General features: G+C 36.8%; 1 long non-coding RNA gene and 1 other non-coding gene across 2 annotated transcripts; one reads left to right on the forward strand and one right to left on the reverse strand.

Moving 5' to 3' along the window:
- The first annotated feature begins 9633 nt into the window (after positions 1 to 9633).
- LOC122041121 lies at positions 9634 to 14065 on the forward strand. Its single transcript, XR_006128834.1, has 2 exons — positions 9634 to 9691; positions 13827 to 14065. It is a non-coding gene; the product is annotated as an uncharacterized LOC122041121 (long non-coding RNA).
- A 27285-nt stretch (positions 14066 to 41350) lies between these two features.
- On the reverse strand, positions 41351 to 41456 carry LOC122044614. The gene has a single exon (XR_006129645.1). It is a non-coding gene; the product is annotated as a small nucleolar RNA R71 (small nucleolar RNA).
- Between the last annotated feature and the right edge of the window lie 30633 nt (positions 41457 to 72089).

A 72089-nucleotide genomic window follows, 5' to 3' on the forward strand; every position in this document is an offset into this window, starting at 1 on the left:
GTTCAGGTATGAATATTTATTATGATTTCACTGTAGTTCATGTTACATTTCCCTATGAGATTATATAACTTTGAATCTCTAAATATATATTATGCTCATGTACTATCTGTCTATTATCCACTGAGTCCTAGCACTCACCACCCCATGAACTAGTTTTCTTTCACCAGACAACAGGTAAAGGATTTATGGAGTCACCTGAAGATCCTGTCTACCAATCCCATGTTACATCGAGCACCTTCTTCTATTATTGCTTCCATTCACATTATTAGCTTTGTACTTGTTTGTGTATATGTAACTTTGTATGGAGTTTAGCTTTGTGGCTTCCTATAATTGCATTGATGTGGTTGTGTCATGTCGAGCCGACTTGCAGTTAGTTATTTTATGATTTTATGTTTGTTTTTCTGTGACTTTCGTTGTGTTTAATTACAGTCGTGTGGGATGCTTACTATATAACTGCGTGGTTGTGCATGTTCCAACTGTGTAGGCTATTGATTGCTTATGAGTAGCCTTGTGGCATTGTATACATGTTTTATCTGTCACCATTATAGGGGAGGTGTTGCCCAATTTTCATCGGACAACCTTACCCTCAAGGCGTGATAGTGGGCCCTCAACAGTAACATTAGGAGTCTCGACCGCATGAAGTCCAACATGTGAAAGTTGAACGGGTGGGATCCATACAACCTTGACCATGGACCCCAATGTTCTACTCTTACCTTCGAGTGGCTACTCACAACACCAAGGACTGCTACCACTTTAGTCTGAGGCCACGCCAACTAAGAATATCATTGACGATCTCCCTCTCCAACCCATCAACATCACCGTCGACTGGCATCTCAAGAACAAGATAACATACCGGTCGAGCAGAACCAGTGGCAACCCCAATAGAGAGATAATTGGAGGACCACCTGGGTATTCACCTAGCGGCCAATGCATTGGTTGTATCGTGAGGAAGAAAATCACAATAATACCGCCTGGGGGGACATCAGAATGATAGCAGGTGACCCGACCGACGATGACTCCAACCAGGCTAGAAAATCACATGCACGGTGATTGGAAATCTATGTGGTCAGGTGCAGCAAGGAAAAGGCGCAAGAGCAATAAATTAATTTTGGTTCTCAAGACTTAGAGCGAGTTGAATTCCCTCATGATGATACCTTGATTATTAAGGTAGTAATTGGTAATTATACTATTCACCGAAGCTTTGTGGACACAGGAATCTCGGTCAACATAATATTTAAGAAGGTGTTTGACCATCTTCAGATAGAGAAAAGTGAACTCTGGCCCATGACAACTCCATTATATGGTTTAACGAGCGACGAGGTGTTGCCAATTGGCCAAGTTCGGTTGGTCATATTTCTTAGAGAGGAGCCAATCATGAGAACTTGTCGTACAAATTTCATCATGGTGGACACACCTTATATATAGTTTCAGGCCGATCAACTACGCGGCAACTTGAAGGTAAGCCGACTCCCATTGCTATTTACCCAATTTGGGAGGACTTGATAGCTCCATTTGCCAGTCGGTCGAGAAAATGGGACGGTTGGGGAGTTGAACATAAACATAGTGTGATTTCAAGTCCTTACTGGACGAGGGCATTTTATCAAAATAAACAATACTCACTCAGGCCTAAAAGAGAAAGACGTTCGATTCAGACTATTGGGATAATAAAAGTAATGGAAAATATGAGGATAACTAAGAATCCTGTACAATCAGAAAAGCACAATGACCCCACTAGTAACCTAAACGAGTTCGGTACTAACTGTTGCACAGGAATGTAGAAATATCTACAAACTTCAGAGAAGAAGGGAGGTACTGGAAGAGAAGATAATTAACATGCAATTGATTCTCAAAGAAAGGAAGCCATCAAGAGGCATATGAGGATGATCATATGTAGAAGGGATGACTATTTGGTGAATATAAGGAATATGATAAATCATTTTCATTTAATCCACCTCATCACCATTGAAGTCAGACAAAGTGGAGGTGTACTACAGGCCTGAGACAGTAGGAGGAGAATGAGAATGCACCATCTGAAGAAGGACGAAGATCAAAGATCGAAAGAAGAAAGAAGAGAGAACTTACTGGAAAAGAATCGTCGGCGATGAATAGAAAGCAAGGAGCGAGGAAACAAATGAAGGTGAAGACGAAGGTGATATACAGTGAAGAGAGAAATAAAGGCTTTAAAAATCCTGATGATGGTTATCCTGAGCTGTCTGATCAAGAGCTTGGAAAAATGAGATTTGATCAAAACCATCAAACTTTGAAAAGATAGTTGTCACTTCGAATCCTAACAATTGCCTGTCACATTGAATAGTCGAGGTGGAGGATTGCGATACATGGCGATCAATCACAAGTAGCATTAATGAGGAATGGAAATGATCAGCAGGCGCATAATGAAAAAGCATGTGCGACATGCTCTGCATTAATGGCAAAGGATTTGAGCAACTTCCTAGAAATCAGGATGACTTCAATAGCAATTAAAAGACACTATGAGTATGGGTAGCCACTCAGGAAAGAGATCGGAAAAAAGCTAACAAATAGCTAAGTGTTTTCCACATTCGATCCCAGTGGAATCAACCTCGAAGTCCCCAGACCGGGAAGCAATAAGTTTTCTTAGAAGTTATAAAGGCAGTAATTGTAACGACCACCCTTCTTACTACTACTACTCTCTAAGGATGACCGTTACTTATCTACTAACTCTACTTAACCGGTATAATTAAAATCATCGAAGAAACCCTACCGAAAAATTCCGGCAGAGTCTCCCCTGTACCGGTGATCATAATCATTAATACATGACATAATATACACAGCCACAAGTGACTGGAACACATATCAATCAACCATGCAGTTTATATATCAAAAAGAAGCACAATACCAAGGAAAAATCAACTCTAACGAATACACGACAAAACAAACCAAATAATAACATACACAAGTTCTAAATATGTTAAACACTTAAACCAAAACATTCTAAATAAATTCTGGTTCAATCTCTTAGTCTACTCCATAGTCTAAACATCACACACCATCCGCGCCACCTTGTCGCCTTCCTTGCTATATCTTTTCCTTTCCTATATCTGCAGTAAGAGGAAGTGCAATCTATAAGCAAAATTTGCTTAGTAAGCGCTATCTAACTCACAAAAACACGAATATGCATTATACAGAAAAGAACTAGAAACTATATGCTCTAAAAAGAAATAAAGCATAAACATAACTGCTCATGTCAAACTAATAGCAAAGAAAAGCTAAGGAATCTACTCATGTAATTCTAATAGCTAATCATGCTGCTCATCTAATAGGTAAACATGAAAAACTACTCATCTACTAGATAAACATGGTAGAATAAAGAACTAAACTTACTGATTTTTAGAACTATATGAACTTTATTTCATTTGTTCTAAACTTAATCTTTAATACTTTATGTTTATATCAAACTCGTTTTACTTGTTCAAAAACTTATACTTATAATACTTCAAAATAATAATCAACTTCTTCTTGGGCCTGGCAACTGTACTTGCTTTTACTTTTGTAACGACCCGACCCATTTGGCGGCCCATTTGGCGACCCTAGGTCGTCGACCGTCGACCGTCGGCCGTGCCGTTACTACTAGGTTATCTGAACCTAGGGACGACTATGGGAGTCCAACCCAAGGACAACTGAGAGTCCAGCACAGTGCCACTGATAAAAGTAAAATACTTGTTATCTTTTAATACTTCTATATAATGCCTCGGCATTTTCTTTAGCACCTTGTGTGCCAAAATCCCTAAAGTCTTGACTTTGGGATCCACTTAAGGCCTTGGCCTTCTTCTTTCTTTTCTTTATCTTTCTTATACTTGTTAATACTTCTAAAAGAATACTTCTTTAAAAGAAACTGAAATGTTTAAGCAAATTCTAACTTTGAAATGCTTAAACCAAAAAATCTGTCTACTATGCTAATAAAATTCTGCATATTAAGCTTAATAAAAATCTTGTTTTAAGATTGGAATTCTGCATGCAATACTTATCAAAATCTGCAAGCAATACTTATGAAAATCTGCTTATTAAAATCTGCTTACTATACTTATACAAATCTGCATGCTATACTTATAAAAATTTGCTTATTAAAATCTGCATACCATACTTATAAAAATCTGCACTCTAAAGACTAAATCAAACTTCACTATAATCTTTTAAAACTGCACTATGAGGAGATTTAAACTACATTAAAACTTCCAAATTGATTTCAATTATCTCAACTTCCCCACTCATCTAATATCAACCACTGCTTTCTAAACTTTCTGTTTCATCATCAACATGATCTATTTATGATTAGAATGATATTTACTCCAATTTCCCTTACTTTTTAAGTCCGTTCCTACTTCAAACCAATATGAAGAAGTGATCTAATTGGAATTGTAAACTATGAATATTCAATCCAAATAACTTAAGTGCATATTGGAAGAACATTTACTCAAGCATCATAAGTTTAGATCCACTAAAATGATCCTGCTCCTCTCTACTTGGTCCATCAAGAAGAAAGACAAATACTAAGGTGTTTCATGCATATAGATTAACACTGTTAACAGCAGTGATCTCATAGGGGACCCAACGCTAAACTTCAACCAATGTACTTACTATCAATATATCATAAGCAATTAATGGGAACATCCAGGTATCATCAGGGGACAAATTAAAACCTCTAAGCATCATAAAGGATTGTTTCTACATCCTAATATGTTCTACACTTTTAAATGTTAAAGCCAACAAAAAAAAACATCTTGGATCAAGGCTTGTAAATCTTCCATTCTCTGTCCCCTTGAAACTCACGGCAGCACTTCAAATTCCCATGTTCTCTTTTGAAATCCACGGCAGTAAGCACACAAAAGAAAAGAAAACCACTGCTGCCTATCTTATGCTAAACAAACAACAAACCCTATTCCCTTTCTTTGAAGCACACGACAACAGGCACAAAATAGATCCGAAAACTGAAAACACAAGTAAATTCATGCAAAGCTTCGGAAACAAGGAGAAAATCAAGAATTAAACCTCGGAGCTATCCTACTGCAGGTGAGTAGCAACTTACCCCTTGTTCTTGCACTTACAACCGACGGAGACGACCTCTAGGGCTTCGGAGGTGTGGCTGTTTCGGCGAGCCCTTGACACCCATGTACTCTCCTCGACGAGGTGACCACCACCGTGTGAAGATCTCACAAAAAGATGCTCGGCCGGCCGTCGAAATTGATGCCCTAGGCTCGGCGTTGTTTCCGCCCGAGCACAGGAACGCCGTCGCGCGTGAAGGATCGGGAATTATGAGAGAAAATTTTAGGTTTTCGAAATAAGATTTAAATCTTATACTTTAGATTATTTTCGTTTCTAACTTTACCTTATATACTTGTCGCTGCATATCTGATCAGCAAAGACCGCTGGCGCAGTTGGTCCGTTGAGTTTTGCTTGAAGCCACAGGTCTGGGCTTCGATTCTCAGCCGCGCCCCTTTTATTTCCAATTTATTTTACTGTTCCTAACTACTAGTTAAATATATATCGCTCCATATTTGATTAACAAAACTTACTTAGCTCAGTTGGTTGGCTGACTTTGGTTAGGGTCTAGTTTGGTCCGAGATCTTGGGTTCAAAACCCGACCTTTAACACTTTCTATTTTATTTTATTATTTTTTTTAAACTTCTTCCTCTTGGTAAAAATACCAAACGAACTCCAAAAATTACGTAAAAATATTCTAAAAATTCCTAAAAATCTCTAGAATATTTTAAAGGTATTTCTAAATATTTTTGAATTATTTTTGGGACTCAAAATGAGGAAATTTGGGTCATTATAGTAATTGTTCAAGCCGAGTGGCAGTTGGATAGCAAAATGCCCAATCGGGAACAAGAGTTGGAAAAAAAATACTAATTGTCTAGTCAATCGGACTTGCAGCCTCCTTCGACTAGACTTGATGAGAAGACTTATGATATGGTGATAAAAATGAGTCCCCCAAAAGTGGGTCAAAACAGTGAAGATTGGCTGACGCGGAGGTCAAAGTTAAACAGTCAAAGCTATAGGGTTTGGTGGACTACGAGACTGCGAACCAGGTAAGGTCGACCAAGCGAGTCTCCAGAGTTGGTCGGACGTGAAAGAATGACCAGACTGTCCGAACGACCATCCTTCGCAACTTGCAGCTGAGGACAAGAGCCAATACTAAGTTAACCAGCTCACCGCCCTTGCCGATCAGACCTTAGGGCTGATCGGACACAATTCGCCTCTCCGATAATAGTAAAGACTAGTGAAGGATAGGTCAGTAGCTTCACTCTATACTGTCGAACTGGGATGTCTCGACTGAGTGGTGTTCAGTCAGCCTACAGCGAGATCCACATACACTTTCTATTTTATTTTATTATTTTTTTTAAACTTCTTCCTCTTGGTAAAAATACCAAACGAACTCCAAAAATTACGTAAAAATATTCTAAAAATTCCTAAAAATCTCTAGAATATTTTAAAGGTATTTATAAATATTTTTGAATTATTTTTGGGACTCAAAATGAGGAAATTTGGGTCGTTACAGTAATTGTTCAAGCCGAGTGGCAGTTGGATAGCAAAATGCCCAATCGGGAACAAGAGTTGGAAAAAATACTAATTATCTAGTCAATCGGACTTGCAGCCTCCTTCGACTAGACTTGATGAGAAGACTTATGATATGGTGATAAAAATGAGTCCCCCAAAAGTGGGTCAAAACAGTGAAGATTGGCTGACGCGGAGGTCAAAGTTAAACAGTCAAAGCTATAGGGTTTGGTGGACTACGAGACCGCGAACCAGGTAAGGTCGACCAAGCGAGTCTCCAGAGTTGGTCGGACGTGAAAGAATGACCAGACTGTCCGAACGACCATCCTTCGCAACTTGCAGCTGAGGACAAGAGCCAATACTAAGTTAACCAGCTCACCGCCCTTGCCGATCAGACCTTAGGGCTGATCGGACACAATTCGCCTCTCCGATAATAGTAAAGACTAGTGAAGGATAGGTCAGTAGCTTCACTCTATACTGTCGAACTGGGATGTCTCGACTGAGTGGTGTTCAGTCAGCCTACAACGAGATCCACATACACTTTCTATTTTATTTTATTATTTTTTTTAAACTTCTTCCTCTTGGTAAAAATACCAAACGAACTCCAAAAATTACGTAAAAATATTCTAAAAATTCCTAAAAATCTCTAGAATATTTTAAAGGTATTTCTAAATATTTTTGAATTATTTTTGGGACTCAAAATGAGGAAATTTGGGTCGTTACAGTAATTGTTCAAGCCGAGTGGCAGTTGGATAGCAAAATGCCCAATCGGGAACAAGAGTTGGAAAAAAAATACTAATTGTCTAGTCAATCGGACTTGCAGCCTCCTTCGACTAGACTTGATGAGAAGACTTATGATATGGTGATAAAAATGAGTCCCCCAAAAGTGGGTCAAAACAGTGAAGATTGGCTGACGCGGAGGTCAAAGTTAAACAGTCAAAGCTATAGGGTTTGGTGGACTACGAGACCGCGAACCAGGTAAGGTCGACCAAGCGAGTCTCCAGAGTTGGTCGGACGTGAAAGAATGACCAGACTGTCCGAACGACCATCCTTCGCAACTTGCAGCTGAGGACAAGAGCCAATACTAAGTTAACCAGCTCACCGCCCTTGCCGATCAGACCTTAGGGCTGATCGGACACAATTCGCCTCTCCGATAATAGTAAAGACTAGTGAAGGATAGGTCAGTAGCTTCACTCTATACTGTCGAACTGGGATGTCTCGACTGAGTGGTGTTCAGTCAGCCCACAACGAGATCCACATACATGTCTTGTCGTACTCTTTCAGAAGTTTGTGCCGTCGATAACAGATAATGTCTTGTAGGCAAATCATACTGTCGAAGCTTCTAGCCTATCACATCACAAAGATTTGCATTCTCACTTAAGGAAAGGTGTTAGAGACACTTTTCGACTTATCTTTTCTTAGAAAGCTTTGGAAAACATGCATATAAATTGGGATGCATGCATAGACGTTATAATGACACTATAAAAGGGGGTTTCCATTTACAGAAGGAGGTATGCGATGCTTTATTATTCTACACGCTCTCTTCCACTATTTGCTTCTACGATTCACTTTGCCAGAACCGAGTATTGATTTGAGCATCAGAGGGCCAATGCTGGGAACCCCTTCCCTGGCCAGACACTAACACTCCCTGTGCTGTAGAACAATGTGGAGTCTTCATCTAGTCAACTGCAGAGTCATGTTCCTAGCTAATCGTCTTCTCAACTTTCAGACAGGATCATGGTCTATATTAAAATGTCATTAGAACTTCATCAAATCATCACTAAAATTGAAAAACATAGTTATTAACAATAAAGCATGTGTCGAACAACAAAACATATGTACTATGATCCATATAATGCAAAAAATGAATGTTAGAAATCTTTCCTTAGTGTTTTACGTGTGAAAAAAATCGAGCGAGGCTTAGGAGAGCGACGAGAGATGATTCAACAACATTCTTCTTCAATTTTCTCTAACTTTTGGGATGATTTTTCACAAAGGGTTTCTAAGGGTGAAGGGAGCAGCATAAAGGCTAATAAAACCCTAAAATTTTTCCTCTTCTCTCCAAAATAAAACTCCCCAAAAGGAATATATAATATAATAGGGAATATTTCATTAGCTAAAATATTAATTAATTAGGTCCGTTAATATGTAATTACTAATACATAAATAAATTTATGATAACCTTAAATTTTCACCTTAATTATTTCGTGTCTCTTCTTCTTTTCTTCTTTGGGCAAGCATTGAGTAATGATTGAAACTTCTATAAAAAAAATCTTCCTTTTTTTAAAAAATAAATAACATAAAATATTAAAACTCAATTTAATCAAATTAAATATTAATTAAATAAATATTATAACTCACTTTTTTTTTTTAACATTGGACACTACAATTCCTCCCCCCATAAATGAATTTCGTTCTCAAAATTTAAAACTTACCAAACAACTCCAAGTAACAATTTCTTATGTCAAACTCGATCTCTCAAATGACCTCCTAATTAGAATGATTTGGCCACTTGACTTTGACAATATTGATCATCTTATTCTGCAGCTTCTTCTACTATCTGTCTAAGATTTGCACAAGACAAGTTTGGTATAAGCCACAATGATTCATAATTTAGGGCATGCAAAGGGTTCGACATGTACTTTGTAAGATCTCATGTGCATGATTAAAGAATCTATTTACGAAATTTTCTAAGATTACACGAGCACTAACTAAGGGATTAATTTATATAATTTTCCACAAATTATAGAAATTTTTTAAAATTTTAAATGAACTTGTACGATATATTTTAAGGAGATAGAGTTACTGAGTTAGTTGGAAGATTATTTAACACCTAATTAAAGAGGGAGTTGATTGATTCCATTTGTCTAAGGTTAGAATTAATTGAACTACCTATATAATAGCCTAACCGATTCGTGATTTTGGATTTCTTCGCTCTTTCATCCTCATCGCCTCTGATCTCGACGAAGCTCTCACCCGCACCTGGAGCTCCGGCCAAGACACTCCTCAGCCGGCGATTCGCCTCTAAGGAGGACACTATCGGAATTGGAATCAAACAACCTTCTTCCCGTCGGCGCTGACATGGAATGACGGCTTCGGAGATAACACGTGAGAAGGGAAAGACAAGTTCATATCCTTATGATTGTGCGAGATCTATGAGGTAAGGGGTAAGAACTTAGGGGGGTGTGAAATGTTCATCTATGTGAGTGGATCAGTGGAATGGTTTACGATTGGTTTCTACCCTATAGAGTTTCGATTCGGCTTGAGGTTTCGTTGATGTTCTTGCTTGGTTCGCATTGTTTCTGGATTTTTTTGCCAGTGTGTTCTGTTTTTGATGGAGCTCGAGTTCCTTTGGAGTGTTCTTCTCGTGGTTCTTGTGGTGTTCGACTGGCCGTGAATGAGTTTGGGCTCGATTTCTCCCGTGATGTTGATGTTTTGAGTTTTCTGTGTGACACTTATTTGTTTAAATGCTTGACTAAGATGTTGGTGGGTGGAATGAGTTGTGATTTAAGCTTGCTATGAAGTTAAAGATTCGATTTGAGGTTCTCACGATGCCTTCGAGTCGATTTTGAGATTTCCGTGAGGTTCTTGATTCGGTTTGCGATTACCGTGGTGTTTGCGCTTTGAATTGTGATCGCTATGATGTTTTATTACAGTTAGGCTTGTTGATGCTATGCTTTATCCGGTTGTTTCATAACGTTTTGGGCAGAATGTTGATGTTTTAACCGTGGTCGAAGATGTTTGTGCTTTTTTGTTGGTTCTGCAATGCTGACAGTGTCTTTGTTTTGCTTGGTTTCTCTCTTGACCACTTAAGTTCTGGAATCGAAGATCTTGATGTTTTGGCTGGTTCGGTGGATTTTTTGCTTCCTTCTAATGTTTATGTAAGTTATGGATAGAATGTTGATGGCTTGGTTTACCTATTGTTTATGAAAATGCTAGACTGATTTGGGAAGGTAAGAGTCCAATTCGATGTTGTTCTGTTCACTGAATTGTCATGGGTTGATGTTGGATTTTCGGACAGATATGAAGTGATTAAATGGTTTTCCATTGTGCTTTGATTTCTTGTGTTGGCTGTGGTTGGAATTTTCAGTTCAGATCTTGAATTGATATTGGGTTTTTTGCTCTAAGGATTGTGATGCATATTTGGGGTTTGGTTGGTTTTTGGTTAGTGAGTTCTACTTGGGAATCGAATCAATGGTTTTGGGATCCTTTCGGGTTGGACATGGTTTTTGGTAGTTAGAACTATAAAATGAGGCATGGATTCTATGGTTTTGCACTTTGTAATGGGAATTCAAAATGGATTTTTCTTCTAGCTTGATAACTGCTATAGTGAATTCTTTTCCTTTAGTATTCAATTATGCACTACAAGCTTTTAGTTGTTATTAATTATTTTAAGCTACTTCGTTACAAGCTTTTAGTTGTTATTAATTGTTTTAAGCTACTTCGTTACATATGAGCTAGGTACCTGTTCTTTGTCATTCTTGTGTTATGTTTAACTTGTATGAAAAGGTCTTGTGAAATGGTATGCCTACTGATTGCTTTGAAATGAGCTAATGACATAGTTATAATGTGGATAGATTAAGTTTCTTATGTAGCTAATTGGATGGGTATGAGCTTATGTGGTGACAATACGGATTGGATGCCCCGAGATGAGCTCCGGGGAGGGCCCTTCCAAATATGACTGATACTGTAATTTATGACTGATACTGTAATTTATGGCTGATACTGTAATTTATGTTAGCTTCGGCTATAACTGCATGTTCTCCTAGGAGATACCATTAGGGTCATGAGACTGGTTGACTAGCTCAAATGGTGGTTACTACCTTGTGACATACCCACCCGTATTAGCTATGTAGACTCTTTTATGTATTGTATTTTTCCTTCTCTATTTTGTAATTGAGTTCATGTTCTATGCCTATTAGTTACTGCACCTGTTACTTCATGGATGCTCTTGCTGGGTGCTACTCAGAATTCTGTTCTATTTCTCCTGTACAAAAATTTATACAAGTACAGAACTTTTCCTAGCAACCCATGTGTTCTTCAAAAGTTAAACTTGGATTGCAAACGAAACTTAACATTATTAATCAAGTTCAACTCATGTGTTCTTCAAAAGGTTAAACTTGGATTGGAAATGAAACTTAACATTTTTAATTCAAGTTCAATCCATGAATTCTTCAGAAGTTAAACCATATTACAGATGTTGAGTAAATATCAATTTCAAGGATTGACTTCCAAGTCGTTGGCGAGACACTCGACCTTCTTGGTTATGGGATCATCCACCACTTCCTAGATAAAGCCTTTCAAAGAAATTGAATATTTAAACTCCTTACAGTAAACCCTAGGTTTAACTAAAGAGACCTCAATCGAAGCACAAAATCGAAACACAAAATCGCTAGCCTCTTGTGTTGGTATTTCAGGATCCATAGAAAGAAAAATTAAATTAGTACATCGCGGAAACAATTAACTAGTTATACTTTTCTTTGTAACTTAAAGACTTCTTGATCTTCTGCTGTATTCCTCTCCTCCTCTTGGACGTCGTGTGGGCGACGATCTACCAAGACAACACCACCCGAACCACTTCTATGCATCCAAGACTTTCAGCCACCAAGGGATGCTAGAATAGGGAGCCTCATTCTCTTCTTCTTCTTCTCCAAGAAACCGGCCACAATGAGGTGAAACCTTGATGTGCCGCCAACCTTAAGGGAAAAAAGCAAAGGGAGAAGAGGAGAAAGGGGGTCGACCACCAAGGAAAATAGAAGAGGGAACTTTAGGTTGTGTTACCCATAAGGCACTATCTACCTCTCTTTTATAATCCTTGGTGAATGTTAAAAAGGAAAATTTTAAACATAAATAAAACTTTCTTTTAATTCCAATCATGACCGACCATAGCTTGGGCAACAAAAAAGGAAAAACTTTAAAATTAAAATATCTCTTTTAAATCCCTTTGTGGATAGCTATAAAAGGAAAGATTTTAAAATTAAAATTTCTCTTTTAATTCCCTTTGTGGATGGATATAAAAGGAAAGTTTTAAAAATTAAAATCTCTCTTTTAAATCCCTTAAAGGATGACTATAAAAGGAAAGATTTTTACAATTAAAATCTCTCTTCTAAATCCCTTGGAGGATGACTATAAAAGGAAATATTTTAAAATTAAAATTCTCTTTTAATTCCCTTGTTGTCGTCCCCTTGCTTAGGCACCAAGCAAGGCTTGGCCGACCACCTCTTGGGCTCCAAGCAAAGCTTGGCCAACCCTTGCTTGAGCACCAAGCAATGATGTGGCCGACCCATTACTTGGGTAAGAAGTGGACTTGGTTGGATACGAGGTTTTATATATAGAGGCTACAACAGGGACCTAGAGGAGGAATTGTCTTTGGCCTCCTAATGAGCTTGAGCTTCCTGTGTTCGACCCGAACACCCAACTCAAGTTCATCAATAATAACTCATACCACTAAAAAGTTATTATTGAACTACCGCACCAATTTCATATTACATTATAGGTTTCTTCTTATCATGAGTGCATTAATCTCCCTGTGTTTAAGATATCGAATATCCATTAATTAAATGAGTTACTGACAACTCACTTAATTAACATCTAGCTCCAAGAGTGTACCATTCAATTTCATTGTCATCTCGAAACTAAGTCCACCTGCAGGGTTTATATGATAATTCTTATAATCTCCTCAAGGGGACATCATCAACATATATAAATAGGACACAATTTCCTTCTATAATCAACAACACACCATATAAATAATATTATTTTCCAACTTATCGAGCCTATTGATTTAACGAATAAATCTCATCCTTTGATAAATTAAAGAAATAAATACTAAGAATATGTGCTTGTTATAATATCGAGATTAAGAATACGCGCATCCATAATAACAGAGATTCTGTTCTTTTATGCAGTCAGTATAAAAGGAACAACCTCAAATGGTCCTGCTCAATACACACAGTGTACTAATATAATTTTATAGTTAAGATAAACTAATATCAAATTATACTACAGTCATTCAAATGGTTTGTCAAAATACATCTTGGTTGTGAACTACTATTTATAATTTATAAGGAACTGATAACATGATCTTCTATGTGACACCACACACCATGTTATTTATAATATAAATTAAATGGACAACTGCATTTAACTAAATACAGACATTTGACCAATGTGATTCTCATTCAAAATAAATGTTTATACAAAAAGCTAGGCTTTTAGTATACATTCTAACAGCTCTATTATTCATATTGGATTATACTTGCTGGGTTCGTAAACTCATGATGCTTACGTTACAGGTGAGAGAGATACCTCCCAGGATATGATAGGGAGCTTGCGGTCAGAGTAGACGAGGAGGCGAGATGGATGCATGCCCACTATCCGTACATCTAGGAGTGTTGGGGAGACTGATGTCATTATGTGCCTTTTTGTTTTGAGGAATCGTATTGGTGTCTTCCTATTCTTTCTGTTAATTTCTTCTTTGTAATACTATTGGTTATGTTGGGTATGGCAGTTCATTAGGGTGAATTTACTATTATGGTACTTTACAACATATTTTTGGTTGGATGTCTTTGGTTTGCTCATGGATAAAAAAAATGTTGAGAGAAATCTAGGGATGTTTTATACTTCCTCAGCATTGACATGTTGAACACATTGTGCTCTCCTACAAGATTCGGCAGTAAAGGCACTCTTACGCCAATGTCTCCACTCTGTCTAGGATCTCGAATGACCCAATGAACCTCAGACTGAGCTTGCCCTTCATCCCAAATCTCATAATACCTTTCATGGGTCCTATCTTCACGAAGACATGGTCACCAACTACAAACTCAAATTCTCTCCTCCTTTTATCTGCATAACTCTTTTGCCTACTTTGAGTAATCTTCATCTGATCTCAAATTCTGACTACTACTATCGTTGTTTGATATATGATATCTGAGCCTATCTCTATCCTTTCCTCTACTTCATCCCAATTGATAGGAGATCTGCACTTCCTTTCATATAAGTTTTGTATGGAGCCATACCTATAAACGATTGAAAACTGTTGTTATAGGTGAACTCCACAAGTGGTAGTTTATTCTCCCAACTTCTCAGATAGTCTATCAACACGCTCATAGTAAATCTTCCAAATTATGTATCACCCTTTCGGACTAGCCATCTATCTAGTAGTGGAACACTATACTAAACAATAACTCCATCCCCATGGCCGAATGGAGACTCTCCTAGAAAGACGAAGTGAATTGTGGGTCTCTGTCTAATACTCTAGAGACTGGAACATCATACAATCTGACTATCTCCCTAATATATAACTATTCATATTGTGTCATGGAGAAAATTATCTTCACTAGCAGAAAATATGCAAACTTGGTGAGATGGTCAACTATCACCCACATAGCATTGCATCCTCTCTCTATATTCTCGGTAGCCCAACTATGAAGTTCATCATGATATTATCCCACTTCCACTAGGGAATAGGAAGTGGATTAAGCATTCCTGCTGGCCTTTGATGTTCAGCCTTAACCTACTAACACGTTAGACTCTCAGATACAAAACGTATAATATTTCATTTTATACCTGGCCACCAATACTGTTGGTGCAATTTTCTTAGGTCAAGGTTGACCAGGTTGACTAAGCTTGAATTGAGTCAAGCTTGAATCTTGATATTTGAGTTTTGATATTTGATAATATATAGAGATTGCAAGTGTAATCATCCATTTTGGGAGATTATTAGAGAAATTCTCTTCTGGTCAATGTTTGATTAGTTTGGTGTGAAGAAAAGTCAAGTATAGGCAAGGGTAAGTCCAATGGAGAGGTTGACAGATAATGAAAATCCAAGTGGGTCAATGTTGATTGGATATTTGGAGTGAAAAGTCTTGGTGAGTGAAGCCAAGCAGATGAAAAGTTCTAGTGAGTGAAGCTAGGTAGTTGAAAAATCCTAGTGAGTGAAGCCAGGTGAAAGATTTAGTGAGTGAAGCTAGGCAGATGGTAAATAATGATAAGTGAATCCAGGTAAAAGACCTAGTGAGTGAAGCTAAGCAGTGAGAAAATCTTGGTGAGTGAAACCAGGTGAAAGTCCTGGTGAGTGAAGTTAGGCAGTTTGAAAGTCTTAGTAAGTGAACCACAGTAAGGAAGTCCTGGTAAGTGAAGTCAAGTATGTGAAAATCCAGGTGGGTCCAGGGTGACCAAACACCTGGAGTTTGAAAGTTCAAACGGGTCAAGGAGGATCAGACACTTGGCATGAGATGGTAAGTCCAAGTGGGCCAAGGTCGACCGAACACTTAGTACTGCTAGAAAAATCCAAGTGGGTCAAAAGATTAACCGAACATTTGAAACCAAAGTCTTAGTAGGTCAAGGTTAACCAGATGCTAGGTATAAGTAAGTCCCAACAGATTATGGTTGACCAGATATTAGGTTTGGGACTCTAGACTTGAGTTAGTCAAGTTAGGGTTGACCAATCGATCAGTCGATCGATTGAACCAGAGCCCAATCGATCAGTTGATCGATGGGAGAGCTTCGCGAGCAAGGACAACCCAATCGATCAGATGATCGATTGGAGGCCACTCGTGAGAAGAGCACAGTGTGCTCCCCAATCGATCAGCCGATCGATTGGGATACTCCAATCTATCGGTCGATGGATTGGGGCATATTTTCTCGTGAGATTGTGAGGCAGCCTGAATTGATCGGTCAATCAATTCTGGATTTATCTATGATTGCATAGAGGGACTCTGAATCGATCGGTCGATCGATCAAAGCCTCTCCAATCGATCAGCCAATCGATTGGGATATGACCGTTGTGTAGATTGCAAGGTTTGGATGGCTATGATCACGTAGATCTGACGTGACAATGATTGGAAGCATGCTCAATCGATTGGGAGCCTTATATCGCGGAGTATAAAGGTGATGGTGAGGTTCAAAGGACATAAGGTTTACACGACACTTCTCCCATTCTTTTGCCAGTTCTTGAAGTTGCTTGGAGAAAGGTGTTGCTACATTTTCAAGCATTAAGAGGCAATCTTCATCAATAAGATCAAGCAAGAAGAAGGTTTTATTTGTGTTCTTGTGTATTTACTTCTTGTTTGAGTTGTATATTGTTGCTGAGTCTTGTACGAGGTTTTTCCACCTCCAGTTGTTTTGAGAAGGAGAGTTTACATAGTGGAGAGTGTGTTCGGTGTGTGGATCCTTGGATTGGTCACCTTTTCTTGAAATGAATACCAAGTAAATTCTTATGTTAGCATTAGGAGGATTGCTTCGAGTTTTCCCGCTGCATCATCATCTTCATCGAAGCAAGTGAACGAGTGTGACAAGCTATTCACTCCCCCCCTCTAGCTCCCGAAGTGACCCAACAAATACAACTGCTATAGATCTCCATACATCTTCATAATCCCTGAATGAATAGAATATAGAGTGGAATGAGCTTCAGTCATCACATCAACTCATGTGGTATTCGATACTGTCACCTAGAGATGACCTCTGAACTTGATGATGTCATCCTTAGTTGTATAAAATGCATGCCCTTTGGTCTTGTCTCGCCGCCTCCACTTCTGCAGTTGTTCATCAAATGTCTCCTCATCTCGAATGCAGTCTTTTAGAGTAGACTGCACTATCAAAGAGGACAATCGAGGAGTGTTGCCCCTCCCATAATCTTAAGTCCAAACCTTTGGATATTTGTCTATAGAGGTTTCTATACTACCAACTGTGCTACAACTGATGTCTTTTGGCTCAAGGCATCTGCAACAACATTAGCTTTTTCTGGGTGGTAGCTAATATCACAATCATAGTCCTTTATAAGCTCTAACCAACACCTCTGTCTTATATTCAACTCTTTCTGTGTAAAAAAGTACTTGACACTCTTGTGATTAGTGAATATCTTCCACTTCTCACCGTACAAATAGTGTCTCTAAATTTTCAAGGCAAAAACCAATGCCGTTAACACAAGGTTATGAGCTGGGTAGTTTTTCTCATGCAACTTCAAATGTTTGGATGCATATGCAATAACTCTCTCATGTTACATCAAAACTGTGCCAAACCAAACTTAGAATCGTCAGTAAACAACACAAAGTCCCCTTACATTGAAGGCATAGCTAGCACTAGTGTTGTTGTAAGTGCTTGCTTCAATTCATCGAAACTCCTCTGTCAGTTTGCTCCTCACTCGTACTTAGCATTCTTCTTCATGAACACTGTCAATGGTACCACAATACTCAAAAATCCCTTGATGAATTTTTGATAATAGCCAGCTAAGCCTGAGAAACTGTGAATCTTTGATGCATTTCTAAGCACCATCTATTCTTTCACGGCCTCTACCTTCGACGGGTCAACTTCTATCCCTTCTTTCGAAATGATGTGGCCAAGGAATGCTACCCTCTCTAGCCAAAACTCACACTTACTGAACTTTACAAATAATTTCCAGTCTTGTAGAACCTGCAGTGCTATTCTCAAATGCTATCGATGCTCCTCTCTATTTATAGAATAGATCAGTATGTCATCTATGAAGACAAATGACAAACTAGTCAAGATATGACTAAAATACGTGGTTCATGAGATCCATGAAGACTGCCAGAGCATTTGTCAATCTGAATGACATCACTAGAAACTCATAATGCCCATATCGAGTTGTGAAGGTTGTTTTATCCACATCTGATTCTTTCACCCTTAGCTGATGATAACATGATTGAAAATCTATCTTCAAGAATGTTGCGGCTCCCTGCAATTGATCAAATATATCCTCGATTCTCGACAGTGGTTACTTATTTTTCATTGTGACCCTGTTCAACTCTCGATAATGAATACAGAGCCTCATACTATCGTCCTTTTTCTTAACAAATAGGACAAGTGCATCCCATGGGAAGAAACTATAACGAATGAAACTCTTCTCTATCAGCTCTTGAATTTGTTTTATCAATTCCTTCATCTCTATAGGTGCTAATCGATATAGTGCCTTAGAAATTGGCAATGTATCTAGCATAAGATCAATACAAAACTCCACTTATTTCTCAGGTGGAATACTAGCAACGTCATCAGGAAAAATATCAGGAAACTCCCTGACAACCTCTATCTCCTCCAATGGTGGACTATCTATAGTAAGGGTAAAAATCAAACTAGCTAAAAAAGCCTACCAACCTTTAAAAATGACTTTTCCTTGCCCGAATATAGGATATCAATCTAGGCAAGGCTAAGCATCTTGATGCCTCGAATAGGAATTGCTCTCTTCCTTTCGGTCTAATCAATACTAACCTCTACTGATAGTCAATCAATACCTCATTCTCTGACAACTAATCCATTCCAAGTATAACATCAAACTTTGGCATTGGTAATAAGATAAGATCAACATAAGTTGTATGACTGTGTAACTCAAGCTCAAGATCTTTGGCCTTGCTAATAGACCAGAGTTCTTCGCTTAACAAAACTGTTATAGTATAACCTATGCCTCTACGTCACACAAGGGACTCAGATATGAAAGAATGAGTAGTCCCGAATCTAATAACATCTTAGTGGGTATCTCGCTATAAGGACAGTACACAGGACATCGGCCACAACACAAACTTTATTCATAATTTTTAAGCATGGTCATAAGTTTTTTTTGAAAGATTCATGCATTAACAACGCAAAATTTTTAGCTCTACTAAATTAATGCTAATGAGTAAGTATACCTGTAATGAGTGTTGTGTCTGGATCAACCTTCTCGGTATGCATTACATGCAATCTCCCTGAAGTGGGATACTTCAACTGTGGGTAGTCCTTAAAAATGTGTACACCAACTCCGTATTTGAAGCACTTGTTTGATCCCCACATACATGTACCATAATGTTTGCGCTTGCACTCTTTGCATAAGGGTTTTTCATCAGTGTTGGGGGTAATAGACTTGTGAGGTTGCTATGTGGCCCTCTGAACGATTTCTTCCCTTGTTGTTGTTGTTGCTGCACTGGTAGTGACCTTTTCCTCTACATCTCAAAAGAAATATCCTTTAGAGCCTACTCTGCTCGGAAGCCCTAGCAATCACAGTATAGTACTTAGTAAGGTTCACCATCATGATGTCGCGATAGATAGTCAGTCATAGTCCATCCATAAAGTGTCTTAGCTTCTCTACCACGTCCTTAGCGATTAGGGGCACGAAGTGACACCCTCGATCAAATTTCTTCACATACTCAGCCAAAGTCTCCCTGCCTTAAGTTTATAAATTCCCGCTTCATTCGAGAATGTACATATGCAGTGAAATACTTGACATAGAACACCTCCTTAAACCCATCCCACGACAGAGTATTTATATCAATGGATAACTCCGCTCCTATCCACCATAATAATGCATCATTCTTCAGTAAATAAGTAGCACATCTCACCCTGTCAGCATCATCAAGGGTCATAAATTTGAATATCACCTCTATAGATCAAATTCACCCTTACTAGTGGATCAGTCATTCCCATAACATCCTTCGGATTCATCTTCCTGAAGCACTCATACGCTACCTCGGGTCTCACTCTACGAGCAGTCTTGGCGTGTTGCTTCAACAACTAAGTCATCCTCTAAAGCACTCGATCCCCAATGTCAGACAGCGGTGGCGGTGGAGGCGATGTCGCCTCCTCATGCCTCTCCTCCCCATACTCCCTATTTGTCCTTACATACCATCTAAGAGGCATCTCTATATACAGTCCAAAATCAACACATAAATCATATGTATTTTTAAAATAAAAGGCGTATCAATTAAATTATTAAATTCCTTAGAGTAGATAGTTAAACATTTAAAATTATCTCAACTTTTAAACTTATAGATTTGGGAGTTGACTTCTTGAGCTTCTCGCACTCGGCAGTAGGCATAATCCTTAATTAGGATCATGCTCTAATACTAACTATAACATCTTGCAACTTTATACATTTTAAAGAAAATAGACCTAGACATTTTCTTTTGACATATAGCTTTTGAAACATGAAGTACAAAACATTTGAAATTTCATAATTAAATAACTCAACTCCAAAGTCATGCATTTCGAACAAGTTCAACCATAAATCAAATAAAAATTTTGTTTGAACATCATGGTAGTAAATAAATATTCAAAGGATCTGAAAGTGCCACCAACCAATTAAAGGAACCTAAAACATCTAACAATCAAATATATCATCAACTCATGAAAGAAAATCCAACATCCTAATACGGAGAGTGACATAAACAAAAAAAAAAGATCATTGAGTGTGTAGTGTCTGGTATGAGCAAGCTTATCCATCAAGACCCTCCGTCTCATCATTACATGTACCATATGGACCTAGTGAGTATAAAGACTTAGTATGTTCACTACAACAAATATACTTTTCGTAGCGCATCATCAACGACGCACAGTTAAAGCATGCTGTTAATAATAGTTTTTACGGCACACCCAATAAAGTGCACTGCGGATAGTATTATATTTGTACAAACAACGACGTGTAGAAAAAATACGCTGTCAATAATTTTTTCTGTGTGCATGCAGAGTGCACTGTTAAAACTTAATATTAACGACTTACAAAGTGTGCTGTTAATACTTATACGTATATTAATAATTATTATTAAAATATTAACAGCATGCTGTTAATAATTTTTAAAAAATTAAGAATTTTCAAGTTCCTAAATCCTACCCAAACCTTCGCAGAATTATTTTCCACCGAAACCTCCGCCAAAAACACTCCGCGACCTAACCTCCTCCTCCACCAAAAGCCCTCCCTTTTCCGTCGAACCCCTTGCACCTAGCCTCCTTCGCTCATTCTACCCACTCATTGCCTCCTCCTCGCTGTTTGTACCCACTCACTCCACCATCGATAGCTACGGCTAAGAAGAAGGAATCTAGAGAAGACCCAATGGAATGGAGAAGTCGGTGTTGCTGTCCGTCTACGCGTCGAATGACCCTCCCATAGCCAGTGGAGAAATCGACGTTAGTCTCCAGGGATCATGCTACGTGCCGGAGAAGTGTTATCCATGGCCTTTCCTCTGTGGGTGGGGGCAACCTGTTGTGTTGCCCTTTGGCGTCCATCATCATTCCTCTGGTGGGCAAGAACTTGGAGATATTTGGCCTCACCCTCACTTTGCTCAGTCTCTTCCTCTCTCCCTGGCTTTCGTCCGATTACTCATAATTAGGTATTTTTTATTCAATCTAATTGAGGACTGTTGCATGTATGAGCATGACACTGACGCTACAAGAGATTGTGATGTGTCTGTTATTATGGAGATAACAAATTTAAACAAAGTCAAAGTGAGTTACACAGAGGACTTATTTCTGTTGATTTATCTGCATAAACTCCTAATAATTTTAGTTATCTTTTGTTGGCACACATAATGATGCCTTTTAGATGTTTATGCTGTTGATAAAAGGAAAATAAACAATATTCTTTTGTATATGCTGGATGGATTCAGATGTTGATCTATGATTATTAATTTGTTTCAATGAAATTTCTTGACTTTGTTTTTTTTTACCATTTTTGTATATTTTAGGATCCTAAAAGAAAGGTACACAAGTCTGTTAAAGGTGTATTAAAATTGGAGGTTGAAAAGCTTCATATTTCACTGGTTGATGTGGACAATATCTCTGACGGTGGAAGCATAATCATTGACTCAAATGATGATGGTGATCGTTTTATTGAAACTTCTTTAAGAAAGTATCATAGCAATGGTCCTGATATCCCTAGGAGTGGTAGTTTGAAGTTCATCAGCATTAATCGAAAAGATATTTGTAGGAATGTGTTAATTCCAGCTAGAGAAGATCATCCTGATTTTAGTGCCCATGTAAGTAGTATTTTTTCTGCTATTTATCAACATTCAATCTGCAATCTTGCTTTAACACATCCTGAAGTTCAGTAGATTTGTCTATTCACTTTACTTAAAAGCATAATGTTTCTAAATTAGAGGTGCTACTTTGCTAGTATTGTTGTCATATTTTCTTTACAAAACATTACTCTTCTTGATTTTAGAAAATTAAATCAAATTAGCTACTATTTTTGCTTGCATGCTATTATTTAGCAGAACAATATATCATTAATTTCTTTTAAAATATATCCTCTTGTGGAAACCTATATTTGTTTAGTTACCTCTCTCTTATCAAAACTTAATGTACAAAGAATGTTTTGTTGATTAGGGCACATAGACAATTAATTATCCCATTTTGTTTTAGGCTGCTAAAATTTTGATCTTTATAGCTCATGATTTTACAATTTCAAGCTTTTGATTTTTGGAGGATGACTAGAAGCGAGCCGTTCTCACAACTTTTCCATTATCTTTATGTTTATCCTTTAACTGTTAGCTTGGGTCGTAAAAGAAATTTGTTCATAAGGATATAAATGCGAAAGGATGACGCTAACATCCAAAAGCTACCATTAAAGGTTTGTGTTAATGAGAAGTGGTTAGGGTGTTGTTTATCACTTTTACTTTAGAATTCTTCAATATGTGGAGTTTCTGGTTGTTTGGTTGCTCGGGCTGAGTTTCCAAAGGCACAAGGTCAAACTCTTGAAAAGTATGCTCATACACAAATTGCAGTTGGAGCTAGAATGGCTTGCTACCATGATGAAGTTAAACGTTGTCTCCCTGCTATTTTGACACCCCAACACCATCTCTTGTTTCCTATTTTTTGTGTCAATCTTCTGATGAAACTTAAAGCTCCCAAACTTGTAAGTGTTAATCATGCTTTGATTAGTTTCATAGGTAGATTCTGTATTTCTGTTAAATCACACATGTGGAATATTCTTCCAATTCTTAACTGATCAATATGTAGGTGATTATTGGTTATGCTGCACTTCCTTTGACTTCCCACATTTAGTAAGTGTTGCATATCTAAATATGATGTCTTTTATATATTAATGGAGTTATACTTTAAGTTTATGAAAGGCCATAGTGAAAACCGTATACAGTATAGTGAATGTGCCTTTTCATATTTAACTTGCATTTCTTTCCCATTTTCACATTCCTTTGTGGCTTCACAGGTTGTGCTTGCTTCTGTGCTAGTCGGTGCAGTTCTGAATAAGTATCTCATTTTTGAAGTAACAAATAGTTTGCTATCATGGAAAAGTTGGAAAGGAACGTATCTTTTATATATATGTGTATTTAGTTTGAAAATCTTGGAATACAATTAAATAATTTATATTCTAAATATACTAGGGCCACGTTTATTGTTGAATTTCAGTATTTTGACACTGGCTCTATTTTTGGACATGCTATTAAATAAATTCACATATGTGTGGAAGCTTTCTTTTAATCCTTTTAGGCTAATTATAAGTCTGTTGGTGATAACATCGTAAGTTTGTTATTTTCATAATTGAGATAATGGGAAGTTTGAGGGAATCATTGTTGCACATCGTTCTTTGTTTGTAGCGTGGATTCCAGTCATACAAACATCTTTTATACTTTAATATCAAATTAATTATTCAACATACTTTGAAAGTTGTTTCTTTAAATATAATGAGTTATTACTTGAAAGTCTGTTTATGGCTCGATTTTTTTGGGTCATCTATACACTTTTATACCCATGGCTCAAACATAGATGGCTTCCCCAGCCTTTGCTTCTTCTAGCTGAGGTTTACAAGATGAGTAAAGTTAATCACTAGCATTTGTTGGATATTTTAGTTATTGCTTCAATTTTTTTTCCAAAAATACTTCAGCTACCACATAACTATTTAGGTGATCAGAAAATGAACCTACCTAATTTTCTCATAAAAATTAATACACGTGATTAGTAGAGGTATTCATTTTCTGATCACCTAAAAATTATTTTTTATTTATGTTTGTGTTTTTCTTACTCATGTTAATATCTTACCTGCCTTTCTCTGCAGTTAGAGGGCATCAAGTCAATCAAATTTTAATTGTAAAAGCACAGAAGGTTAGTGAGTGCCCCTCCTTGTCAAAATAGTTTTTTGTTATGTTATTAATGTGTTTCTAACTCTCTTTGTTTCAGAATAAGAAAACTATCATTTGATTCTTCTCAGACACATGAATCAGTGGTTGGTTATCTAATGCTAACTTATGTCGTTTAATTCTTGTAGGACTAGTCTCATGAATATTACCTTGTGAGAACCGAGTAGTCTATTAATGTTGTGACTATTTTATGTATTGCAATGCAAGAGAGTTAGAAGAGTCAATGCAATAATCAGAAATCAATGTGGATTTTGAACTACTTGCCCTACTTCAGAGAGGCATAGAAGGAGAGGAAAGGCTTGTTGTGTAATACCCACTAAGCTTGTAAGATAAATATATGAATGTGGGATTTTTCCTTAGAAAAATAATAGGAAGTGAGTTGAAGCAAAAAGAAATAAAATGAAATAAAAAGAAGAGGAGGTCAAGGATTGAACCATGAACCTCTTATATTATATTTCATAGAATTAATTAGTAGAAACCAATTGGGATAGAGAGAAGATGTTGATAGCAAAGGAGGGAAACTCGTGATAAAGGTAAGAGTAAAAGCTAGCCAAAAGAAAACAAGAAAGGAGCAAGAGAAAGGCAATTTGCCTTCCTCCCTTTCTCTCCCTCTTCCTCTTTGTTTTTTTTTTTTTGCCGAAAACTTAAAGAGGGAATTAAGAGGATTCAATTCCCCTTATTTCATCATGAATGGTAAGAATAAATGAATAAATAAAATAAATAGGAAATAGGAAAAAAAGGCTAAGGGAGAAGGAAAGCAAAAATCAATTTTGCTACCTCTTCCCCCTTAACATAAAAGGGAGCAAGAAAAGAGAAGTTTATTTTTCTCTCATTTTCTCTCATTCTTCCTCTCCCTCACCGAAACCATCAGTCCCCCTCTCCTCCATCTTCGGCCCCAAAGCCAAGGTTTTTCCCCTAAGAAGCCTAAGATACAAGGAGGACTTAGCAAGGGAATCAAGGGAAAGGAACTAGAAGGAGAGACTACTTCTTCCATCACCATACCTTAGATCCACAAGCGAAAAGGATGTAAGCTTCCCCTCACCTGTGGTACAAGGCTTTCTATGTGATTTTCGGATTTTATAAGGATTAGAAAACCTAGGAAAGAATTTAAGAGAAATTCGGCCAAAGAAAGGGTTTTCAAATCTAGGAAGGTTTAAACAAGTCCTTATTTCATGATATTTTTTCTATGCTATGTAGGAAGGATTTTCTTCATGTTTTTATACCTAAATGATGCTTGATCAGAGGAGTACCTAACCCTAGAATTTCGGCCAAAAATATTTTAAGGAGGTTAGGGAAAATATTGTGTAACCAAACCAGTGCAAGATTCTCTCCATGAACTATTAAGGATCTTTTATTGGTTTTCTTGCTTAAAAGTTACTTGGAACCAAAAGAAATCCATTTATATGTCTCGGCCAAGAAAAGGGCTTAGGGTTAGGAAGACCTTTAAATTTAAGTAACCATGTTTGTATGATAGAATATAGAGTTTTCTTAAAGAATTGCATGTTGAACATTGCTAGAAATTCATGAACTCTTATTTTAGATTTTCGGCCATGATAAGATGGATTGTTTAGAAAAGCTTAAACAAAATTCTAATATGCTCAAGACCTCTGTGATATTATGATATGAAAGTTGTTTAATGTTCTTATGTTTAAATTGAGTATAGAAAAAAATTAGTTACATGATATATGACATGTAAGATCACAAGGGTCCTAGCTTGTTTATGAACCAACTTTGTATATGATGTTCTTAGTAATTTTTGCCATGAAACTTACTTAGGTTTTCCATGCTTTAGGCCACTTAAAACCTAGTTTAAAGATTGATAGGTTTCGGCCATGAGGAAAAATAAAAGAAAAAGGGAAAGAAACCTAGGAAGCCTAAGACACAATTCACATGTATGTTTATTATGCTTGTCTTTATACATGCTATGAAACTTGTATGATTTCTTATGCTTTTAGGATATTTGAAGCAAGTTTATATACTGTTGAGTTTCGGCCAAGTAGGGTTTAAAAGACCTAGAGGCCTTAGAAATGAAACCAAATGTGTTAAAAGTACTTCTTATGAAAATAGGATAATGTGTTGATTGTGTCACATGCTTGTATAATTTTTCCATGACCTAAATGGACCATTGTATGTTTCGGCCATGAAGGAATAGATGCCCTAGAAACCCTAGAACAAGAATTAAATATGCTTATGTCACTTTACATGGAATATGATAAGTAGAAAGACAAAGTTCCCATGCTATATGTTGTTTAATGACCTAATTGAGGCTAGGGTAAGTTTCGGCCATACATGTTGTATAATGTCTTGTTATGAATTTATACATGATGTTAGTTCAAGTTCACATACTTGTATGTTTGTTTTTTAGCCCTAATGAACACTTGTTAAAAGTTTGACTATGACATATGTTAAGGGCTTGAAGGACTTAGGAACTAGCTCAATATGCTTACTATGTTACTTGAAAAAAATGATATAAATATGGTTTAAGGTTTCCATGCTTTCATGACATTTGGGATCTGGTTTATATACTGATAGGGTTCGGCCACATGAGTTTAAGGACTTGGAGAACTTAGAAACCAAGTAAATCATACTTATAATGCTTCCTATGAAATTCATGTAATAATAATTAGGTTTCACATGTTTGGAGGTTGTTTTTACCTAAATTGAGACCTAAGGGGGTTCGGCCATGATAGGAACCCAAGGGTTTAGGAAGCTTAGAACCCAAGTTAACTATGTTACCATGTTTCTTATGATAGTATAATCACATGATACACCCTTATGCTTAACCATGTATGCTTGTGATTTATACCTTTTTATGATATGATATGTGGATAGAGATATGCATGTTTTAATGATATGTTATGTGCTTAGAAATATGCATGCTTTAAGGATATGCTATGTGCTTAGAATATGCATACTTTTATGATATGCTATGTGAGTAGAAATATGCATACCTTAATGATATGCTATGTGCTTAGAATATGCATGTTTTTATGATATGCTATGTGGATAGAAATATACATGCTTTAATGATATGCTATGTGTTTAAGTGATGCATACTTTCTTAAGACATGATGTATGCCTAAGTGATGCATATTTTTTATGATATATGTATGCCTAAGTGATGTATACTTTCTTAAGACATGATGTATGCTTAAAGTGATGCATACTTTTTATGATATGATGTATGCCTAAGTGATGCATACTTTCTTAAGACATGATGTATGCCTAAGTGATGCATACTTTTTATGATATGATGTATGCCTAAGTGATGCATACTTTTATGACATAATGTATGCCTAAGTGATGCATACTTTTATGCTATGCTATGTGACTAAATGATGCATTTTTATACATGCTACTTTACTTTGTAAGGCTTGTACCAAGGGTGGACTCCTAATCAGTCTATAGGCCTTGCTTTGTGATCTAGGCTAATAAGGGATGGGCTCCTTAGTACGCCCCTAAGCCTTGCTTTGTGATTTAGGCTAATAAGGGATGAGCTCCTTAGTACGTCCCTAGGCCTTGCTTTGTGATCTAGGCTGATAAGGGATGAACTCTTTAAGTATGCCCCTAGGCCATGCTTTGTGATCTTGACCTAGTTCCTAGTATGATTCAAGACTTGCTACCTTGGATATACTTAGGACGCGCACATTTATGTTATGTATGTATGGTACAAGCCGGGGCCCTGAATATGTTGATATTATGTTCAAGTATATATATGTAAGAAGAAATGGTTTTAAAGATCATGAGACATACACATGTTTTTCGGATACATGTTTTCAAAATCATATTGCATATACTTTATGATCATGTTGTGATAATGCTATGATTTATGATATGCCATGATTAGATATGACTATGATATGTTTCATGCTATGCTTTAAGAGATGATATGCCATGATTAGATATGATTGTGTTATGTTTCATGCTATGCTTTAAGAGATGATATGCCATGACTAGTTATGATTTTGTTATGTTGCATGATATGCTTAAAGAGTATGATATGTTATGCCATGACTAGTTGAGATCATGTTATGTTGATATATTCTTTGATTATGTAATGATTTTTGGTTTTAGTGAGTAGGAAAGGAACTTACTGAGCCATGAGTGCTCATAGCTTACTTTCCTTGTACCACAGATAAAGAAAAAAGCTGGATGAGCTAAAGGAGTAGCAGGAGAGGCAAAGAGATGTGTGTGGCGGTGGCTAGGCAACCAAATAAGAACCTGCTTTAAGAACTTTTAAGAATTACACTTTAGTTTCATAAATTGTAGTACTATATGGTTGACTTGATGTTATGTTTTTATTTAACTTGTTATCATGTTATGGAAACCATATTAGTGTAGTTCGGTTTTTATTAAACCAAGAAAAATGTTTTTAAGTCTTCCGCTGTAATATGTACGTAGAGTATCGTAGCCCCGTCTCTTAGGGTTAGCAGGGAGGGCGGGCGTTACATGTTGTTCATAATTTTTTTACCTTATCAACCTGTAACACAATTATTCCTATTGGAAAGAAAATTATGATATTTATTTATTTTTATTTTTATATGCTTGTAACACAGTTATGCCTTTAATGATAATTGTACGATATTGATAATTATAAGTGTGATATATATATATTTTTATTTTATATGCAATTAATCGCAGTGCGCGGTCGCGTGCTGCGAATGATATTAACTACGGTGTGCAACTACACACTGTGAATGCAATTTACAGCAGCGCGCGGTTGCGCGTTGCGAATGCAATTTACCGCAGCGTGTGACTGCGCGCTGCGAATGTATTTTACCACAGCGCGCGGTCGTGCGCTGCGAATGCAATTTACCACAACGCGCAACCACGGGCTGTGAATGCTTTTTGACTTTTAACATCATGGAGTTGTGTAGCATGCGATGCGCGCTGCGGATAGCATAATTGCACGCCGCATAAAGTCATTTTTGTTGTAGTGGTTCAACACTTTATAACAAGAAATTAATATACATTCACATGCTTTTTAATGTATTTTTAAAAGAAAATATCCTGAACATTTAAAATTTTAAACCTTGTTGGCAGTTAGTCCCATGAATCTTCAAACTTTAATAAAATAATATCAAATATTAACTTTCAACCTCAACCTTAAACATCAGAATAATTAAGTTCAGATAATTAGATAATTGAATGTGACCTTTTTATGTCAACCTTTGTTCATTTGGTCAAATATTTACCATAGTACTAGGTTGGGTAGTATTCATCGGTATCCTCTAAACTCGATTTTATAACTCATTGTTCCTATGTTTTAATAAGAATTCTGATATCCTCTAAGTTAGACTCTTTATGCATTAAAATTATCATAAATAACTCACACTATCCTTCATTTGATTGCATGATATCAATGAAGAAACACATGACAAATTGAAAATCTTTTTAAATTAAGCATATTGAAGCACATAAATAATAATTGAAAATAGATACTTAGCTAATGGTACAATAAAACGGGCTTATATTTATCTGAATAAATTTCATATACTCCATAACTTTAGCAAGCATCTAAAAGCACACACCAAATTTACGAAAAAAAAACAAGTCAACAATCAAAAATAAAGATGAAGTAACAAGAATGCAGGATGTTTCTTGAGTTGGAATATGAATAAAATATTTATCAAGACATCAATTAAAAATTACAGTACGACCCAACTACCTATTTGCAATGAAAAATGCATTATAAAAGAGCGTTATGTTCATACATTATTCCGCGTTCAATTGCATTGAATTGATCAAAGAAACCCAAAACGCAAGGAAGAATCTTGTTGAAATTAATTTTACAATTCTTTCAAGAAAAAAATCCGACAAGAAATAAATACCATATCAAAAAGTCATTAGAACTTAATCAAATCATTGCAAAAATTGAAAAACATAGTGGTTAATAATAAAATATATGTTGAACATCAAAACATATATACTATAATCCATATAGTAAAAAAAAAATAAATATTAGAAATTTTATCTTAACATTTTACATGCGAAAAAAATTGAGCGAGGCGTAGGAGAACAACAGGAGACAGATCCGATAATGTTCTTCTTCAATTTTCTCTAACTTTTGAGATAATTTTGTCCAAAGGGTTTTTAAGGGTGAAGGGGGTGACACATGTTGGATATAATTATCCCTATTTGATGGGCTTATTTGTAAGTTACACACGTGAATACGATCCGAACCCTTTAAAGTGATCTAACTTATGTTTAGTGAGTTTCGGGTAATTGGATGTGGATCTCATATGTGTAGAATCTATAGTCCTGCATCTATTATCATCTATTTGTTGATAATAGATGTTTAGTATATATGGATTTATAGTCCTATATCTATTATCATCGATGGGCTGATAATAGATGTGCACTATATAATAGGTTGGTCCCCAGAGGATTAGGGTAGTCTTGAGACATTTCTTCGTTCCCTATTGACGAAGAGAATCCGATGCCGTCAACCCTAACTCCTCCAGAAGGCCAACCTTCTTCTCCTCCTTCTTCCGCAGGATTGTTGGATCGATGAGCTCTGCACGAAGAACCATGACAATTCCACTACATTCAGGTTCTTTGTAATTACAGTATTTATTTCCTTATGCCGTGTTCTCGATGAAACGAAGATCCATGCTCATATGTTCTTGTTTTTTCCTATTCGAATTCTTACTTTGATTGTCTAGAATTCATGCGGCTTAGGTTTTACGAGAACCATCAACACAAAGGTAGATAAAACCCTAAACTTCTTCCTCTCCGCTCCAAAACAAAACTCCTTAAAAGAAATATATAATATGATAGGGAATGTTGGGTTACCAGAAATTAGGTCAGATTCTCTAATTCATTAAAATATTAATTAATTATACCCGTTAATATGGAATTATCAATACATAAATAAATTTATAATAATCTTATAATTTCACCTCAATTGTCTCCTAGCTCCCCTTCCTTGACCAAGCATCGAGTAATGACTAAAACTATAGGATCAGTGCTCATGTGAGAGGAGGAGGAGGGGGGGGGGGGGATGAATCATGTGTTTTAAAAAAAACATATCTTTTTTGATTTTGAGAAACGAATACACAGTGCAATAAATCAACATAGAAATAAAAAAGAAAGAACACGAACTCGAGGAGTTACTTGGTTCAAAGCCTGTTGGATCGATACGCACGTGACATGGGGTGAATCACGTGGTTCTCAAAAACTTGTTTTGTCAATTTTAAAATCTCAAGTATGTGCAACGAAAAGTACATATGAAATCAGAATTTAAAAGACACGAGAAAAACACAAGCAGTTTATTTGGTTCGGAGACTTCGACGACTCCTACGCCAAGACTCAGGTCCCGCAGACCTATCGATGGGTAATTCACTAAAGACCTCTAGTTCTTAACATGTAGATCTAGGAGTAGATCTAAAAGGTTTTTCAAACTCGTACTCGTATTTATTTTTGGTTTTCCTTGCACGGATCCGTTGGCCTTGGGTGATTCGGGGTTTCCGCGACGCGAAAAGCGGTTTTCGCGGCCCGAAAAACCCAACATGAACCAAATTGAGTCCAACTCAATTAGCTCAATTTTGATTACTCTTAATCTAATTTGGTTCATCACATAAACCTAATCCTTTAGGTTCATCAAATGAACCTAATCTTCATCTAATTGCCCTTTGTGTGTGACCCTATAGGTTCTTGTAACGTTGGCAATGCTCCTAAACCCATTTAGAAGCATAAGTAATGAGCGGTATCTAGCAACACATCATTACTACCCAAGTTACAAGAATATTGAGATCCAACATCACCTTGTGACAACTAATTGTGACTCCTCACAATATATGACATTGTCCTTCTATCCTAATCATCCAGATTGATCAATATGAGGCATAGACCGTGTCATCCTCTAATCAATCTAAATCTTGAACTCCAAGTAGACTCACTCAATCAAATGAGCTCAATATCTCATATTGACTCATTTGGGCATGGTCATGCACTTAGTGGTCTCACTCTATCAAGAATATCGATGTCACTCCCGTCATATAGGAGGGATAGATCCCATCTACATCACTCACATCCCTCCGCATAATTTGTTACATACCCAGTAATCGCCTTTATAGTCCACCCAGTTACGGGTGACGTTTGACGAAGCCAAAGTACATAACTCCTTATGTAGGGAACCATGGTGACTTCAGGTCCAAGGACTAGTAGTCATACTAATAGCCACATGAGAAAGTATATGACACTCATATAACGATCCATGATACTTTCTCATGGCGGGTCATTTAGTATACATTCTCCAATGCATACCCATGTGTCAACTTGATATCTCTATATCCATGACTTATGAGATCAAGTCATCTAGTTGACCTACATGCAAGTCTCGTCGTATTAACATTGTCCCTGAATGTTAATACTTGACTAGAAATGATTAAGAGTAGTGTTCCCTATATCATCTCACTATCGATTCAACCAATCGATTGATATAGGTAAAAACCTTCTACTCAAGGATGCTATTATACTAAGTTATTTGGCACCAATACAAGTAAGTTTAATAACCAAAACAAATGCCTTTATTTATATATAGAAGAATATGATACAATCAGTCCATACAACAATCATCAAATGATTGGCTCAGGGCTCTAACTAACAATCTCCCACTAGCACTAGTGACAATCAGTGTAGGCTCTAAGGCCTAATGACCTAGTGTGACCATCATGCTTTCTCTGTGCCAAAGCCTTGGTCAAAGGATCTGCGATGTTAGCCTCTGTGGGTACTCTACAAATCTTCACATCTTCTCTATCGATGATATGTCGAATAAGATGGAAGCGCAGTAGTATGTGTTTGGTCCGTTGGTGTGAGCGAGGTTCCTTAGCCTGCGCAATTGCTCCATTGTTATCATAATAGAGCTCAATAGGGTCAGCAATGCTAGGAACCACCCCAAGTTCAGTGATGAACTTGCGGATCCAAACTGCCTCCTTTGCTGCTTTTGATGCAGCAATATACTCGGCCTCTGTCGTAGAATCAGCTACTGTGTCCTGCTTCGAACTCTTCCATCTCACAGTACCACCATTAATGCAAAACATGAACCCTGACTGTGATCGATAATCATCCTGGTCAGTCTGGAAGCTGGCATCACTGTAACCCTTTACAGCTAGCTCGTCATCGCCTCCATATATCAAGAAATATTCATTAGTCCTTCTTAAGTAATTAAGAATATTCTTGACCGCTATCCAATGACTTTCACCTGGATCTGACTGGTATCTGCTCATCATGCTCAAAGCATACGAGACATCAAGACGAGTACATAGAATGACATACATGATAGATCCTATGGATGAGGCATAAGGGATCTGATCCATGTGGTCTCTCTCCTCTCTAGAAGAGGGACCTTGAGTCTTCGAAAGACTCACACCATGTGACATCGGCAGAAATCCCTTCTTAGAGTTCTGCATGGCAAACCGAAGGAGTACCTTGACAATATATGTACTCTGACTTAGGCTAAGCACCCTCTTAGATCTATCTCTATAGATCTGTATACCTAGAATGTGGGATGCTTCACCTAAGTCCTTCATTGAGAAACAAGTCCCTAGCCTAGTCTTGACAGACTACAACAAAGGGACGTCTTTCCCAATAAGTAGTATGTCATCCACATACAATATAAGGAAGATAACTGTGCTCCCAACAACCTTCTTGTAGACACAAGGTTCATCTTCATTCTTGATGAAACCAAACTATTTGATTGCATCATCAAATCGAAGATTCCAGCTCCGAGAAGCTTACTTTAGTCCATAAATGGACCTATGCAGCTTGCATACTTTGCTAGTATGCTGTGGATCTACAAAACCCTCAGGTTGTGTCATGTACACATCCTTGAGCAGGTTTCTATTCAGAAATGTGGTTTTGACATCCATCTGCCAGATCTCATAATCGTGGTACGCTGCAATAGCAAGCATGATCCAAATGGATTTAAACATCGCTACTGGAGAAAAGGTTTCATCATAGTCAATACCATGAATTTGTTTGAAACCTTTAGCTACCAAGCGACCCTTATAAATTAGTCCATCCATGTCAGTCTTTCTCTTAAAGACCCACTTACACCCAATGGGTTTGACCCCTTCAGGTGGATGAACCAAAGTCCATACTTGGTTAGTGTACATGGATTCCATCTCGGATCTCATGGCCTCTAGCCATTTCTCGAAATCTGGACTCATCACAGCTTCCTGATAGGAGGTAGGCTCATCCTCAATGAGCACAACGTTATCATGGTCAGATAAGAGAAATGAGTATCTCTCAGGCTGACGACGTACCCTATCAGATTTGCAAAGAGGTAGGTCTACTTGAACTGGTTGTGATTCCTCAACTCCTTATGGAACAACATCATCCACAACACTTTGTGGTTCCAGTTCAACTTCCATCGAGGCTTCAGTGCTATGGTCCATATCTTGAACTTCTTCAAGATCGAACGTACTCCCACTAGTCTTTCTAGAAACAAAGTCCCTTTCTAGAAATACCCCAGTCTTAGACACAACTACCTTGTGTTGACTGAGAATGTAGAAGTAATATCCCTTCGTTTCCTTGGGATATCTAATGAAATAGCACTTGTCAGATTTGGGTCCCAATTTGTCCGAGACTTGACGTCGAACGTAAGCCTCACAATCCCAAATTCTCATAAAAGACACCTGAGCATCTCTCCCAGTCCATATCCTATATGGTGTCTTTATTACAGCCTTAGATGGAACTCGGTTGAGAATGAAGGTTGCTGTATCTAGAGCATAGCCTCAAAGATACATAGGAAGATCTGTGTGACTCATCATAGATCGTACCATATCTAATAAGGTACGATTCCTCCTTTCGGATACACCATTCCACTGTGGTGTTCCAGGAGGAGTGAGTTGAGATAGAATCCCACACTCAGCTAGATAGTCACGAAACTCATGGCTAAGGTATTCACCACCTTGATCTGATCGAAGTATTTTAATACTTTTGCCAAGCTGGTTTTGTACTTCATTCTTGAATTCTTTGAACTTTTCAAAGGATTCAGACTTATGTGTCATCAAGTACACATAACCATATCTACTGAAGTCATCAGTAAATGTAATTAAGTACCTATAACCACCTCTAGCAGTGACATTGAAAGGGCCACATACATCACTATGTATAAGACCTAACAAGTCAGTCGCTCTCTCACTGTGTCCACTAAAGGGAGTCTTGGTCATCTTGCCTAGAAGGCATGACTCGCATGTCTCATATGATTCAAAAATTAAATGAGTCCAGCAAACCATCTTTATGGAGTTGGGATAGGCGTTTGTCATTTATATGACCTAAGCGACAGTGCTAGATATAGGTTTGGTTCAAGTCATTTGACTTGAACCTCTTGGTATTTATGTTATAGATAGGGCTTTCAAGGTCTAGAATATAGAGTCCGTTCATCAGAGGTGCACTACAATAGAACATGTCATTTAAATAAACTGAACAACATTTGTTCTTTATTATAAATGAAAAACCTTTCTTGTCCAAACAAGAAACTGAAATTATGTTCTTAGTCAAAGCAGGCACATAACAAAAATCATCCAACTCTAGTACAAGCCCAGAGGGCAGAGATAGAAAATAAGTCCCTACAGCAACAGCAACAACCCGTGCTCCATTGCCTACTCGTAGGTCTATCTCACCCTTCGTCAATGCTCTGCTATTTCTCAGCGCTTGTACATTAGTACAAATGTGAGAAGCACATCCGGTATCTAATACCCACGATGAAGAAATAGAGAGGTTGACTTCTATAACATGTATACCTGAAGTAGAAATCTTATTTCTCTTCTTCTTAAGATCTTCCAGGTATCTTGTGCAGTTCCTCTTCCAGTGCCTTGCTTGTCCTTGATACAGTTGACGAAGATGTTCAACCATATCATAAGCACCCATCAACTCGTGTTGCTTCTGAAGCTCAGAGTTCATGGTTGCAAGTATGAGACAAGACACATCTAATGCGTCATCTTGATGCTTCTTGCAAGCATCTCGGTCAGCTCGCGTGGCAGTGGTAGGAGGTGCCTCCGGAATGGGCTGCTCCAGAACGTACAGTTTACGTTCCTGTGTGAGAATAATTCTCAGATTCCCGTACCAGTCCAGGAAATTAGCTCCGTTGAGCTTGTCTTTCTTAAGGACAGAACGCAGGGAGAAAGAGTTCGTATTTGACATCATGGCAATCTACAACAGAAATTAAAACAGAAAGTAAATATCATATTCCTTTTTATCATTTAATTAGGCCTTTAACTAAATGATGCTCCCACTGAATTATAGAACTTTTGCATAATCAAGTGAGTGATGTGGTCAAACCACACTTACTACATTCTAACCAACTAGCTATAATTAGTGTGGGACAAGATCCACATCATACTAGGCCTTGAGTTAGCTTTGGCTAAATCGCCCAAGACTTAGTATAATCAGTAGGTAACTAATTACCAATTACATCTCTATACAACTCTTATTTATAGGATCAAGATCCGCATTTATATTAAAACTCGAGTTAGCTTTGGCTAATACGCCCAAGAGTTAATATAAACGTGATTTTACCCTATCTACCAACAATTGGAAAATGCCTATAGTTAAACTCGATCCAATTAAGTTAACTAGTTACTCAATCTAATTGAGTTGTACTCACCCATGCGTTGATAGGCGAGACCAAGATTGTCCCTCCGCACCCTACCAAGATAGTATGCGTTGCTCTGCTTTGGCAGATTGAACAACAACATGAGATCGAGGTAGTGATGGGTATCACGGCATGGTAGGCATTATGAGTTGATGCGATTGAGATCTAATCTAATCGACAAGGTGCATCATATACGCGATTTAGATCTAATCTAATCGTTAGGGCGCATCATGTACGCGATTTAGATCTAATCTAATCGTTAAGGCGCTAATTAATTACTATTCTAGCATGCATCACATATACACACACAAGCAATTAATTAATATTTTGTGATTAGTCATGGCCCTACTACGATCTTCTCAAGCCAATGAGAAGATCGGATGGTCAACCTAAGGTCAACAACTTCTCAAGCTCCTTCCTTGACCACCTTGTGTTGCTCACGCCTTTCTCGTAACTTCGTCTCGAGTGGATCTTCCACCGCTCCAATTTGTACATTACAAAGGTGAAACTCGTGTTATATTCGAGTCTAAACTATTTACAACATGAATATAAAAATAGGAAAGGCACGACGCGCAGGTCGCGTATCATTTACAACACGCACATCACAGATAATGGCACGCAGGCCATAATATGAATTACAATACAAATTTCCAATCTAATTGGGTCTTTTGGGCCATGACTATCACAAATTATACATAATTCTAAATTATGTAATTTCCATAATTTTCTGTAATTTTAATACTAATTTTTACAATTTTTACGAGTAAAATTTCCTGGCGGTCTCGTTTAGCGATTTTCTAGCGCAATTGCGGAACGAATCCCCTTGCGGGGCCAGGGGTAGCGCCCCTATCGGCGATCTAACCATCGCGAGTATCCCTAAGCAATCCTACAGCGCCTTAGCCCGCTGTCCCAAAAAGATTTGGGGCGAAACCTTGCCGTTTTGGAAAAATCTTCTCGGTAGTCGAAGCCTACATGTGACTAAACACTTGTGCTTCGCTTCTACGAGAAAATTACTCATAAAACAATTAAAAACCTAAATTTACAGAAAATCACAGAACCTACATTTTTCATAAAAATGCAAACTAAACTCGTACAAGACTTCGCACGTGACTCTGATACCACTGTTGGATTTTTCGGGCCGCAAAAACCGCTTTTTGCGTTGCTGAAAACCCGAAACTCCCATGCCACGGATCCGTGTGAAGAAATAAAATTTCGTAAAAACTTTCACGTACGAGTTTTCTAACCTAGATCTACTTTAGATCTACAAGATAAGAGTTTACCCTTGATGTGAAACCCTTCGCAATCTCGCTCGTCCAAGGTTCGTCGTCGGATCTCGAGAGTATCAAAGTAGATACTTCTCTATGTGTATCCACACGAACAACTCGATGGAGAGAACCTCTAAGGATGTGCTAGCAACTTTAGAAGATCAGTAATGGTGGAGGAGAGGGAGAGAAGAGAAGAGCTTGAGGAAGAAGAAGGAGTTACTCACCAAGCACACAAAATGCAGTAACTCCCTCATCTAAAGTGGTCGACCACTTTAAGAGAGATTGTAACCTCCATGGGATGCCAAGAGTCACAACTCTTGGTAACTCCCATGAGGTGGCATCCCATTTAAGCAACCATGATGATGTGGAGCATCATCATTGGCCCACTCTTTGCCAACTCACCAATGAGGTGGCAAATGATCAAGTCAAACTTGATTCTTCATCTTCCTCTCAAGTCAAGTCAAACTTGATCACTTCTCTCCCATGGTTGATCAAATCTAACCATTGGTTCAAGTCAAATTTAATTTAATGAATCTCTATTCATTGAATTAAATTAATTCAATGAGTCTAAGTCCAAATTAGACTCATTTAACACATGAACCAAATTGAGTCCAACTCAATTAGCTCAATTTGGATTACTCTTAATCCAATTTGGTTCATCACATGAACCTAATCCTTTAGGTTCATCAAATGAACCTAATCTTCATCTAATTGCCCTTTGTGTGTGACCCTATAGGTTCTTGTAACGTTGGCAATGGTCCTAAACCCATTTAGAAGCATAAGTAATGAGCGGTATCTAGCAACACATCATTACTACCCAAGTTACAAGAATGTTGAGATCCAACATCACCTTGTGACTACTAATTGTGACTCCTCACAATATATGACATTGTCCTTCTATCCTAAACATCTATGTAAGAACCTTCTACTCAAGGACGTTATTATACTTAGTTTTTGGCACCAATACAAGTAAGTATAATAACCAAAACAAATGCCTTTATTTATATATAGAAGAATATGATACAATGAGTCCATACAACAATCATCAAATGATTAGCTCTAGGGCTCTAACTAACACGTATGACGCCTAAACCCATGCTCTATATAAGGGTTTCTTCCTCATTTAGAAGGGAGAATCTCCCTTTTGGGAGAAATCAAGATTTGGGGCATTCCTCCACCTTCTTGGAGGAATTTTTCGGCGATCTAAGGGCGGATCTTCAATGAATCGACTCCGGGGAACAAGGATTGGATCCGAAGATGGTTCTTCATCGTAGATAAGCTTTTCTTCCTTTATCTTCTTAGATTTGGGATCAAGATGCTTGTATTCTCTTTGTCTTTGGATTTCTTTTCTTGTTCTATGGATTAGAAATCTATGTTCTAGGATGGAGGGAGTATTTGTAATGTGAATTTGATGTAAACTCTTGTGGATTTGTCAATTTCCTATTTCTATGATTTTGCCCTATTTGTATCTATTTGATCTTGTGTGGATTGTTGTGATTAGGCTTAATTATCATACTTGATTGAATGTTTAGGTATCTTGTGGATCTTGTAGAGGTGATTCCTCACTCGATTATCCGAGGGGCGTTCGTGATAGACAAGCCCGTGTAAGGACGTTTGAGGGATGATATTGAGGGTGAAACAAGGGCATTCAAGGGGATATGATAGATTGCATGTATTAATCTTTCATATCTTGATGAGGTTGAGAAGAAATGAATTTCTATGTTGATTTTCTGAGGGACGCACGTGACAGGCAACCCCGTGTAAGGACAACATAGGAATCATTCCTAATTGATCACAGTTAGGTATAGATTTCAGTCCTAGGCCGTTTGTCTATTGCAAGAGAGAATCGGTAACCTTCTACAAATGATGGACAATTGAGGGATATGATTTGGTAGATCACCTACATTGAATAACATTACAAAGAAACTGAAACTCCTAGAACAACCCTTTTATCGTAGCCTTAATTCTTGTTTCTATTCTTTTATCTCTATTCTTTACTTTTCATAGTTGCACTAGTTTTGATAAATCAATTGATTAGTTGTTTAGCTAATTCGCGTTGAAATATCTTTAGTGCTTATACCAGTCCCTGTGGATACGATATCTTTCTTTATTACTGACGATCTATCCGTACACTTGCGGATCGTTAACAAGGGTAGAAACTAAGCAATCTATGTAATATCTCCTAGCATTATAATGAAACCGAAATCCTAGAATCCATCTCCCAAAGCTCATTCCCTCCAAGATCAATTCTCTCTCTCTCTCCTCTCTCTTCGTCTCAACCTTCTTTCCCTCTCTTTAATCACACTCGTTAGTTCGTAAGTGTCAAAGCCAACTTTCAACCGTCTAGATAACTTATTTTGTAACATCTCTAGTGCCTAATCAACAGTCCCTATGGTTTGATAATCTTATATATTACTGACGATGAATCCGTGCACTTACAGAATCGTAACAAGTTTTTAGCGCTGTTGCCGGGGACTGTTCGCATTAACATTAGTAGATTAGCAATTTAGTGTATCTAAAATTGTGAATAGTTTTTGCTTTTCCATTTTCATAATTCAAAAAAAAAATCTACGTTTTCTTTCTTGTCTTTAAATTCTACATTTATTTTTCTTATCAATTTAAATTTTGCATTTTGTTTCTTGTTTTTTTTTCATATAGCATTTTATTTCTTATCTTTAATTCTTTATTTTTGTTTTTACTCAATTTTTTTTTCTTAAGCACTAACATGTCAAGCAGACCCTTAAGAGATTTCTCGGCACCTATTTCTGCAAGATTTATGTCTCCCATTGTGCAACCTCATATTGAAGCAGAAAATTTTCAACTAGACCCAGAGTTAATTTTCATGATACAAGGTCATAAATTTGGAGGAGAAGTATCAGAAAGTCCTTATTTTCACCTTGAGACATTTCTAGAGCATTGTGATATGGTGAATTATGAAGAAGTGTCAGTAGATGCAGTTCGGTTGATGACATTTCCTTTTAGTATTAAGGATAAAGCAAGGACTTGGTTATATTCTCTCCATCCTCAAAGCATCACAAGTTGGGAACAATTAGAGAAGAAATTTCTAAATCATTTTTTCTCTCCAAGTAGAACAATTTACATGAGGAATTGCATCACAAATTTTGCTCAGGTATATAGAGAATCATTATTTGAAGCATGGGATAGATTCAAGAGTCTACAAAGACAATGCCCTCATAATGGTTTGGATAAATGGCTGACCCTGCATATATTTTATAAGGGAATTTCTTTCTCAGATAAGTGTTTGTTAGATTCATCAACTGGAGGTTCTTTTATGGACAAGAGTGTAGACGAAGCATATACGTTAATTGATCAAGTGACATTGAACCTCCATAAATGGTCGAACAAAAGTTGGATGGAATCTCCCTCAAAAATTCAAGAAGTCCAAGCCATAAATGTAAGAGAGACTATCAAACAAAATGCAGTTCAACCACCCAAGAGTGTTGAAATTCACAAGTCACAGAATGAGGAGTTCAAACATTTGGGGGAAAAGATTAATAGCATAGTTTCAAAATGGTTCAAGGAAGACCTTCCTCCTACACAGACAAGATCTAGTGTAAATGATAATGATATTAAGTTGAGAAGTGGCGAGAATCATGAAGAACTTCTGAAGAAAGATTTGTTTAGAATTGAGGAGAAGAATAATAGAAGACCTCAAGAACTCAGTTCCATTACTCCAAGAAGTTCCCAAAGGCCACAAGTACCTTTTCCTCAACAGTTGATGACACCAACACTAGATAAGCAAGCTGGACCTCCTCCGCAAGCTCAAAGGGAATATGGGAAAAAGGAAGTACCTTTCCCAAGACCTTCACTAAGGGTTCCTTTTCCACAAAGGTTAGCGAGGGTCAATGAAAACGAAGACTTTGGGAAATTTTGTGACACTAATATGGTTGAGTGTAGATTTCTAGATGTATATGAAGATGAGGACTCTTCAGATGAGGATTGTGATGATAATGCAGTGGATAACGAGTTTTCAGATTTCCCTTCTGGGTTTACAGGGTATTATGATGAAATTGAATTTTTAGATGATGAATGTGATGTGGTTGATCAACTTAAAACTGCAAATGAAGTTAGTGATCCTCCTATAGATGATTCTCCCACTGAGAATCTTGATGTTGGTTTATTTTTTGATGCTTGTGTTGATGATGATGTTATGAAAGGAAGTGTAGGGAGCTGTGTTGTGGAAGTAACATCTCAAGAACCACCTCCTTTATCCACACAACCTTCTGAGATTATGAGAGTTGCAAGGATTGAACATGTTGTGGACCAATGTGTAGGGACTTGTGAAATAGAATCAAAGCCCCAAGAATCACCACTTTTAGAGGCACCACCACTTGAGCTAGAGCTAGAGCCAATACAAGATTCAGAAGTCACATCTACATGTTTAGAAATTTCAGGTATCTCTCAGTAAAGCAAGGTTAGTATCTTTTGTGGTCTTTTGGAAAATTTCATAGATGTACCAATAGTAGATTTTGTTGGATGTGATTCAATTTGTGATATATACTCAGTTCATCTTAATAAGGTCCTAGTTCTATCTAATATTGCATACTTGGAAGAGGTATGTTTTACTTTAATTTGGGTGTGCTGATTTTCATGGGACCTATATTTGGAAGCTCAGACTGAACCGTCTTCGACCACCTGAAAGAACTTCGAAGAAGTCGAAGATGGAGAGAGTTATACTTTACTCTATAGCTCCTTTGATGAAAGCTCTCTCTATAATAAGAGCCCTTGGTAGGGGGGTGTTGAAATATCTTACCCCTCCAAGATCGAGATTTCGTTGAATTTAATGAGGTGGTCGAGCTAATGATCTTAAACAAGCGCTTCTTAGGAGGCAACCCAAGTTCTTTCTTATTTTATTTATGTCTTTAGTTATTTCTTGTTTTCATTTCTTTCCTCATAATAAGCATGTATCCTCTACTTAATTTTTGTTGTCAATTTTCTTTTATAGGACTCAAAGATTAGGAGGAGTAAAATTACATGATGGAGAAGTTAATAACATGGGCATTTGGCACACATCATTTGGTAACTTCTCTTACTTTTAATCTCCTCCACATTATTTTTAATTTCCATTGGGACAATGAAAAGTTTAAGTCTCGGGGATGCATTAGATGCATTTGGTTTAGTTTAGTTTTTGCTTATTTCTTTTGCATAATAAATATTTCCTAGTTGCTTCATTCATCACATCATTATTGTTTGTTCCTTAATGCAAAATACTAGCACGTTTCATCTAGATATTTATGTTGTGTGATTTGGTATGCTAGTATGCCTATTGATCTTTATTTTCCTATCCATAGTAGCATGAAATGAGCATTGTTATTACTAGAAGAATTTGAATGTTGGCCTAGTCTTAGGATCTCTTCACATTATGCTTGACTTTGATGGTAGATATTTTTGAAAATAGTCATGATTCATAGAACTGGACTAGTACTCTTGCTTCTATGGTGACCTCTCAACTACATTTTGGTTACTGGATAAACTCAGATCATGTAAGCTCATTTGAAAAAATCAATCCCTAAAAAAAAATTAAAAAAAATGAAAGTTTGTTCAAGTTTGATACTTTGCAAACATAAAAAAGAAAAGGAAAAAAAAATAAGGGATAAAAAAATAGTTATCATGAGTGGAAACTAGCAATTCACCCATTTGAGACCGAGTTAGGTTACTGGGGAAATGAATGTTATATTTGTATTGATACTGAGTATTCTTTTGAGACCTTGTGTAGACGATACATAGCATTTTTGAGGGGAACGAACCTTGCGTGTGGCAGGTAAGTGCCTATCGCCGGAAGTATGAGGAACATGGTTAAATGAAAATTTGACTAGGCTTAGAGATTGACACTTGAGAATGTTAAGCCACTTATCACACTAAGCACGGAGAACTTCTACTTAGGCCACACTCAAATAATTTTTGTATCATGCTTATCAATGAAACTATATGATAGGTTTATATTGATTCATTAGGGATTATTACATGTCATCTACACACATAAATCTAGATTGTGGGTTTTACTTGAGGACAAGCAAAGGTTCAAGTCTGGGGGTGCGATGTGCATAAATATTATGATCTCTTATGCATGTTTTAACACACATTCACTTGCTTTATATGTATATATTCTTTGCATGATCGTTTCTTTTATCATAAACTCATCATGAATACTCTTTTGTTCGGATATCTGCTCTTTGTTTGATTTTGTGTTGATAGGGACAACTTTCGGAGCAAAAACAACGATTGTCAATGCACCGGAACGACGCAGAGAACACGACCGTGCAACCTCGCATGACCGTGTGACCAAACAGTAAAAGAGAAGTGCATGGCCATGCAACTCTTGCACGGCCGTGCGACCAACCTGAGATAGATCTTTACATGGTCGTGCAATACTGCACGGTCGTGCCCCCCACGACCGTAGCCAAGACGTGCACGACCGTGCAATTCCTGCATGGTCGTGTCCCAGGAGTCGAGCCATAGATCCACACGGCCATGCCAATTGGCACGATCGTGCAATGTGGCCAAAATAGAAGGAAGACACGGCCGTGCGGATCTCGCATGGCCGTGACACTCAACCCGAAGGGAGGATGCACTTGGTCGTGGGAATCTCGCAGGCTGTGGCACGGGCTGTGCAACGCCCGTGCCCTAGCTTATAAAAGGGTCAAGAACCCTATTCTTGGGATTATCTTTGGTTTGGGACTTCGTTCCTCTCCTTGGGAAAGGGTTCTCCCATTCGGGGGAAACCCTAAAGCTTTATCCACTGCCATCCCTTGACGTTCCGTCCATCTCCAGAGCAAGGAGGCATCCCCAAGACATCAGAAACCTCGGCAAGCATCTCTTATTTCCCTTCTTCTCACATCAAGGGTTGTAAGTATGCTTTACTTTATGTTTTTGGATTGTTATTCCCTCACAATGGAATAGAGATCCTCTTCTAGGATTAGGAAGTATTTGTAATGTGATGGAGATGTAGAACTATGTAGATTCATCATATTTCTATTCAATGACTTGTTAATGTCTTATTCATGATGAATTGTGTGTGACATATTTATATTTCTTTGCATGCTTTGTTGATTGATGTGGAGGATTGTTAATCACGTAAAGGGGATGCCTTAAAGCGTATTGACCAAGGTGCCATAGTGACAGGGGTAACCCTTTCCGGACATCTAGGATGCTCCCTTAAAAGGGGAAACAATCCCTTAAAAATTGCTGCTCTCATAGAAAGAGTGCTCTAGATCGTATACCCGAGGGGCCCTAGTGACAAGGGTAACCCATTCACGGACGTCTAGGACATTCTCTTGAAATGAGAGGCAATTCCTCCATAAGGAAGTAGGAAATCGTACCAAATTTCTACCTTTATCCTTATTGTTATTTACTAGACATGTATTCTTGTGATCTACCAAGGCACCCTTGTGACAAGGGTTAACCATTACAGGATTTCATAGGAATCGTCTCTATTCGATACTTAGGGATATTGACCAATTTAACTTCTTGCAGGAGCATGGACATAGAGGGTAGAAACTAAGCAATCTATGTAATATCTCCTAGCATTATAATGAAATCGAAATCCTAGAATCCATCTCCCAAAGCTCATTCCCTCCAAGATCAATTCTCTCTCTCCTCTCTCTTCATCTCAACCTTCTTTCCCTCTCTTTAATCATACTCGTTAGTTCGTAAGTGTCAAAGCGAACCTTCGACCGTCTAGATAACTTACTTTGTGACATCTCTAGTGCCTAATCAATAGTCCCTGTGGTTCAACAATCTTATATATTACTGACGACGAATCCGTGTACTTGCGGAATCGTAACACACGCGCCTCTCGGGTGCCCTATATAAGGACCTCCAGACTTCGACGGAGGTATGTTCACATATACTATAGCCACAGTTACGCTGCTACTCTTTTCTTTTCTCTACTTCATTCGCTTGTCGCCGGTGACTGACTTGAGCGTCGGAGGGCTATCGCCAGCGAACCCCTCCCCGGCTCGACACTAACGACTTGTGATTGCAGGCGTAGCTCGTCGGAGGCCCACGTCATCTTCAGTCTACATCCAGTTAATGTGAGTGCCATCTCCCCAATGTCCGTCGACTCGACTCTTGGATATGATTAAATTTATTTCTAGTACTAATGATTATGTTTGCATCTACTTAGGTATGTCACTATTTGGTTCTTGTAGTTTGCCTATATTCTTATCTGTTGTGCATTCATGGTTATATTCTCTTGTTTGTTGTCATGTTTACTCCTGTTCATAGGAATAGTGACATACATTGCCCTACTATGTAGTAGTCTAGTTATTTAATATATATGATTTGTGTACTTGGATTTAGGTCACCTGGATCATTGTATGATTTATTTCTTTTTTGGTGCATGTTATATGGAGGTGTATACTGTTTGTATCTACATGTTTAGTGTCATGCACCATCTTCCATGATTGCATGCTGAGCGATTATCAACTCCATTATTGTTAAACACATCGCCAGTTACATGATCTGCACACACAACCACTCATGGGTTAGTGGTATATCAGGTAGTGTGTGTGCAGTTTGCTCTGTCAGCGTCGCAATATGGTAGCACGTCAGAGATCCCTCCTCTGGACTGTCTCAGGGAGATGAGAGCATTGCGCTCCCCCACTCTGTTTGGGGTAGGAGGATAGGTGTACTCCGACAACATCCTGTCCACTCGGTCACTCAAGAGCAGTGATGGCAGAGTGCACAGTTATCATAGCCCTACCTACTCGGTCTCACCATCGAGTGTGAGATGGCTGACTGGTGACAGGGGTGGCACATGTCATTTTGCATCATATTGCATGATTGTATTTATTGCTTGTGATTGCTGTATATTGATATATGCATTTTGGTGGTTGCATATGTTTGACATGCATACAGGAGACGTGAGGTATTTGGTCTGACGATCGTATATTTCGGATAGGAGGCCCTGGTGAGTATAGTTGTTCTTCTGTTGTCTTTTAATTTGCATTTCTTATTATTGATTAGAAGACTGTACCGCATGGTTATTACTGTTAGTTATAATTTATTATGCATGTCTATCTGGTATCCGCTGAGTTTTTGGACTCACACCGTTGATATATTTTTATTTCAGATACTAGGTAGATATTTGTGGAGTCGCTTGGAGTATCTTTTCTATCGGTCCTATGTTACATCCGAAGACTGCTTTGAGTTTCGTTTGCGCTTTTCGTGTATTTGGTATTTGGTGTATTTAGTGTTATTATTGTATTTGTGTTGTTGTGGTTGTTGTGTAAAGTCTAGTCGGCTAGCAGTTGTTGTTTTTAGTTTGTATGATTTTTCTTTATCGTTTTTCCACTGTGTTGGTTTATAGTACAGCCGAGTGTGTTGTTAAATATATATATAACTGCGTGGTTATGTTTATTTTATTCCAGCCGAGTAGGCTGATGATATAAACTTCGTGGTTGTGTATATATTCCAGCCGTTTGTGACTGATGTATATTTTGTATATAGTAATGCTTCAGATTGTCATCCGTACAATGAAGATGTTGCTGAAATATTTTCTGACAGAGATTATTTGGGGCATGATAACTTGTGTGGTTGAGGAATTCATGATCGGTCTTACTTTTGGTTTTTTTTCCTCCTTGACTTGGTACCTAAGAGGGTGGGCTATAACCCAACACAGCTCCTGAATAGCTGAACATTTGTGTGATATTGGTGAGAAAACAATATAATCTTTTTAAAAAATAGAGATCTTTATGTAATTTAAGAGTTTAGTAACGATTATAAAAACATTATATATATATATATATATAAGGACTAAATGCGACATTATTGATGAAATATGTTTTGAAATCGCAAAATAGTGGTACAAAATATAAAAAAACAATTCTAAATTATAAAAATTAGAGGGTCATAATATATGACATGGAAAAAATTTGAAGGGATACAAAACTTATAAAGATATAAGCAACCTACGGCCAATTGACGAACCCATGGCAATATGTGCTCAATGATTAGGTCGATTACTATTTTTGCAAATCTAAATTTACAAATGTGCAAACAAATAAAAGGTATCTTTTTTTTCAAATGATTAAAGGAGCATTTTTGTAATTATACTTTTTCAACTGTTTCATCGAACCAAATTATTTTTTTAATCACATTTGTCCTCTACTCACCCACCCCTCAAACAATGATTGACCTTTTTGGCTTAGAACATGTTGCATGTTATCCATGCTGAGTGAAGATTTAAGTTAAAATTATATTTTATTATTGATGGGGTAGGTCAGTATGCATGTGCATGTAGTTACTTAACATTAAAATTATAAATATACACGAAGGTCATTTTCTCTTTCTCGAGCTCTTCTTCTTCCCTAACCTATGGTGACGTTGCAATTGTTTCTCAGTAGGCCGAGTGTCACGTCTCGAGAAAATCTCTCTTCGAAAAAATTTCAACAGCACCTTCTTTGTACGGATGATAATCTGAAACATTTTGATAGACACAATATACATTAGTCACAGACGACTAGAATATACATACAACCACGTAATTATATATGCAGCCTACTCGGCTGATACCACCAAAAATATAACCACGCAGTTATATTAAATCTAACAGCCCACTCAGCTGTACCAAAACCAAACACAGCGGAAATCCAATAGACAACACATACAACTATAAACAAAGACTGCTAGCCGGCTAGGCTTACACCACATAACCACACAACTCTCCGGAAACAAAACCGGAACACAAAGCCAAATACACTGACACATAAATTAAATAAAACATAAAGGGAAACTGTAAGTCTTCTGATGTGAGGTGGGGACCGACAGGTAGGATACTCTAAGCGACTCCATAAACAACCTGGTATCTGAAAAAACTAGTGTCCACGGGGTGAGTTCAACAACTCAGCGGGTAACAACTGATATGCATAATAAAGAAAATAACAACTAGCACTAATCATGCGTACAGTCTCCTGATACAAGAAGGATAAATACAATTGAATAAAGCAGGAGAAAACTGTACTAACCAGAACTATGGTATAAGTACAACCGGGTCGTCCGACCGAGAGTGTCATAAATCCTGTATGCATGTCATTCATATGCATCTATATAAATGCAGCAAGTAAATGCAACAAACACAAGCAATAAATGCATCATGCATATGATGAAAATGTCATTATCACCCCTGACGCCAGTCAGCCATCTCACACACAATGGTGAGACCGAGTGGGTAGGTGACCAAGTGGACGGGATGCTGTTGGAGTACACCTATCCTCCTACCCCAAATCATAAATAGGGGAGCTTAATGCTCTCATCTCCCGGTACACGATGACGGGAAGGAATCTCTGCCGGCTACCACGCTGCGTCACACTACCCATGAGCGGACCAATGGAGCCAAACAGAGTCCAACCGTCTGTCGGCTACCACGCTGCTACACTAAACCAGCGGAGCCAAACAGAGCAGAACCGTCTACCGGCTACCACGCTGAGTCACCAGACCAATGGAGCCAAACAGTAGAACTGCAACACACCTATCTGATTGTAACACCCCTAGAAAGCCTAGATAAGAAAGTAAGGGTAATGAGAGTACGAATGTAGTGAAAAGAAGGTGTAGATATTCTAAGTTAAATATTAAGATGGGAAGGATTTAGATGATTAAAACTTTATGAAAGAAAATAAAGTTGAGAATATAAATCATCTATGCATGATTTATAATGGATGGAATTAATGTAGACAAAAGGAAGAAATATGAGATAATATATACATGTATGAAATATTTATGCATAATGCATAATATGGTAATATATGAATTATTATGTACAAAAGAAAATAAAATGTTAGAAGAGAGATTGAACCTTGGATCTCTTGTAAGGAACATGTATAGGATATCAAAGGGGATAGGAGAATTATTGATAAGGAGAGAAAGGACTAAGTAGTTAAAAATAAGAAAGGATTCTTTTTAATTAAAAGGAAAAGGAAGTAAAAAGAAGTAAAAATATATATAACCAAGTTTTGATCCTTGGTTCTCTTGTGTATGCATGCATATGTTAACCAAGTGTGATAGGAGAGGATATTGTAAGAGGAGAGATATGAATTTTAATTAAAGGAAAGAAAAGAGAGAAATTAAAGGAAAGAAAAGAGAGAACTCAAGAAGCATTTCTCTAGAATATTCTTATCATTAAAGAGGAGAAATAAATAAGGAGGATGAATCAAGTCAAGTTTTCCTCCCCTCATTTTAGTATAAATAGACATGGAGGGGTGACTTCAACTTCATCCTCAACTCATTCTCCTCCTCTCCTCCATTAGTGCCGAGAACTCACTCTCTCCCTCTTTTCTTCTTCTTGTTGCCGAGCAACACAAGAGGAAGAAACCTCTTCTTCCTCCTCACTCTCTCCCTCTTTTCTTTCTTGTTGTTGCCGAGCAACACAAGAGGAAGAAGTCTCTTCTTCCTCCTCCTCTCCACCAAAAGACCTAGCCACTTCTTCCTCCATTGGTGCCGAGCAAAGCAAGCAAGGAAGAAAGGTCCACAAGCAAGTTCTCAACTCTAGGAAACTTAAGCAAAGAAGGTAAGCTTCCCCTCACCTGTGGTACAAGGCTTTTATGTGATTTTTGGAATTATAAGGATTAGAAGACCTAGGAAAGAATTTATGAAAAATTCGGCTAAAGAAAAGGTTTTCAAATCTAGGATGATTTAAACAAGACCTCATTTCATGATAAGATTTTCTATGCTATGTAGAAGGATTCTTTTCCATGATTTTATACTGATATGATGTATGATCAGAGGAGTATCTAACCCTAGGATTTCAACCAAAAATATTTTAAAGAGGTTAGGAAGATTATTGTCTAACCAAACTAGTGCAAGGTTCCTTCTATAAAATGCTAAGGACCTTTCTATGGATTTCTTGCTTGGAAATTGATTGGAACCAAAAGAAAACTCACTTGTATGTTTCGGACCAGAAAGGTTAAGGGTTAGGAAGACCTTCAAAATTTAAATAAACATGCTCATATGATAGGATATAAAGTTTCTCAAAGGATTTCCTATTGCTAGAAACTCATGAACTCTTTTTAGGGTTTTTCGGCCATGATAAAAGGGATAGCTTAGATTAGCCTAAACAAAAATATTAATATGCTCAAGACCTCTGTGATATTATGATATGGAAGTTGATTAATGCTCTCATGTTTAATTGGAATGTAGAAAATTGGTTACATGATATAAGACATGTAAGATCACAAGAGTCCTAGCTTGTTTATGATCCAATTTTGTGTATGATGTTCTTAGTAACTTTTGCCATGATATTTACTTAGGCTTTCCATGCTTTAGGCCACTTAAGAAACCTAGCTTAAGGACTGGTAGGTTTCGGCCATGAAGGAAAATAAAAGAAAAAAAAAGAAACCTAGGAAATGCTATACATAATGAGAAGAAATAAAATTATGTTATGTAATATGCCATGATATGTTATAGGAAATGCTATACATAATGAGAAGAAATGAAATTATGTTATGTAATATGCTATGATATGTTATAGCATAGGAAATGCTATACATAATGAGAAGAAATGAAATTATGTTATGTAACATGCCATGATATGTTATAGCATAGGAAATGCTATACATAATGAGAAGAAATGAAATTATGTTATGTAACATGCCATGATATGTTATAGCATAGGAAATGCTATACATAATGAGAAGAAATGAAATTATGTTACGTAACATGCCATGATATGTTATAGCATAGGAAATGCTATACATAATGAAAAGAAATGAAAAAGGAAATGCATGAAAGATTGTTAGGGACATGATATGATAGTTATGCATGATAAGTTATTTTTGTATGGTTTGTACCAAGGGTGGGCTCCGTAAACGCCCCGGGGTCGATGGAGTAAGACTCGGGCCTCGTCAGTAATGGGCTTCTGAGTGCCCTAGGTCGATGGAGTAAGACTCGGGCCTCGTCAGTAATGGACCTCTGAATGCCCTAGGTCTATGGAGTAAGACTCGGGCCTAGTATGTATGCATGGTAGGGTTCAAGACTTGCTACCTTGGACCTACCTATGAAGCATGCGCATTATGTATGTGGTACAAACCGGGATCCCCTCTAATGATGATATTAATTTCAAGTACTTATAAGTATAAGTTTTCAAATTCATGATGCATTGCCTACATATGTGCTTGAATTATCTGATGATTAGATATAATGTCATGTGATATTATGATATGAATATGAATTTGATACCCTTGTATGTCGTATGCTTATGATACCTCGCATGATATTGATATGCAATGATATGAATTCGGTTTTAGTGAGTAGGAAAGGAACTTACTGAGCCATGAGTGCTCATAGCTTACTTTCCTTGTACCGCAGATATGGGGGACGGATATTCGGAACGACGGAGCAGCAGGAGGAGCAGATAGTGATGTGTGTGGTGGTGGCTCGGCAAGAACGATTCGGACAAATTAATATTTTTAGTTATATGATTAATAGATGCACATTCGAACTAATCAGAATATGTGATATCATGCTTATTTAAATAAAAGGAATGATTTAAAATTTTCCGCTGTTATAGTATAACTAAAGCATGTACGTAAGTAGTATAAGATCGTAGCGCCGCCCTTGGGTAAGAAGGGTGGGCGTTGCAGTGCGTGAGTCGTTTTGCGCCCACTACACACACATCAAGCTCCTTCCTGTCGCTCCAAGTAAGTACAGTTGCTTAATTTATTTATATGCAAAAATTAGTATGATACTCTAGGATACATGAATAATAGCCTAGGAAGGATACCTTAAGCTATACCCTAGAGAAGGGTGCATGATGACAAGTATGTGTTAAAAATAGTATGATACTCTAGGATGCATGAATGGTAGTCTAGGAAGGATACCTTATGCTATACCCTAGAGAATGGTGCATGATGATAAGTAGGTGATATTCTAGGATGCATACTTTTTATGATGTGATGTATGCCTAAGTGATGCATACTTTTATGAGATGACGTATGCCTAAGTGATGCATACTTTTATGACATGATGTATGCCTAAGTGATGCATACTTTTATGATATGAGGTGTGCCTAAGTGATGCATGCTTTTATGATACATGATATGTATGACATGTACTTTACTTTCTGTGTGATTGGCTTATACCAAGGGTAAGCTCCACCAGTGTCTTAGGAATCTGAGCAGAAATTGTCATTCTAAGTTCGGGGACGAACTTTCAATAAGTAGGGGAGATTGTAACACCCCTAGAAAGCCTAGATAAGAAAGTAAGGGTAATGAGAGTACGAATGTAGTGAAAAGAAGGTGTAGATATTCTAAGTTAAATATTAAGATGGGAAGGATTTAGATGATTAAAACTTTATGAAAGAAAATAAAGTTGAGAATATAAATCATCTATGCATGATTTATAATGGATGGAATTAATGTAGACAAAAGGAAGAAATATGAGATAATATATACATGTATGAAATATTTATGCATAATGCATAATATGGTAATATATGAATTATTATGTACAAAAGAAAATAAAATGTTAGAAGAGAGATTGAACCTTGGATCTCTTGTAAGGAACATGTATAGGATATCAAAGGGGATAGGAGAATTATTGATAAGGAGAGAAAGGACTAAGTAGTTAAGAATAAGAAAGGATTCTTTTTAATTAAAAGGAAAAGGAAGTAAAAATATACATAACCAAGTTTTGATCCTTGGTTCTCTTGTGGATGCATGCATATGTTAACCAAGTGTGATAGGAGAGGATATTGTAAGAGGAGAGATAGGAATTTTAATTAAAGGAAAGAAAAGAGAGAAATTAAAGGAAAGAAAAGAGAGAACTCAAGAAGCATTTCTCTAGAATATTCTTATCATTAAAGAGGAGAAATAAATAAGGAGGATGAATCAAGTCAAGTTTTCCTCCCCTCATTTTAGTATAAATAGGCATGGAGGGGTGACTTCAACTTCATCCTCAACTCATTCTCCTCCTCTCCTCCATTAGTGCCGAGAACTCACTCTCTCCCTCTTTTCTTCTTCTTGTTGCCGAGCAACACAAGAGGAAGAAACCTCTTCTTCCTCCTCACTCTCTCCCTCTTTTCTTTCTTGTTGTTGCCGAGCAACACAAGAGGAAGAAGTCTCTTCTTCCTCCTCCTCTCCACCAAAAGACCTAGCCACTTCTTCCTCCATTGGTGCCGAGCAAAGCAAGCAAGGAAGAAAGGTCCACAAGCAAGTTCTCAACTCTAGGAAACTTAAGCAAAGAAGGTAAGCTTCCCCTCACCTGTGGTACAAGGCTTTTATGTGATTTTTGGAATTATAAGGATTAGAAAACCTAGGAAAGAATTTAAGAAATATTCGGCTAAAGAAAAGGTTTTCAAATCTAGGATGATTTAAACAAGACCTCATTTCATGATAAGATTTTCTATGCTATGTAGAAGGATTCTTTTCCATGATTTTATACTGATATGATGTATGATCAGAGGAGTATCTAACCCTAGGATTTCAACCAAAAATATTTTAAAGAGGTTAGGAAGATTATTGTCTAACCAAACTAGTGCAAGGTTCCTTCTATAAAATGCTAAGGACCTTTCTATGTATTTCTTGCTTGGAAATTGATTGGAACCAAAAGAAAACTCACTTGTATGTTTCGGACCAGAAAGGTTAAGGGTTAGGAAGACCTTCAAAATTTAAATAAACATGCTCATATGATAGGATATAAAGTTTCTCAAAGGATTTCCTATTGCTAGAAACTCATGAACTCTTTTTAGGGTTTTTCGGCCATGATAAAAGGGATAGCTTAGATTAGCCTAAACAAAATATTAATATGCTCAAGACCTCTGTGATATTATGATATGGAAGTTGATTAATGCTCTCATGTTTAATTGGAATGTAGAAAATTGGTTACATGATATAAGACATGTAAGATCACAAGAGTCCTAGCTTGTTTATGATCCAATTTTGTGTATGATGTTCTTAGTAACTTTTGCCATGATATTTACTTAGGCTTTCCATGCTTTAGGCCACTTAAGAAACCTAGCTTAAGGACTGGTAGGTTTCGGCCATGAAGGAAAATAAAAGAAAAAAAAGAAAGAAACCTAGGAAATGCTATACATAATGAGAAGAAATGAAATTATGTTATGTAATATGCCATGATATGTTATAGGAAATGCTATACATAATGAGAAGAAATGAAATTATGTTATGTAATATGCTATGATATGTTATAGCATAGGAAATGCTATACATAATGAGAAGAAATGAAATTATGTTATGTAACATGCCATGATATGTTATAGCATAGGAAATGCTATACATAATGAGAAGAAATGAAATTATGTTATGTAACATGTCATGATATGTTATAGCATAGGAAATGCTATACATAATGAGAAGAAATGAAATTATGTTACGTAACATGCCATGATATGTTATAGCATAGGAAATGCTATACATAATGAGAAGAAATGATATTATATTATGTAATATGCCATGATATGTTATAGCATAGGAAATGCTATACATAATGAAAAGAAATGAAAAAGGAAATGCATGAAAGATTGTTAGGGACATGATATGATAGTTATGCATGATAAGTTATTTTTGTATGGTTTGTACCAAGGGTGGGCTCCGTAAACGCCCCGGGGTCGATGGAGTAAGACTCGGGCCTCGTCAGTAATGGGCTTCTGAGTGCCCTAGGTCGATGGAGTAAGACTCGGGCCTCGTCAATAATGGGCCTCTGAATGCCCTAGGTCGATGGAGTAAGACTCGGGCCTAGTATGTATGCATGGTAGGGTTCAAGACTTGCTACCTTGGACCTACCTATGAAGCACGCGCATTATGTATGTGGTACAAACCGGGATCCCCTCTAATGATGATATTAATTTCAAGTACTTGTAAGTATAAGTTTTCAAATTCATGATGCATTGCCTACATATGTGCTTGAATTATCTGATGATTAGATATAATGTCATGTGATATTATGATATGAATATGAATTTGATACCCTTGTATGTCGTATGCTTATGATACCTCGCATGATATTGATATGCAATGATATGAATTCGGTTTTAGTGAGTAGGAAAGGAACTTACTGAGCCATGAGTGCTCATAGCTTACTTTCCTTGTACCGCAGATATGGGGGACGGATATTCGGAACGACGGAGCAGCAGGAGGAGCAGATAGTGATGTGTGTGGTGGTGGCTCGGCAAGAACGATTCAGATAAATTAATATTTTTAGTTATATGATCAATATATGCACATTCGAACTAATCAGAATATGTGATATCATGCTTATTTAAATAAAAGGAATGATTTAAAATTTTCCGCTGTTAAAGTATAACTAAAGCATGTACGTAAGTAGTATAAGATCGTAGCGCCGCCCTTGGGTAAGAAGGGTGGGCGTTACACTGATATACCACTAACTCATGAGTGGTGGTGTGTACAGATACATGTAACTGGCAATGTGCTTGACAATAATGGAGCAAACTATCGCACAACATGCAATCATACGATATGATGCATGACACTAAACATGGAAATATCCTGAACAACATAGCAATATCCATATATAGATATAAAATATGTACCATAGGACAATGAATCAAATCAAAGGTACACAGATCAGATAAGGTATCAAAAATCCTAGGTCCTAAACATAATATATAACATGATTGTGTCACTACCACTATAAGCATGTATAATCAGATAAGTACTAACATGATGTGCATAACAAATAAACAAACAAGCATGTAACAGATCGGGTAGTGATCAACCGAAGCAAATGAGAAACACAATCATTGCTATTTGTTAAAAACATTACTATGCATATCAAATGACATAAAGTCAAAGTACCCGCCTCCGATAAGAGGATCGTATCCGAATAGATCCCTCGTCGAGACACCGTCTCGAACCAAAGTCCTGTAATAAATTAGTTTTAACCCGAAACCCGGATTAATTCTAAACAACCACCAAATTCAACTTAAACAAGAATCATGTTTCCATCTTCGTACCTTATCACAAGATCTCCTCTGTAGACCAACTGCCAAGAGGTGTGACGGCCGGAAATATGCTAGGGATTCGTGGCTAAAGCTGCAAAAGCTGCTGCCCCTACATTCTATATCCCAATCATCATGAATTTCCAAATTTATCTCCAATTAATCATTGTTAAAAATTCCAATTTCACAGAATACTACTACCCTACCACAATACCTTCTCTGTTCACCCACGACTAGGGAGAGCGGCTGCTGAAATTGCTAACCGTGCAGATCGGCAACAGTAGGCTGGATCAAGGAAGGAAACAGGTGCCAATAAGTTGTCCCTCAGATGGGTGCTCAGCGGTGATCAGGCATTAGCCATGGTGGTCAGCGGCAGCACGGAGGGAAGGGGGTTCGGTGACTCAAATCTAGGGCATGGTAGCATCAGGGGGTCGGCGGCGAGGCTAGAGTTGGAAGCTAGGGCATCGGCCTTGGGGTGGCGCTCGGGTGGCTAGCGGCTAGGGCACAGGGAAGGGGGCCGCCGCTAGGGCACGCTGCTAGCCACCATCAACGTCGGCGATTGGTGCAGGACCTAGTGGCCGACTCTCGGCCTCATTTCGTCGCTGCAATTTGTTTCGAGTAGAAGGCGGCAGTGGAGACGACTAGGGCAAGAGGGAGACAGCGGCCAAAAATTGGGTGGTGCCGGTCGGTCAAGTCGGCGTTGCTGGAGGGGAGAGGGAGGCAGCGGCGCGAGAGGGAAGGGAAGAAAGCAAGTGATCAGTTGGGGGAAAGAATAAGAGAAGGAAATGACATCGGGGAAAATCCGCTCGGGCATGTGACACTGTTCGGTGGAGGAAAAAAAAAAGAAATAGAAAAGGAAAATAAACAAAGAAAAATTAAACATTTCCTCATTAAAACGGGGTAGCCTAAACAGGTTTTTCTGGGCCCCATTTTTATCCCCGTAAACTCGTCCATACAGTCTCCGAAAAATTCCAGAAAAATTTCTAAAAATTCCAAAAAATTCCCTTATCATTATTCACCATTTTTCAGTATTTTACACCGAGATCATGTAGCCTATAAAGTAAGGAACTAACAGTTGGTTAGTTTTATCGGCGTGCTCATTCTACCGTTCAAATTACTTCTAGATTTATGAATAGAACTCATGGAGATTTGAGAGAAAAATAAATAAAAAAATGAAAGCGCTAGAGAATTAGGGTTTAGTGGAGAAGAGTTGTCTTCGTGTACGAGAAGAAAACCCATCCTTGTTACTCACCCCATCAGCTATTATATAGCCAACGACAAAAGAATCTCCACATAGGTTGTCCCACATCTTCCAGCCATCCGCTTGTGAGTTAGGGGACAACCATTGAAGGGAATCTCCATGTGGTATGCCACATATTCCTCGACTATCCATATGAAGGGTTGGTTTCCGATTGCAATTATGAACATCTCAACAGAGGCCTTTGGAAGTCGAAGTTGTTAGTGTAGTTGACACTAATAATTGAATCATAGTTTTGATGAATGACAAATGGTTAAAGTGAGATTCTGTGTGATCTAACCTTTTTACCAAGTGTATATGAGTTGACGGATCTAGAGGACTTAACACAAGGAAAAAATTTACTGACAACTGGTTGAAGTCCAGTCAAAATGTTCGATTCCAAATGACTGCTGAAGTCCGAATGTGTGATTCCGACAGGAAAACCTAGTGGGCCAAGAGGCAAGTCAGGAGACTGTAAATGGTAAATCAGGTAAGCAACTGGAGGGGAGATACAGTGAGGACACGTTTCCAATTGGGGAAACAATAGGCATCGATCCGACCTAGAGTTTCAACGAAACTCAAAGTCACGACCGGACAGTCCGGAGACTGTCAAATATTACTCTGCTTTACATATTTTTAGTTGTTGGACTAACTTTATATTGCAAAGAATCAAAGGCTAAAAAAGGGGCTCTAGGTGCCCCGAGATCTGGGCACCCGAAGTTGCTCTAGGCACCCGGAGGTCCGGGCACCGAAGTTGCTCCAAGCGCCTGGAGGTCCGAGCACCCAAAGTTGCTCCATGCACCTGGAGGTCCGAGCACCTAAAGTTGCTCCAGGCGCTCGGATAGGTGGATATGCACTCTGACGATGGGTTATAGTGACACGCTTCGACTGACCAACCCATGTCAGCGGTCCGGGAGCTTGGACTAGCCTAGGCACTCAGACCGATCCGAGCGTCCGGGGGTGGATAATGTTTACGGGATAAACTTTTAACGAGGTGCAGCCATGTCAGCACACTCCAGGCGCCCGGGGGTGATTCCAGGCGCCCTGAGACGTCCTATATAGAGGCCTTTGAGCAACAACTTCATATCATCAATTACTACAACTTTTGTTCTGATACGTTGCTTTAAGAAGTTCTCCATGTCGCCGAAAAGCTACTCAGACAACCGATACTAAAGCTTAGACTCTACTTGTTGTCAGTATATTTTAGTTTATTACATTGTACTTAAATTCTTGTAATATTTTCGATCTTATAGTGATTTTCCAATGAAAGCACTCAACGCGTGCGGATCTTGGAGAAGTAGTCGTCAAAGGTTTTGAACCAAGTAAAACTACTTGTGTTAATACTTCTTTCATTCATTTATTTTCCGCTGCGTATTCTCATGATTTTTGAAAAAGTGACAAATGCTATTCACCCCAAGTGTCTTTTTAATCCTACAAGTGGCATAAGACCGAGGCCACTCTGAATTAGTGAAACCACCAATCAAGCATAGGTTTATATATATATATATATATATATATATTATGATTAAAAAATATTCTTACGCCTCTTTTCGATTTTATATTTTTATTTTTTCACTATTAGTCAGAATTGATGTAATTACCTCTTCTAACAAATTTATCATTTTTTTTATTATTATTCCTCGAAATTGATGCAACACCACTCTAGACTTTTCTCTTTACTATTATTCTCTCACACTACTTACCCCAAGACAGTCTTAGAATTTCTATAAAAATTTGAGCTTTCAGATTTAAATGGTCAAAACTGAAGGATACAACACTGCTCGCCCCTCGTTCTTCAACAGGGACGACTTTCCGTATTAGAAGAAATGGATGGAAGTGTACCTAAAGACTAACATCAACCAATGTTTCAACATCCGAAGAGGATATTCGGCCCCGATTGACGACAACACCGGAATTCCACTTGACTTGGAAAAGTGGAATCTAGAAATGAAGAAGAAAGCACAAGTCGACTCGAAGGCAATGAACACAATCCAGTGCGGACTTACAAAAGAAGAACTGAACCGTGTCGACCCGCATGAGAATGCAAAAGATTTATGGGGTAAACTCATCGAACTACATGAAGGAACGAACGATGCTAAGGTAACAGAATGTGACCTTCTCTTAAATAGTTTATTTAATATAAAAATGCAAGACAGAGAGACGACAAGTCAACTACATGCAAAGATCAAAAACATCCTCAATGGGCTTCACCTAATAGGCCACCAACTGAAAAATAGAGATATAATAAAGTATACTCTTAACTCTTTTCCTCAAAATGCACTATGGGTATCTATAGTAAATGCATATAAAGTTTCAAGGAATTGAAATAAATTAAAGTTAGATGAGTTATTTTATAAGTTATAATTACATGAATAGACTAACTCCCAAAAGGTTAAGAAAGGTGTGACTCTTTTTACAGGTTCATCTAAGAAAATGAAAACTAGAACTCGTGTCAAGCCTAAGTTAGAAGATGAATCTAACTCAGAAATATACGAAGAAGAACAACCAATGAACATTACTAGAAAAATGTTCATTAGAAGAAAGAACAACTTCATAAAGAATGACTTACAAAAGATGATCAAATCAACATCCAATGACACAAAGGCAAAGATTACATGCTTCGGATGAAACAAGAAGGGTCATCAGAAGCATGGATGTCCGAATCAAAAGGAGGAAAAATCCAAGAAGATGAAGAGGCAGACAACACTCCAAGCCACTTGGGATGAATCCTCCTTAGAAGAATCGGACATTGAAGATCGAAAGCAACAACCTACCTCGTGCTCATGGCAACCGGACCTAAGTCGGAAAGCAATTCAGATCAATAAGACGAGTCCGAATATGAATCAAGCTACGAGTCTGTACTCGTTTCAGAAGGTTCTAATGAAATACAAACTATTTTAACTGTAATTTTTTTTTTAAATTATCGCATGTCTTAATAAAAAATTAATTAAATAAAAAAAATAAAATGACACACTCTTTAAGGAAAATCAACACTTTAAGGAACAACTTAATTCTCAAATAGAAAATACTAACTCAACTCAAGTCGAAAGACTTGAGGAAGAAAACTCTAACTTAAAAACTAAAGTAACTAATCTAAAAGAATTATTAGAAAAATTCACAACCAGATCCAAGTATCTAGATATGATACTTGGATCTCAATGAGTTGTGTACAACAGATCCGAATTTAGATACAAGTCTAGCTCAACAAATAAAATATTTATTTCAGTAATTAGTCAAAATAAAAATCAAACTAATGAATGGATTATGAAAGCTTGTCTAACCAAGCAAGTAGAATTGAACAAATTTTATATACCTAAAAATAAAATTCACTATATAAAACAAGATAAATCCTTAAATAAATCTAATAAACCAAATTCAAATTTGAGTTACAAGTCCAACTCAACAAAAAAGTTTAAATCCCACGGACAAAGCTATAATCAAGTATATTTTAACTCCAAAACAAATCAATATAAACCTAAATAAAAACTTAACACAAGATATAAGTTCAATGATTCAGGAAGAGACTTTAAATTAGTTGGCACCTCAAGAACATAGTGTACCCGTCTAGGTATTTAGGACTAAAAAAAGATAGTTTGACTATTATCCAACTTAGTATCAGGATGGGACGAGATGATATTACGTTAAGAAAACTTAGGCTAGGGAGTCAGGTAGGGTAAAACGTACTCTATTTGGTTTACTTAGCTAAGTAGAACTAATTGAAGCTACCTTGCCACATCCTCGACTAGTTAGACCAAGGTTTATCAATAAAAAAAATTAAATGTCTAATTTTTTAAAAAAACTTTGCCTATAAAATGGTTATTGTTCAGATACTCAAAAAGGCGCTTGTGCCTCCCACTCCATGGAAGCAAATTTTTAAAATGAACATTTAATTAAGTGAGGGTTAAATCTAAATCAAATACAAAATCAAATGATCTTCAAATATAAAACATTAACATAAATCATCTCACAAAATTATATGATTTCTTAGATTAAAAATATAGAGTAGGTGAGATAAATAAAGATCAATTAAATGTTTAATCAATTTAATTAAATTAACTTCTAAATTACATAAATTTTTAACTAATTAATCATTAAATTATAAATTTTAATAAATTTAATTTAAAATTAATTAAAATTAAACCTTTTTAAAACTAATTAAACCTTTTAAAAATAATTAAACTTTTAAAATTAAATCTTTAAAAATTAATTAAACCTTTTAAAACTAATTAAACATTTTCAAATTAATTAAAACTTTTTAAAATTAATTAAAAATTTTCAAATGAATTAAAACGTTTTAAAATTAATTAAACATTTTCAAATTAATTAAAACTTATAAAAATTAATTAACATTAATTAAATCATTTTAAAAGTTAATTAAACCTTTTAAAACTAATTAAACTTTTTAAAATTAACTAAACTTTTAAAATTAATTAAACTTCTTGAAATTAATTATCCTTTTTAAAATTAATTAAACTTCTTAAATTTAATTAAACATTTTAAAAATTAATTAAAAATTTTAAAATTAATTAAATCATTTAAAATTAATTAAGATTTTTAAAATTAATAAACCTTTTTAAAATTAATAAAACCTTTAAAATTATTTAACCTTTTAAAATAAATTAAACCTTTTCAAAATTGATTCAATTAAAAGTTAATATTAATGAAATATTATTTCAATTAAAATTAAATATTAACTTAATGAATCTTTAATATTAATTGAATTAAACTTTAAATTTAACTTAATGAAGCTTAAGCTTTAATTAAAACCTTAATTTATCATTTAAATTAAAGTTCATTAAACTTTAAAATTAAATTTGAGTTACACTTAATAGTAATTAAAATTAAACTTTAATTTAATTAACTTAATCAAACTAACTTTAAATTATTTTTAAAATCTATTATAAATTATTTTAAAATTCTTTTAAAAATTATTGATTTTTTAAAAAATATTTCAATAATCTATTTAAAATTACTTTAAAAATTATTTAAAAATAGATTAAAAATTATTTTAAAACTTATTTTAAAAATCATTTAAAAAGAAATATTTTAAGAAATTCTTTTAAAAATATTTTAAGAATTCTTTGAAAATTCTTTTAAAAACCATTTGAAAAGTTGTTTTAAAAATTATATTAAAACCTTTTAAAAATTATTAAACTAAAATTAATTAAACTTAAACATAACATAACTTAAAACTTTAACTAGACATCAAATTAGTTAAATTTACACTACTGTAATTAATTAATACCGAAATGTAAACCTTGAATAAATCTGAAATTAAGATTTTAATTTAAAAAAAAAATAAAACTTTAATCTCAATTAAAACTCCAAATAAAACCTTAATTACTATTCAAGTATTAACAAAACTTAATTTAAATTAACTTAAATCAGTTACAAATGTCTTAATTCACAATTAAATAATTTGTCACTAAATTAATACAAAATGAATCAATCAAACATAATTAAGAATTCAGAATTAAATAATAATTTATTACTTATAATAAGTAACTCTAATCTAACTTCATAATTAATCATCCACTCAATCGTTAATCCCTTTAAGCTCATAAACCAATCATGGTTGAAAATTTAATAAAATAATTTCAAAAACTTTTTTATTTACCTGAAAACTAGGATGATAGGTTAAGTGGGAGAAAGTGTTTTAAAAATATATTGATAAATGTTAACTGACACACTCAAATCCTAGTCAAGGAGGAGTGTTATAACTTAGGGGAAGAATATAATGGAAAAGTATTTACTTGAAAAAATATTTTTCAAAATCCCCTTAATTGAAAATTCTTATTAAATTTGTTTTCAAAACTTTCTCGCTTGAAAACCATTTGCTTAGAAAAATAATTTTCAAAATTCTTACTTGACAATAATTTTCGAAAGGTAACACATTACTTTGAAATATTTGAAGAATCTTCGGTTTTTGAAAAATCTTGTAACTATTTTGAAAATACTCTTTGAAAATCTTTCAAAAATTAATTTTTACAATATTTGAATCTATGAAACTCGGTTGAAAAATCTTGGACAACTTTTTAGAAACTTACTTGAAAAATTACTTGCAAAATTTGACTTAGAAAGCTTGTTTTGAAAAATGGCTTAAATTTTTTTTGGTAAGTATCTTTTGAGAAAATGTCTTAGGATTAATTTCTTGAACTATCTTACAAAATTTTAGTAAAACAATGCATTAAATATTTGAAAAATACTTTAAAAATATTTAAGAATATTGTGTCAAGTATTTTGAAATTCTCCCACTAATAGATCTGGCACCCTCAACTTGTTCGCTATTTTTATCTAAAAGTTTGGTGCTAGAAATTCTTGTTACTTGTGCATATATTTTTGATGAATGACAAAGGGAGAATATAATAAAGATAAAATTTAAAAAAATATTAAAAATCCAAATTTCAAGAGATTGTCCAAATTTTAAGAGAATGAACATCATTACCATTAGTTTTTCTCTTAATCATGGTGTTATTGTTTTGTATGTTTTTTCTAACTTTAACTCAGATTGTCATTATATCAAAAAAGATGAGATTATTAGTGCAACTGCCACTAATAATTGAACTATAGTTTTGATGAATGACAAATAGTTAAAGTTAAATTCTGTATGATCTTACTTTTTTACTAAGTGTGGAGGATTTGACACCAGGCTGAAGTCTAGATGTACGATTCTGGTAAAAAGTCCAGCTGGATCTGCGGTGTAGGTGATCGGCGTGGCCGGCTAGAAAGGGGGTTGAATAGATGTTGACCCCAAATCGATAGCTTCCTACATATTTATTAGTGCGCAAGCAGAAATACAAATACTAATATGAATACGAAAGCTAAAGACAATGAAAAAGAACAAGCAAACCAATGCACGTCGATGTAACGTGGTTTGAAGATAACTTGCTCCTACTCCACAGCTATCCTTGAGGTGGATGATCCTGACCCTTCGATGGATTAGCCCCCGGCAAACTCCGACTATCTTAAGTCGCTCCTTGTGGGTGGAGAAACCTCACCACAAAACTCACCAGACCTCTTAGATTACACAAGCACTTGAGAACTCTTGTAACTACTAATTAAGCTTTGACCAAGTCTAATTTCGTCACCTTGGTCAGGCATCCCAAGATCCTTCTTATAGAGCTTGGAGGAAAACAACCCTGCTATTTTACCATTACCAATCGACTGGTCCTTGCACCAGTCGACTGGTGCCAGCCTAACGACTCTCTACTAGTCGACTGGTGCCATGTACCAGTCGAATGATCCCAGCCTTTTCGGTCATAGAAGCTCTTTATGCTCTCCCCCAGTAGACTGATCCCAATAGCAGTCAACTGGTATAACACTAAACCTAGGGTTCCCTTTCCCGAGTACATTTCTCTCGCACTTTGACCCTCACGACTCACTTGACTCCAGTACCAGCCGACCAAAGAAGTTCCGATCCAGTTGTGTAAAAGGGGAGTCGAGGCAACATCTTCCATAAAATCTTGCAATCATCCATCTTCGAACTAGTTCTCCAAACTCCCCTTGTGTGGTCAGGAAGCGTTAGGAGAAGTGTTACGACACTCAGGGTTTCCCTAGTCTATGACAAGTTTGTTTTTAATTATATGGTTATTTCTTGTACTACTACTTGTACTTTTTATTATCATTATCATACAACTTGTAAGAGGTTTCTATGTCTCCAAAAGAGTCTGGAGAGGAGAAAGATACTAGTGGACGACTACTTCATGGACAGTCTTGGATGTACTAACCCTGAGAGGTTGGCAACCAAGTAAATTTGGTATTCTTTATTTTTCTTACTTTTATTATTCCGTATGCAAACTAACAACTCTGATAGAAAAAGAACTAAAAAATTTCAATTACGCTATTCACTACACACACACACATCCCAACTTAATGAAAAATCTTAGTCTAACTAGTTTAGGATATTTAGGATATAGCGAGATAATTTCAGTTAATTCTTCTTAGTTGAGGTCACCAAGTATAATACTCTTTATCCAACCTAAATGCACTTAGATTGAGCATCCCTAACATACTATTATCTTATTGTATCTTGGTACTAGGTTGCTAAGAATCAAAATAAACTTTTTTCCTCTCTAGCCATTCAAAATTAAGCATAAAATTAAATTAACATGCATAGCACAAAAAAATATATAAATAAAGCAATCATGCAAAAACAGTTTTTCTATTGACTCTCCCTAGATCACAAATTGATAAGGTCTATTTAAATAATGAATTTGATCCTTAGGGATCCAATATTGATTTGGTCCTACTTGATTATTCAACCTTGATTTAGGGACTCATATTTGGACTTATTTTCTATCATTTTTGATTAAGTAATGATAAATATGACTTCTATTGATTCTTAGCTTTGAATCCAAGTCTAGATCTATTGTAGAATTTTTGAATTCCAAGTATCATGTTTAGGTATTTGAAACCAATGTGAATCATTCCAACGATCCCTAAAGTTCTTCAACTTTATTTTTCAGAAGGGAATTTCTTCCTCAGATTTTTGAGCTTGAGTTGAGGCTCCATCCTAAACTTGGTCAATTGAAGGACTTTGAGTTAGTTCTCTCCTCAAGGGCTTTTACCTTCTTAAGGAATGACTTGACCTGGATATTTGACTTAGCTAATTTTTGAGTCAAACAAAGGTATATCCGCTACCTTAGTGGCCCTCTAGTGCCAGTCCCACGGATATAGAGGGAGGTATATACAGGTACATAGGCCATAGGCGCATGGTGAATTTTTGAGTCAAACAAGAAATCATGACATATAAATTTTCAACTAAGCTTGAGTTTACTTCCGTGTTTGGTTCATCCGAATTGGATATTGAATCGTGTCTTAACTTAAACTTGGGATAGAACTCAGACTCAATCACTTGTTCTTTTGCCATTGGCACCAAGAATCTCGCTTAAGCTTATTCCTTCTTGTCTGATTCTTCTAATGAATACTCGTCTCATGTCGTCTTTAGTGCTTTCTTCCTTCTTTTCTTTTTGTCTTCCTTTGAGTTCAAACACTTGGCCTTGAAATGTCCTTTCTAATTGCACCTATAGCAAATCATTTCCAAATTGGGTTTCTTGGTTCGATTCAAACTCGGTTGGTTGCCCTTTGATTGGATCACTTTCTTGATTTTGCACTCGATGAATCCTTTCTTTTTCTTGAATATTTTTAAACTAGGTTGAAAGATGCACTCTTTGTCATCTTCAGAATCCAATTCATCTTCGGATTCAGCTTTGGGTCGGGACTTGGGTTTATGCTACTTGCTCTTTATTTTTTTGTCTAGCAAAGCGATACATTTCTCAATTTGACTAGAGTTAAAATTTAGACTCGGGCATGAATTCGGACTCGGACTTAAATGTGAATTCAACTTAATCTTCTAGCTTCGACGAATCCTTGTGAAGTTTCATCAGCCGAGTATAAAGTTGGTAGACATCCTCATACTTTCCTACTCTTTACAAAATTTCATTAGGTATCACATGCCCCCCTTTCAAGTCAGACTGAGGATCAGAGTTGAATAAAGTATAATTAACTATAAGGTGATGACAACCCCCATCAAGTACTTGTCAAAGGTTGTGGTTGGAGAAGGACCACTCGAATAATAGTCTTCCTTCGAAAGGAGTTCCTGCATGTGAGCACAACCTAGCGTGCAGAGGTAGATGTGTACCTTGAGTGGGTTGACCATGAGCCCCATCCCTTGTCCCTCTTCCAAATCGAACCGGATGGGCTCTCTCGATTGCATCAGGGTTTGTTAACAAACAATAAGGCAACAACTACTTTCCAGTCGGGAATTCTATTAGATGAGTAAGTTCAAAATATTACAAGGATTGAAGTCCAGTCTTAGCCCGACCAGGGAGAAAACTCAATCCCTTAGTCAGAAGGATACCAATAGCAAAAATAGGACACTTAGAGAGATGTGATTGAGAGACCTTCTCAGACGAGAACATAATTGCCATCCATAATGCTAGAGTGCTGATGTCTTCCAGAACAAGGAAAGGAACTTGTGCCTACGGTCATAAGGACCTAAAAAATACTAGTATGAGAATCGATCCTGCTATAACAAGGGAGCGGTGTTCAATCCTGCGGTTGTGAGAATAATAAAAATATCAAGAATGTCATAAGTTTAATTAATCTTGACCAAGGACAGAAGCTCAATCCCAAGTTGTAGGGACAAATAAGAATATCAAGAAAATCATAAATCTGAGCCCAGGGATTCCATAAGATGCGGTGTCTTCATTAAATCATGAAGTTTGGAGATGAGCACGATCTTGTGACCATGAGGATGTTAATAATAATAAGAAGGCCCTAAATACCAACAGTTCAATACTGTCCCAATCGAGAGAGAGGTGCTTGATTCTTTGATCGGGGGGTGAACCCTAGGTGGTTAAAGTCTTGAAAGAATGAACTTCAAGCAAAAGGTAAGCTTAGTAGGTCAAGTAGACTTACAGGATTAGGCTAGGATTCTTGTTTGCATTTATATGCTTATCTTGTAGGAACCTAGAGCTGAAAGCAAGACTGGGGGACCAAAAAATGCAAACCAGATTGATTCCAAGCAACCTGGATTGCTCCAGGCTCCCTGGACAGGTCCAGGAGCCCATAAAGGTTCCAGCGTCCTGACCAAGATATGATTGAGTTGAATAAACTGCAACTAATTCCGATTAAATAGATGCATTGTCGGGGGCTCAAAAGGCCCTCCAGGTGCCTGAAATAAGTTTATATAAAGGAGCCTCAATTAGAGCATTGAGATCACCCATTCTTCTACTACTATGTCTTTGTGCTTGAAAGAAAAGACAAGAAGGCAAAACTCTACGACCGACGAAGGTTCAAGAGGGGTGTGCTGCTCTCAGGACTTTTGGATCAGCTTGACAAGTGTTTACTTATTATATTGTATTTGTGTTTCATTATTTATCTTTGTTTTTAATAAAAATATTGTAAGAAGCTTCTCCACCTTCAAAAAAAGTTTCAAAAAGAAAAAAAACACTAGTGGATGAATGCCTCCCATACTTAGGTCTTGGACGTACTAACCTTGGGTCGGGAACCATGTACATCTGTGTGTCTTCTTTTTTGTGTTATTTGTTATTTGTATTTTCTGCTATGACTAACCTTGAAGAATGAACAAAAGAACAATGAAATTAAAAGAAAGAAAGATTGATATTTGTTGGTGCGGTTAGCACTGATGGTCTAACTCAAGTTTTGATGAATGATAAAATAAGGTTAAATTAGTTTCATAGTGATCTAACACTTTGACGAAGTGTGCAAGAGAAGCCCAACTAGGTCAACGGGCCGACCGAATAGCTGGCACGAAGCCCAACTAGGTCAACGGGCCAACCGGATAGTTGGCATGAAGCCCAGCTAGGTCGACGGGCTGACCTAATAGCTAGCATGAAATCCACACTGGTCGACGGGATGACCGGATGTCTGGCATGAAAGTCCAATTAGGTCGACGGGTTGACCTAATATCTGACATGAAAGCCAAACAGGTCGACGGGCTGATCGAATGTCTGACAGGTAAGTTAAGGTAAGTCACTGAAGGGGAGTGACTTGGTGAGGACGCGTTCCCCATTCGAGGGAACAGTAGGCATCAATCCAACTTAGAACCCTTTCGGGAATCTAAGTTGAGATCGTGACTAGATTTCGGTCTCAGTGAGATAGAATCTAATTACTACTCTTTTACTATAATTGTGCTAACTTCTATTTTGCAGGGTAGTTTAACTTTTATTTTACCTTAGACTAACATTTTCTTGCAGGAAAAAGACTTTCTGGAGAAAGGTGGTCTGGGCGCCCGCAAGGGATCCGGTCATCCAGAGTTGGTTCGGGCGCCCGAAAGGTAAAATCTATCTTGTCACAGATTTGGAGCTTGCTGATTAGTCAGACTTACGTCACAGTCCGGGCGCCCAGAGCATGCCTATAAAAGAAGGCCTCCACGGAGCATTAAACACGAGAACTGCTTCTACGACTGCTCCATTGCGCTTTGCTCCTGCGATGCTGTGAAGCCTCTCCGACAACCTGTGCTCAATTTTGTTTTCTCTGTTGTCAGTATTGTATTGTTTTATTCTTGTACTTACATTTGTAACATCTTGCGAATTATTAGTGATTGCCCAACGAAAGCACTCGATGAGTGCGAGCCTTGGAGTAGGAGTTAACGAAGGCTCCGAACCAAGTAAAAATAATTTGTGTTAGCATTGTCATTCATATTTCCGCTATGTACTTAATTCAAAATTTTAAATCGCGATTCATACCCTCTAGTGAGCTCTACGATCTAACAATATTAACCCCCCTTTATCAATTCGTATCGATCCTACACCTAAGGTCTGGTATGAAAGACTATCAAATATACTTAATATCCAAAAACTTTAATAAGGACCAATCAATTCAAAAATATTTGTCTAAATATTTAAAAACAATATATTTTCATAGCCTAAGTATATGTAGATGTTATAGTGTTTGGATCAACTAACACTAAATTTTAAAAGAATTTATCAGTTTAATGGATTTTTTTAAATGAGTATAGTAGGAAAACAAACTCAAGAAGAAAATTATGTACATAAAAATAAATATACCAAAGAATTAAAAAAATTGGAATGAAAAATGCTAAAGAAATAAAAACACCTATGACAACAAATATTGTATTAGATAATGACCTAGAAGGAAAGCCTGTAGAACTTAAGTACTATGACGAGGGCTCAAGGTGGGGCTTGATGTCCTCTATTAGTGGGGGAACAAACTCGGGAACTGAGTCAATAATAACCCAGTTAACGGGGTTGTGAACTGTGGTACGCTCTGGAAAAGGTAGACGTATTGGAAAACCATCCTTTTTAGTAAAGACAAACTCGTTCTCATCCCGGTAAATCATTTTCACGGCAAGACATGCATCGATATCAATCTTGTTGCTGCCATGAATGACTTCCAACTCATCAAGTTCACAATCTAGATTTATATCTATTTTCATGATCAATCCACCAAAGACTATCAACCCCGAGGTTACTTTCCCAGCTCTCACAAGGTTTTGTAGAAAATAAAAATCGATATCAAAATCAACTTTATTGAGCATAGCCCAAAGAGAGTAAAGTTTCACCTTTCTAACTAACCCATCACTATCTCCTCTACCAAAAATGGTTTTGTTCATGACACGGTGAAAGTATCTGAATACAAGGTTTTGCATGTAGGAAGCCTTAGCTCTAGAAGGCTTATAGGGATTTTTTTTAACCCGGTAATAGAATTCGAAAACCCATTCTAATTAAAATTCAGATCAAATCTGTGAGAACCATCGGTAGGTAGGCCAAAATAATTATTAAAATCACTAAATGTCCACTTGAATTCTTGGTTCATCAGTCTAAAATTGATATTGCCAATATAATCCTCTTCAAAATTGAAGTGGACCTCAATTGAACTTAAAAACTCAAGGACAATGCGGGGATATGTCGGTAGATGTGTGTATATTATATCATTCCAATCAAAAGTGCTAATCATCCAATCCATATCATCCCTAATACCCAAAATATCCATGGTAGCTGGATCCATATATCTAGTGCAAATAATCTTTCTAACAACAAGAAAATCATATCTAGATTTATGTTCTTCATTTTTAAAAATAATATGAAACTCATTGTCGTTACTTTCATCGCGTACAAGCCTCTTGCATTTGCCATTTGATGTAGCTTTTCCTTTGCCTTTGCCCCCTCCCAATTCTTTTCCTCCG

This window comes from Zingiber officinale, chromosome 2A (assembly GCF_018446385.1).
Source record: "Zingiber officinale cultivar Zhangliang chromosome 2A, Zo_v1.1, whole genome shotgun sequence".
Lineage (NCBI taxonomy): Eukaryota > Viridiplantae > Streptophyta > Magnoliopsida > Zingiberales > Zingiberaceae > Zingiber > Zingiber officinale.